The sequence below is a fragment of the Helianthus annuus genome, chromosome 8, assembly GCF_002127325.2.
Source record: "Helianthus annuus cultivar XRQ/B chromosome 8, HanXRQr2.0-SUNRISE, whole genome shotgun sequence".
NCBI classification, from domain to species: Eukaryota; Viridiplantae; Streptophyta; class Magnoliopsida; order Asterales; family Asteraceae; genus Helianthus; species Helianthus annuus.
This window is the reverse complement of record NC_035440.2, coordinates 158,881,947-158,954,035: the sequence shown is the minus strand read 5'-3', so window position 1 is coordinate 158,954,035 and position 72,089 is coordinate 158,881,947. Positions and strand designations below refer to the sequence as shown.

Here is a 72,089-nt window from a genome sequence, read left to right as displayed (position 1 = left end):
GTTCTTCAACCTCAGGCTCATCAATCAACAAAGTCTTTGCCACTTTCTTTTGTTTCTTCTTTGGCTGTGACGATGACTCCTTACCCTCCTGTGTTTGAGGGGTGGCCTTTTTGCTTCTCTTTCTCGGTTCTTTCACAAACTAGTCACTTCATGTATTTTTAAATTCTGTAAGAGCCTTTAGCTCATCAGCATAAGCGGCTTCCTTCATTTCCTCTTCATTCCTCCAGTTTTGGTAATTTACTGGATCAGGATAAACATAATTCACATCCTTGATAAATTCGAAAAATTCAGCTACTTTCTTCGGTTCGGGATGGTTCGGATGATATCTTGCAAGCTGCTTGAGAGAATCATTGTTCATGTGTGAAAGAACTAACAAATCACTGTTTAAATCACATTCAATATCCGGATATGCATGATCAATCAACATCTGCACAAATCTTGGATAAACCCAAGTCTTGCTCTTTGTTGTAATGTTCTCGGCCTGTAATGAAAAACAATGTGCGAGAAGTTGTATTTCTTGTTCAGAACCAATGCAGTGACCATATTCATCTGGTAATCACGCTTGGTATCATGCCCTCCTTTGCAATGGCTAAGAGACATCAGTACAGAATGAACAATAAACTTGTATGGCTTTTGTAACTTTGACTTCAAGTAATTTCCAACGTTTAGTGCACCATCATATCCCATCCTCAGCATGCATCCTTTGACCATTCGTTCAGGAAATTTGTTGGCGAGTTTTCATCATCCGGAAAATTCAAAACTTCACGAATGAGCGCCTCTGTAACAATAATGTTCTTATTCTTATTATGTTGCTTCACAACTGAATAAATCACTTTATTCTTTTCATCGTAAGTTGCATGCTTCCAGAAATGTTCCACATGTGATTTGTACACAAGATGTTGATCTGTCAAAGCTTTCTGAATTGGTATTCTTCTCATGAATTCCAGAATACTGCTGAATTTTGCCAGCTCTGAATTTTTATCCACTTCAAGTCACAACCGCTGTTGTGCAGTGGATCAAAGATTACATTTAAACCCTGCAAGTTAACAAAGCACAAAATGAATCAATTACTTAGAAAAATTTCAACATTAAGTACCTACAAGAGAAATCAAATGAAATAACTATGTATTTCAAGCGAAATCACCCAAGGCAGTTAGAAGCGAAATCAGATGACAATTTAGAAGCGAAATCAGATAGTGATGTTTGGAGCGAAATCACCATAGACACATAGAAGCGGAATCACAAAGCTAATTTTGAAGCGGAATTAGATCATACTCGTTGAAGCGGAATCACAACACTGAGTTTGAAGCGGAATTACAACACAAACAATTTGGGGCAGAATTAAAGACAATCATTCAAATCCTGTTAAATGATGAAATTGATCATGTGAGTTTGTTAATCTGTTAATTCCGACTCTAGAGACGTATTTTAATATCATTTTGGATCTCAGATATGCCCTAGATCTAACTTTCTAAACACAGTTCATCGACAACATGCAATCCGCTCAGATATGTTACAGTTAACACTCAAATACTTGATCTTCACACCAAATCGACAACATACATATGATCTATGCTCAGTTTTATCAACACTAAAACCCTAAAACTATGTTTTGTTCATCAACATCGCCGACAGTTCAAATAAAACATGATATCGGTCAATTTAGACATCAATTCTACCTTGCCCATGTTAATAGTTGAGATTTCCAACTAAAAACACAAGATCTAACAGAAATCGGGCAGCAATTCGACTTGAAAACGATGGTAATGGGGTCTCGCTTGAAATCGCCGGAGAGAGAAACTTAGAAGCGAAATAAGAAAAGTGATGTTAGAGCGGAATCAGGTGGCCTTTTATAGACAGTCTAATTCCGCTCGAAATGGTCAAACTGCTTCACAAGCGGAATCACTTAGGAGGTTTACAAGCGGAATCAGCTACAAAGCAGCTTCGAGCGAAATCACATTTGAATGTATTTTCAAGCGGAATTAAAAAACATTTTCAAAAATTTTGATTTTTTAACATTTTTTGATTGTTCACCGACACACCCAGTTAACCAAGTCTAAGTTAATGACCTTGGTCAACTGTTCAGCCTACTAAGTCCAAATTAATGACCTTGGTTGACCAGATTATGAAGTATGCTGACTTTTTGATTCTGAAAACAGTTCAAATTAATGAACTTTCGAACTTTTCGAATTTTCAAACATTTTTTTCAATCTTTCAAACATGTACCAATCACAGTTCAGTATCTCCTACTTACCCAGCCCTCATCAAAGAGACATGATCTGCACAAGACTTTGATCATCATATCCCCAACGTTGGTTGTCGAAAATAAGATGAAAAATAAAATCTTTTTGGATTTTTACAAGATAAGCAGAAATTTGTACACACAATCTTTTTGCGAGCGTGTTAGGGGATCATATCAGCATTTGACAAGACACAAGCACCGTTAAGCTTCTATTTCATACCAAGCCTTAAACAATTCGCGTAGATTGTCGATATACTGATCCTCTTAAATTTTCACAGAACTTTCAATCTGTCCGGGATACGGAATTAATGTTTTAAGACTTAAACCTTTACATGTGTCCCACCTCAGTATATACTCCCGTATCCAAATCCCAATATTCAGTCTTACAGGTGAGTATACCTAGATGATATGTGTAATGGGGTGAAATGCGAGGCCGTGAGAGCTCAGGTCAGAACTTTCGTTCAGCAGAGAGATGACGGCTCGACTTTGGTGGGTTCCCTTTAGAGAATCTTTTTTACAACAGCACATGATTTGGCATTTTGCAATGTTTAATCATTTTTTATGCTGAGGGGAGGTTTTACAAGTAAAGCATTGCGTAAAGTATTATCCGGGGACTAGGTCAGAACTTCCATTCAGCAGAAGTCCCGGGATAATACACCAGATATCACTAAGCATACAGACCTAGTATCTCAGAAAGAGGGACCTTTCAAACGAGATTTCGGGGGTTACCCATATATCCTGGAGGTGTTCCCTACGTAAAAGCAAGTAAATTTTAGGTTTATATCCGAAACAAATCTACTAATTTTGTAAAAACCTATCGACACAACATCAGCGTGACTGCTTAATACATTTTAAACGTTACATTTCTTTAGCGTACTGTGTCTGTCTAGTTGATGTACTATCATTTCCCCTATTATACACAAACTCTTTTTCAAGTTTTCTAATGTTTTTGGATTTTTCAATTTTATCATGTTTTTGTATTTTCTGCAAATTTCTCCCCCTAAAAGAAAAACATATTTTTGTGTTTTTGTTTTTATCGAAAAGTAGAAAACAAACTATACAGAAAGTTGACAACACGACATGGTTCACATCTGATCGCCGCCCTCCTCGGCTTCACATTCTACTACCCTCCCAGAACGCAGTTTTTTCATCCCATTCAATTTTAGAAGATTATAAAATCTCTTTTTGTCAAAGGGTTTTGTATAAAAATCAGCTTTCTGATCATCGGTGTGTATGTGTTCACTCTGGATTAACTTCTTCTCGTGACAATCACGGATGAAGTGGTGACGGATTTCGATATGTTTCGTTTTAGAATGGTGAACCGGGTATTTAGTGATGTTTATAGCTGCCTCGTTGTCCACATAAATCGGCGTATCCAAGAATTGCAAACCGAAGTCGCGCATTTGCTGTTGAATCCATAGGATCTGTGAGCAACAGCTGGAGGCTGAAACGTATTCAGCCTCACACGTAGAAAGCGCCACTGCGGTTTGTTTCTTGCACTGCCAGGTAACAAGTCGAGTTCCGAAGAATTGAAACCCAGCAGTGGTGGACTTTGCATTCTGCTTGCAGCTTCCAAAGTCAGAATCAGCGAAACCTGATAGGGAGAAGTCACCTGAGTGAGGATACCACAAGCCGATGCTTGGGCAGCCTTTCAAATACCGTAAGATACGTTTGACAATCGTCAGGTGTGACTGCTTCGGGCTCGACTAATATCTGGCACAAAGACATATCGGGTACATGATGTCCGGTCAAGAAGCAGTGAGATACATCAAAGATCCGATGATTGACCGGTACAGTGTCTCGTCCACTTTCACTCCACTTTCGTCAGGACAAATCCCATGGTTCTGTGCAAGGGGGGTTGCTGCAGGACTGCATTCGGTCATATCAAACTTTTCAAGCACGTCCTTCACGTACTTTGTTTGATGAATGAAGATTCCATCGGGCATCTGCTCTACCTGCAGCCTGAGGAAGAACTTCATCTTCCCCATTGAACTCATCTCAAACTTTTTCTTCATAACCTTCTCAAACTCTTTACACAGCTCGTCGTTGGTGGAACCAAAAATGATATCGTCAACGTAGATCTGCACGATCAACAGATGGCCTGCAACTTCCTTTGTGAACAATGTGCTATCAACTGTCCCTCTGGTGAACCCGTTGGCCAACAGATATTGGGAAAGCGTCTCGTACCAGGCTCTTGGGGCCTGGTGAAGTCCGTAGAGCGCCTTGTCCAGCAGATAGACCTTGTTTTTGTGTTGTGGATCAGTGAACCCCGGTGGTTGTCCCACATACACCTCTTCTTTAATCTTTCCGTATAGGAAGGCAGATTTGACATCCAGCTGGTACACTTTGAAGTCTTTCCATGAAACAAACGCCAGGAAGATCCAAATCGCCTCGAGTCTAGCAACAGGCGCATAAAATTCATCATAGTCAATACCTTCTGGCTGACTAAAGCCTTGTACCACTAGTCTTGCTTTGTTCCTCACCACGACTCCTCTATCATCCCTTTTGCACTTGAATACCCACTTTGTTTTGATCAACTTTTGATTCTCCGGCAGATCAACTAGTCTCTAAACACCCAGTTTCTCAAACTGTAGCAGCTCTTCCTGCATAGCATTTACCCAGCTGTCTTCAGTCAACGCCTCTTTATAAGTTCTAGGCTCGATCTGCGAAATAAAACACCTTAATGAGAATTCTTCCTGTAAATGTGCAACAGACGAATAAAAACATGTAAGAGCTTGGTTGATTTGGTCTCTGGTTTTAACACCACTTTGCAGGTCAACAATTATTTGCTCTGACGGATGGTAAGACAAAGTCCGAGGCATAATGGTGTCAGGCACGTTCACTTCCGATTGCAAGTTCGATATATCAAGATCAATGGTTTGATCCTCAGCTTCCGTCGAGGTAACATTTGGTTCCTCGTCAAAGGTCGGAGCGGTTTCCTCCTCTGAGTCGTCAGAGTTGTCAAATGTTGGAGCTAGATCCTTTGGTGGTTCGTGACCTGTTCCACTTGGTCCGGCTTTATCATTGTGAGTACCCTCGGTGGGTGGAGAAACTACTAGCGGTCTAGGCACTTGCTCCTGTAACATAGATTGTTGGTACTGGTACAGAAGTGCTAGTTCCTCGTCACTCGGCTGAACCGGTAGTTGAAACGACTCCCAGAGCTTGTCATAATCGAACAGGAATCTTTTTCCGGGAAATTGTGGTGATGGAGTGTGCTTCTGACAATCCACATGCTGAACTTGTATCATTTTCCCCAGGCACGGTACGAATACCCTCTTTAACAGGCTTGCGTAACCTACAAAGAAACCATCGTTTGATTTAGCACCAAATTTTCCATTTTCATCAATAAACATACAAGGAGACCCAAATGGCTCCAGAAACTCTAGATTCGGCTTGTATCGGTGTAGCAACTCAAAACATGTCTTCTTGTACTTCTTGACGATGAGTACGCGGTTCAATGTGTAACAAGCTGCAGCCACTGCTTCGCTCCAGAAGAAGATTGGTAGTTTGGAATCGGCTAACATTGTTCGAGCTGTCTCTATTAGGGTCCGATTCTTTCTTTCAGCAACGCCGTTCTGTTGTGGTGTGTATGGCACACTGAATTCATGAAGAATTCCCTTTTCATTGCAAAACTCGAACATTTTGTTGTTTTTGAATTCTGTTCCGTTATCACTACGAATTCTTCAGATTGGCAGTTTATACAAGGTCTCCATCTTCTTGAACAACACCATCAGCGACTAAAACGTCTAATCCTTCCTTTCCAAGAACACGACCCACGAGAATCTTGTAAAGTCATCAGTCACTACCAAGAAGTACAAATCTCCACTGATGCTCTTTACATTGACCGCCCGAAGAGATCCATGTGGAGTCTCTCAAGCAGTAATCTGATCGAATTAAGTATCTTCGGTGGGTGTGACTTCTGAGTCTGCTTCCCCTTTTTACAAGCTACACAATCATCATTCAAATGAAAATTCTTTAAGTTTACACCTTCTACCAAATCATTGTGCACTAGAAAATTCATTAACGAGCATGAATGTGGCCCATCTTACGATGCCACATAATTGATTCTTTTTCCGTTGCTTTCGATTTTGACACAAAACATTGTTTTTGATGATTTGTTGGTGTTGCGACACTCATATCAAGAATATACAAGTCGGTCTCCCGTGGAGCGGGCAACAACACCATCTCATCAGGGATTTTAAACCCCGGTTTTAAAACCAAACACTCGTTTTTTGTGAAATGTACACTGAAAGATTTATCACATATTCGAGAAATGCTAAGTAAATTGTTTTCCAACTCTACGATATATTTCACTTTCTCGAATCAGATAACACCATTCGTCAATGTTCCCTGTCCAACAATTCTTCCGCCTTGATTTCCGGCCAAGCCCACATAACTTCCATTTATTGATTTGACGTTGTAAAGTAGAGCTAGCATCCCTGTCATATGTCTCGATGCACCACTGTCCATGATCCACTTTGAATGGATAGACCTGGGCAGCCCCTGCAAACATCAAATCAACTCATTCAAACAATGATGCCCATGACTTTTTGACCTCAGAAACAGTGCTAAACACTACATCACACTTCTCATCAATTTTAGGAAAGTTAAATGTGACATTAGGAACATCATCTTTTACAGTTGGTTTTACTTTATTGTTAATTGGGGGAAACTTAGCAAGAAATTTATCAAGTTCAGATTCAAACTCGACAACATCATCTTTCAAAACCTTTGTTTCATTTTTTAAAGCATTTTCCATCTTTTTCACCTCGACAGATGGTTTCGACTTTGCAACCCATGATTGGTTTTCAAAAATTTTTGTTTTAGGATAATTTTTTGAAGTCTTGTGAGACTTGGAAGATTCGCCAACCTCGAAGGTTGATTTTGGCTTTTCTTCCGACTTCAAAGATTCACCTCTCTTTAAAACGCGAATCGGGGAAACCATTGGTTTTTTACCTTTTGTATCAACCTGTGACTTTGGTCAAGGTTTTTGAATAACAGGTTTTACGAAAATGGGTTTTTCAAACACTTTCTTGCATTGTTTTGCCATGTGCCCGATTTCATTACAACGATAACAGACTCTTTTGTCATATTCGACAAAAGTTGATTTGAATGTCTCCTCTTTCAACTTTTTCGCTGTATTGAAATCGTCAACGGCTTTTTGACTAAAATGTAGTCCTTTTCATCATCTACACTCGGTCCAGCAACAAAGATATCATTCATTTTCTCTTTTGGCTTAACCATCTGCTTAGCCATCTTTTTCTCAAAACCAATCCCTTTGTTTTTTAAATTGTTTTTCTCGTTATTACCCTTACCTTCCCACTCTTTCTTTCCCGAGCTGGTAGGACGTGATGTAACAAAAGATTTTTTCGGTTTTGAAAAGAATTCTTTGTTGTTAACCTCATCAATCTTCATTTCAACCAACTTGAAAACTTTTTCAACATTCTCAATTTTCACGTTCTGAAGAGGATACTCGAAATCAGAGTAAAGTTTGTCAGTTCCAATCATAGTGTAGACCACCATAATCGGATCATCATTCGCACTTCTGTCTAATTTCGGTATGAAACGGTCTAAGAAATTACCCTCATCTTCAGACTCAGTAACAGATTTCTCAGATTGAGACTTCTCAGAGTTATCACTCTCTTCATCTAACACCTGATCGACAACGGTTTTGATGATCTGTGATTCGTTGTCTGTGTCGGATGCAGAGAATGTAACATCAATGCTCTCAGGCAAATCATCCTCAATTGATCTCAACTTGAGGTTCAAAGCATCTTCCACCCCATCTGGATATTTTTGTGTATAATGATTCCACATTGGGGGTGGAACGTTGTTAAAGACCGGCGCAACATGTGGCTGCTGTGGAACAATCTGTTCAAGGACATAGGATGAAGCCACATAACTCATCAATTTCTTATCAATTCACTCATTTTCAATTTTAGCTAATTAAAGTTCTTTCTTTAATGAAGTGGTCGTGTCAAGATGAAAATTAACCTCAACTTGCTTATCAAAAAGTGTTGCTTTAACCAATTTCGTTTCTTTGTCATTTTCAACACTCTCTTTTTGGATCATTTTAATTGACCTGGTAAGAGTATCATAAGCCTCTTTGACTTGTCCAAGATCAAATTTTAGCATATATGGATGATGTTTCAATTCCTGAAACTTAGTGTCTTTCTCAACACACTCCATGCACGGTTGTAAAGACTTTTGGCATGGTGTTTCAGGGATTGAAACGACTTTCTCAACAACCTGTTCATCACAATCAATTGTCACATCCTGTTTACCGACATTTTTCAACTCAGACTCAGACACTTTGACCTCCTCAACTCCAGACTCCTGATCTGACTCCTGTTTGACTGACATGGTACTGAGAGACTCTGACTTCTCAAGTTCTGTGTCTACCTCTTTTAGCTTTCCCATCAGAGCTCTGTCAGTGATATCTTTCAACGTGTCTCCGGTCAACTCTTTTGTCACATCTATCATTTCCTCGACAACTTCTTTCTTTTCTTCGTATCTTGGACACGATCCAGTCGTCGGTTCTTCGAAAAATCCTGCAAAAGATTCAAAAACTTTAGGAGGCATTATTGATTTCATAAAACTTGCCAATACCTCCTGTTCTGACTGGTAATAGTAAACTTCTGCAGCGATTTCTTCAATGTCAACCACATTCTCAACAGGAACATCTTCAACAACCACTGGAACATCTTCAACAATCATTTCAGGCGCAGTCACCATCTCTGGTTCTTCAACTATTTCTGCCATCATGGCCTGCCCATCACTTCCAGGGATGTATTTATCCTAGCTAAAACCTTCGGCTACTTTTTCATCATCCTGATTCACGATAAGAGCCTTCTCCGGTTTATTCTCGATTTGCGGTCTCTGAACAGCAGGTTGTTGGTTAGGCCGATGATAGATCGCCTGCCTGTAATAATCATCCGTGAACGGGTTCTGATGGTTGTTCACTTCTCAGTTCGGGCATTCTCTCTTGAAATGGCCACGTTCTTTACACTTAAAGCAGGTAACTTTTGATTTGTCGAAACCAAGCTTCTGATCAGGACCAGAGAGACTGTTTCTGCCTGTGATCTCCATAAAGCGTTGCGCCTTCCTAACCAGACTTGCCATGCACCATTTTATATCAATCAACTCAAGCTCTTCTGGGTCGATCTGATCGTAATCCTCTTTTGTCATCTCTAGATTTCCGATCCTACCCGCTACTAAACCTTCATACGCCTCTAAAACGGAAGCAAGTAATGCAATGTGTTGCTTCGCGGCTGTTTCAGTAAGTTCATTCCCATTCTTAATATTCACCGCGATGTTGCATTGCACCCCAGAAACATAAGCCTGATTGTTGGAACTTGTAGGGCTTTGAGGTGATGTGTGCTCTTGAGCTTTAAAGTTTGGCTCATAGTTTACGAACAGTGAAGGCTTATTTGATTGTGGAGTGTTTGTAGGAGCACTTGAAGTTGTATGAGCACTAAAACCCGTTTGTATCTTCGGGCTCTGTTTTGTTGCAACAGGAGTGCTTCCTTTGTAGTAAAGAGATACATCTTGTTGTACATTTGCTGAATTCATCTTCTTGATCTTCAACAACTCCAATTCATGAGCATCTATCTTCTCGATGAATGAACTGAGATTCAAATTCACGAAATCCGAGTTATTCTTCAACATCATTAAGTATGTGCCCCATTCATCATAAGGTAATGCGTCGGACAATTTGTCGATCCATTCCTCGTTTGTCTTTGTAATCTCCAATCGTTTCATCTCTACCACCAGATGGCAATAACGTTCAATCAACTGCTTCGTTGTTTCACCCTTCATCCCGGTAAAGATGTCAAACTCTTTCTTAATCAAGGCTTTCTTGCTTTTGATCATAGATACGCTGCCTTGGAACTTCAACTTTAATGCTTGCCACATCGATTGCGAGTTGTCATCATGATGTAACAGCACAAGAATATCTTCTTTTATGGCCTGTTGGAGGATACTGACCATCTTCTTCTCAGCCTTAAAATCATTCTGTTCAGTCTCAGTCAAACTTCCAATGCCTTTCTCTAAGCCCAATCCATCAACAGGTGGAACGTATTTTTTCTCTATCTTCATCCAACATTCAAAATGGTTGGCTTTGACCCAATTCTTGAATCGACCCGACCATCCGGCATACTCATCTAAGTTCATAAGCTTAGGCAGTTTCTGCATTGTTCCTAGCTCGTTTTCTATGTTGACATTTTAAACAATGCTTGTCGGACTTTGTGTTGCCGTCATGCCACTACCCGCGAAAAGGTTGTAAAAATCTTGATTTTCCATTTGACAATTACTGAAAAGTTTTTAACTTTTTGAAAAACAGGTTACTTTTACCGAAAAACTTTCTACACAGGTTGAATTCCCAACGAGATATCACGAACGAAATGGACTTAACACTCAAACCATGGTTTTTACACTTAAAATGATTTTTAAGTGGAATCTGTCTTTTAAAATTTCAGTCGAAATCACAGTTTTACACTCGAGCGAAATCTGAAGGTAATCTCGAGCGAAATCAGAAATTGATACTTTGGAGCGAAATCAACAAGGTAATTCAAGCGGAATTACCACTGGAGCGGAATCAGTGATAACCTCGAGCGGAAACAGATCTACAAGCGAAATCACTGATTTCGCTTTAACAGTTCGAGCGAAAATAGAACTTAGCACACAGAAAAACTTGATTTCGCTCGAAATACAAGCGGAATCACTAGAACCTTCGTTCGCGCGGAATCAGGTTTTAGGTCATTTTTTACCACTTTTAAGCTGTATTTTAGGCTGAAACTCTCAAGGGTTTGTTAATTGTCAATTTTACACAATATGTCAAAAATTCAGTGCATTTTGTCCGTGGCAATGTCCAGAAACTCAAAAAGTATAGTAAAAAAGCTTTGATTCAGGTATTTTAGCTCATAACTGGCCCTGATATCAATTGTAGGATCGATATTGACGATCAAATAAGTCAATCAGAGCAGAAATACCACTGTTTATGCGGCGGAATCACAGAAACAGTTTGAATCAAAGAGAACGGAGTAGAAATAGACAGTAGATCACTTTAAACACGAATTTCTCATTAATTGATCACAGAAAAATTCGGCAGCAGTTCGGCTACAACTTGGACATTTGGTGCATAATGAGAAACCAACACAACTATATATAGGGGTGCTAATTCCGCTCCAAATGACACATTGTCATTTCGGGCGGAATCAACAACTTGTGATTTCGCTCCAAATGACAACTTGTCATTTCGAGCGGAATCAACACATTAAAGCATAAACTTACATTTTGACCCCTACACTATACATAACTGACATATTTGACCCCTAGACCCTATACAAGCTTGACAAAGACTAAGACATAGGCTTTAGACATTCGTGCATCATCAAGGATCTATACACTTAACAAGGCAAGAACCTTACTAAACCATTCCCTTAACCCCCGACCAGGTGGCCAACATATCTCTATATAGACCGTAGAGAAATGAATGGTGTAAATCTTTTACTTTATATAGACAGTAAAGTAATGCCAAGACACCATAGACAAATGATAACGAAAATTCACCTTCAATATAAGAAACTAGTTATTAAAGTCATAATACAAAACCAAATAAAAAGTGCCGAAAGATTAAAAATCAAAAGTAATACATTAAAGACTTGTCTTCACAAAGTGATGTATGAGGCTTAGCCAAACATGGTCTTTGATTGGCAAGAACTCTTATGATCAATTGTAACAATTGTGCTTGTAATCATTGTGAACAGTTCTATTATCAATAAAACAATGTTATTTGATCCCAATGTTTGTTTCGTTGTGTGTTACATTTTTCATGTTTTGACTTTTGTTCGATTTTATACTCTACATCGCTTTCTGGAGAGTTATACGCTAACTGGTGCTTAAACATGCTCAGTTTAATGCGACAAATACTCCGGAACATCAACATATACTCAACGTACCTTAAATAACCTTTACATAACTTAGAAATAAGTTTTGAAGGCTTTGGTATAGTAAAAACAAGTTAATTCGCTTACAGGGACTAAACTTGACAAACTGCGAAAGTATGCCAATTGGAACTGTAACGAACATTCCGGAACATGTCCATAAGTTAAACATACCATAAATATCCTTTACATAGCTTAGAAATAGGCTTTGAGAGGTTTGGTATGCTAAAACAAACTTTTGGATCATTCAGGGACTAAAAGTGTCAAAAAGTGCATAAGTTTGCACTTTCGCGCATAACTTACGTTCTGAATACATCCGAACATCCAAAAATTTATGTAAGCATCCTTATATTATGCCTTAGTGTTTGGCATGAGAAAAATCCATTCGTCGCGTCATTTGGATCGTCTTTCGCGCTTATGCGCATTCCGTCGTAATTAAGCGAACATCGCGATCGTACGGCCAAACGAACCGACATCCGACATATTTTTGGGCATGTTTCATGTCCACAATGTTTAGGCATCATTTTAGGGCCTTAAAGTTGGCTTTACAGGTCTTAGAAGGGCTGAAAATATCTTAAACACGCAACAGGGACCAAATATGTAAATTCTGCAAGTGGTGCAGATCAGACGGGACCAGGCGGCCCGCGTAAGATCTGCACACACTTTCACGCGTGCCGCGTGAGGGTGTCTGACAGAATATATTTTGCATTTAATGCAATTTGGCCTTTCGTTCGATCAAGAGGCAATGCCCTTTCACCTAATCAAGAGCCAAGGGGCAATTTCTGACTTACCACAAGAATTTGACAAGTGTACGCTCGAGATCGCGGCACGATATTCGATAAACGATCCTAACGGTTCCACTTTTCCTATAAATACCCCCCCCCTTTTGTGTAAAAACCCACAAGAATCAGATCTAAAGCTCTAAGTTGGAACCATTGTTTCATACCTGAGCTATTTGATCTAGATTAGCACTCGGGGACCCTCCGTAAGTCTTCTTTCGCTCTTTTATTCGCTTTTCGAGTCCGAAAGTCAACGTTTTGTTGACTTTCTGCATTGACCAGCTTATGGTCGATGCGAAGTTCATGGAGCTTCATAACGTGAGCGTGATCACGATGGTTATAGTCCGTAGTGACTATACCTACTGATCACCACGTTATCTAGGCTCAGTGACGAGTCGTAGTTTCGGCCAAAATGTGCATTCTTGCATATTTTGTAACCAAACTACTCGTGGGCATCAAAGCCGTTTGTTTTGATGTCAAACCTGTTTTCAAACTTAGTTAAGCATGTTCTAACATACTTAGCTCGTCACTTTTAGTTTAGTGCTTATATAGGGTCGTAAGGTAAGCGATCTAAACCATCGCTTATACTTTCGAACCCGACCCATTTGGTCGATCATTAGGATCCGACCAAACACTTTAGGTGGCCATAGTTGTAACCTTCCGGGGTTATACCTAGTGGTCACGATGTTAGGCGTTCCAGACGCGTTCTACGCGAACGACGCGTAAGGTAGCATAAGCTACCTAAACGGGTCGTGATGGACCGTAAGCACTTAGGTTAAGTTTCATTTTGGTATGTAGGCTTTGTTAAACCATATTACACGAGTCTCCATACTCGTTTGGTTTACAAACCCGCGTACTATCCGATCCTTCCGATTTGGTCCGGTATATTAACATAGCTACCTATTAGGTGCCGTTTGATATCCCGTGATCTTTAGCATTATCTGGTTATTATACAAGAACTCCAAAGCAATCTCAGGTGAGTACATTGAACCCCTCTTTTACTGTTTTCCAAACTGTTTTGGGGTGAAACACATGTGCCTATCTGTTACATTCATGCTTTCCATGTTTTCACATCATATGCCTGCTATGTTGTTAGTACATTATAGTACACGATTTTATTACATTTTATGCTATGTATGCCCATTGTGTGCGTACTTAGTGCATTGATTTACATGAACATTACTGCTGCATATGTTTACTCAGCATATGGGCACATTGATTTACATGAACATTTCTGCTGCATATGTTTACTCAGCATATGGACACATTGATTTACATGAACATTTTCTGCTGCATATGTTTACTCAGCATATGGGCACATTGATTTACATGAACATTTCTGCTTCGTATGTTTACTTAGCATACTTAGTACAATTGTTTACATCACATGCCTTCATTTTGTTATGACATTTGGTTTGTTTAACATGGGACAATACATTCATTAACATTAGCTACGCCGTTCGTTAGTAGGTAGTGGTACCATAGGAATTGACAACTCCCGTTTCTGAAATCCTGGGTTGATAGGATTGGAAGGAATGACCGAATTCGATATACATAACTTAGGTAAACCTTTAATTTGTTTAAGGGTTTATCGCCACAGTCTCAAGGCTTGGATGTATGCATAGTTTACAATACCGCATAAATGTTAATATCAATAGAGCATGCATTTTTCCACAGAACATAACGTTGATTTAAACCACGTGTTACTTCAACGACTTGTTTTGTGCATTTTACAAATGGTTTAAGTTGATACATTTCGCTTACCATACATGATACATTTTGGGATGCACATTACATGATTTACATTGAACATAAACACGTTGACATTGACATACACATTTGGTGGTTTACATTTGAACATAAACATTTGACATGGTTTACACAATAACACTTGACATTTGGTTTACACATGAACAATTTACATGGTGGATTGGTTTGGGTAAATGATTTAAGTAACGTGGCGTGTGTAATATGATACAAACATGGTGGATACGCCGCTGGTACTTCCTATATATAAATGTTTGTATAATATTACATATCATGGCGTTATCTAAGTCATTTCAGTTTAGACACATTACATTTTACATTAGTAACATATTCTTCACAAGACATTATTTTCACAAACAACTTATCTTATTCAACTCATTTTACTTGGTTATTCATTTAACCTTGCACTTATTTATACATATCCTTTGATGTTATCGTTTTTCAAATGGTTTACAAAGCAAGACAAATTACAAGGTTCATGACTGACTGTTATTAAACATTCTTTAAACTCAAGTCATGAATCCCATTTTCACAAAACCTATGTATCTCACAGGCATTTTTATGCTGACGTACCTACTTTCACATGTGTTTTCAGGAGCTGTTCCATAGGACGATGAACACGACACTAGGGCGGACCTGTGCCTTAGAGCCTAAAAATGAAGTTAGAACTAGCATAATTATGTTTTGATTTCCGTACTCTCTTTCTAAAGACAATGTAACACCCTTGTTTATAAATAAAATACAACTTGTATGCCATGGTTATGAAACAATTTAATTCTGTCCACAACACTCCCCGGCGTTTCCGCCGCGGTTGCATGTTATACGCGGCCGGGGTGTGACATCAATCTTGGATCCCGAGACTACTACACACTCTAAAGATGGATGATGGATGATGGTGGTGTAATGGTGGTGGAATGGTGGCAAAGTGGGAGAGTAGTGGTTTGCCAAGGGATGCCTTTGAAGTGAGCCAAACACCCCTATTTATAGCCTGCACAGAGTCCTAGCCACAGCCCCCTGTCCAGTGGGCACGTCCTCGTGACCAGCCTTTTCTCTTCCTTCATTAAATGCAGTCGTCGGTAGAGGGCCCCACACGACCCCGTGTTCAGTGGGCACGACCCCGTGGGTAGAATTGTATCTGTACTATCAAGGTTTTGCAAGATTCTGCGTATCTTAGCGTTCACCACACCCCGTGTCAAGCTGGGCATGCCCCCGTGGTGGGCTTGGAAGCTTCTACAGCTTTGTCTTTTCTGCAGGCAGACCACGCCCCTGTGTCCAGTGGGCACGGCCCCGTGGTCAGTCTTTTCTTTACTTGTTTTTGCTTTGGGGATGCTGCCGAGGGGTCAGCCATGTCACGTTTATCGCTTTTCTTTGTATTTATGTTGGTTTTGGCTGTATATTTGTTTCTTTTGCTCGTTTAAGCTTATTTGGTTCTGTAAATTCCAAAGGAAGACAAAAACACACTTTTCCCAACATTAGTACTAAAAAGGGTAAGTTTTATGCCTCATTTAATGTAATTCATATGTTACATTTTGCACACATACAAGTCAGGAATCATTAGTGTAATGAAGACGCACAAGATGTTGCGTAAAGGTTATCCTGCATTTTTAATCAATGTAGTTGACACAAAGATTGAAGGAAGAAAGATCGAAGACATTCCGATAGTTTGAGAATATCCAGAAGTTTTCTGGTGTTTTCCCTGAAGACTTACCTGGAATACCCCCTGCAAAACAGATTGAGTTCAGAATCGATCTTGGTCTTGGTGCATCACCTATTGCGAAATCTCCCTATAGATTAGCGCCATCTGAAATGCAGGAATTGTCGAATCAACTCCAAGAGTTATTAGAAAAAGGCTTCATTCGACCGAGCTTTTTGCCTTGGGGAGCACCTATTTTGCTTGTGAAGAAGAAAGATGGTTCTTTCAGAATGTGCATAGATTACCGAGAACTGAACAAGCTAACTATTAAAAATCGATATCCATTGCCGAGGATTGATGACTTCTTCGATTAATTGCAAGGATCCAGTTATTACTCGAAGATCGACTTACGCACCCGATTCCATCAGTTGAAGATTGCCGATGAAGATGTTCCTAAGATCGCATTTAGAACACGATATGGCCATTATGAATTCTTGGTTATGCCATTTGGCCTAACAAATGCACCTGTAGTGTTCATGGATCTTATGAACAGGGAGTGTAAACCTTACTTGGGTAAATTTGTGATAGTATTCATCAATAACATACTTATTTATTCACGAATCAAGAAAGATCATGAGCAACACCTGATATTGATTCTGGAGCTGTTGAAGAAGGAGAAATTGTATGCCAAATTTTTGAAGTGTGAGTTTTGGATTTGAGAAGTTCATAAATGAAGAATTCTAAGCTTTTAGTGTTATATCTAGTTAGAAAGGCAAGGTGGCAATTTTGTAAATAATGAGATTTCTGATTATATCCCTTAGCCTATAAATAGATCATTTAGTTGTAAAGTTTAAGACTTTTGGCTCATTTGGAGATATAGAGATTTAATTCTAGAGAGAGAAAGTCTCTCCACGTGATTCACGGCTTTGTACACGACATCATATCAATAGAATCACGTCATTAGTACGTTCTTGTGTGTTCGGTCATGCACGTTCACGGATTCCGCACGTCGAACGTTTGTTACGCAATCGTACGGTGTCAAAACCGATCCTACAAGTGGTATCAGAGCTAGGAGCTCGATTGCTTTGATCAAACACATTGATTCGTACCAGATTTCAGAGATTTCAGATCTTATTTTCATCTAATTCTTCATTTTTTTTCACTTTTATCACGTTTTTCACTGAAAAACGTCAAATTGAACGGGATTTTACGGTCCGAATCAGCTGAATTTTTTATATGTTGTGCGAAAACACCTGATCTATAACCCTACCAAGTTTCAGATCCAAACTCCTAGCCGTTTAGGAGAAATTGAAGGTTTTCAGTCCGATTTCGCGTCAAAAATCAGGTTTCGCTCATACAGATTTGGTAGTTTCGCTCATAGGGACGTCTAGTAGTTTCGCTCATTTGGTCACTTCTTGGTTCCGCTCATCTGAACATCTTGTGGTTCCGCTCATTGTGCAATAGTTGAGGTCTGGCTCATTGGTGTAACATTGTGGTTCCGCTCATTGTGCAGTAGTTGAGGTTCCGCTCATAGGTGTAACATTGTGGTTTCGCTCGTGTGTACCAAGAGATTCCACTCCAAGAATTAATCTAGTTTCGCTCCAACGGTCCAATTATAATTTGAAATCTGAATTGTTTGTCGGCCAAAGTTTAGAAAAAAGGAATTCATTAACTTTGATTTTCCATGCAATCAGATGTTGTTGCTTGAGAAAATGTTGTCGGCTTAGTGAGTATATCGGTCCAATGAAACATTGTGTTCATATGTGAAATGTCAGATCGTTAATTGATGATGTCGACCACGAGATTGAATAGGCAGTCCATGTGCAAGTGAAACAACGTGAATACATGTGAACTCTGAATCCATTTATTGCATTAAAACTGCGGCCCAATGAGAATTGAAGTTTAATTGATTTGTTGTCGGCTTAGTGTATAACATTGTTTCAACCGATATTGAGCAGCCCAAGATATCACATACATTGAATTATCGGCCCAATAAACATTAAGGAAACATTTAAATGCTGTCGGTAATTGGGCGGCCCAATCAGGAAACATTTACGTCGTCAGCACATTACACCGGCCCAATCACAGTTAAAGGCTGTAAAGTTGTCGGCCAAGTAGGTGTTTAGGTCCAATGAACAATTAAAGTTGTCTGCAATTGTTTTTTAAAAATCAGATTGCATGAGTTGTGTGTTAGTCTAGGTCCAGTCAGTATTTATTTAGTGGACTTGGAGGTCCGATAGGCTCTTGGTTGAAATAGTGCGAGTAATTATGATTTTAAAATTTAGTTGGTAAGTGTGTTTATTTGATTGTTAACTGACACGTGGCGGTGAAGATAATCGATCAGGTGACGGCTTCATCCACTGTTCTGCAATTTAGCTAAGTCACTATTGTTGTCCCAATTAAAAGATTGTGCAATTGTATTTGGGTTAAAACTGCAACAGTTGTTATGTGAATTGTTTGGCCCAAGGTGTGTTGAACTGATTAATATGTGCCAAATTTGAAAACAGTTTGTATGTGGTAGTTTTGGGTCAGGCCATTTAAAACTTTTGATTAAAGGCCCATTGATTAATCGGCTATTTCATTCAGTAAATTCACACTTGAACAACATTGGATTGAATCCGTAAATCTTTGACACAAGTCTTAGATTGATTTCATCGCCACACACTGTTACGGATTCAGTCTATTTGAACTGATAGATTGTTTGTTTGTTTGTTTGTTTGCAGGTGATTCAAGGTGATTTCGTTTGAGCAGGATAATTTCGTTTGAAAGTAATCCTGTTTGAAATCTATTACCGAAACATGGATAGTGATGATGAATTTGAAAGTTCTTTTGAAGATGATATTTTTCAAAAAAGTTACTTTTTAAATTTATGAAAAACAGTTTCAATAAAGAAGGATCCAGAAATTGTTATAGATAAAACTGAAAAGAGTTTGGAAGTTAAGTCTGAAAAAGATGAAAAAGTTTCAGAAGATGTTTCAGAAAGAGCTCTAGTTTTTGATCATTCATACTCATTTGATGAAGAGTGTGATGATGATAGCAAAGAACTTGAGAAACTTGAGTTTTATAAACAGTTATATTCGTCTGAAATGGTTAATGAATCTTTTGTAGAACAAATTGACAAGCTCCAGAATAAACTTGCTGCGAATAAGAAGAATCAAAAGGTAGCAAATGTAGAAGAAAGTACATCAACAAATGAAATTTCAAGATCTGAACCAGTGTACTCTGAAGTCAAAAAAGAAAAAGTTGTGATGATTAAAGACGTCGTGAAAGAAGCTGTTACGGAAAAACAACAGGTTCTTGAAGAAGTAATTTCCGAGAATGAAGAATCCAAGAAGAATGGATCTTCAAGTTCTAAAATTGTGTGCTCGAAATGCAAAAATTAGAAGCAGACAATGTGAAACTCTTGAAGGATGTGGATAGTTTGACATTGGAAAACAAAACTTTGAAGATTGAGAAGAAAGCCGATGATGAACAGATTATGGAGTTACGCTTGAACTGTGAAAAGCTGATATCTGAGAATGATAAACTGTTAAATGATTTGAACAATTTGACATCAGAAAACAAAATTTTGAAAGAAAAAGAAAAAGACTTTTAAAGCAAAAGGAAATCTTCAGAAAATGAAGATTTCTGGATAAAACTGGAAAACAAGAATCTGAAAGAAAATGAAACAAAATTTCAAGAACAGTTAAAAGTTTTGGAAAATGAAAAATCTGTTCTTGAAAATATTAAAATTGAAAATGAAAAATCAATCAAGTCTCATCTTGAAAGAATATCTCAGCTTGATAATGAAGCTGAGAATTCAAGAAACAAGATTGATGAACTTGAAAAGAAATTGAAAGCTTTTGTAACTACATCAGATAGTTTGAATTTTCCCTGTCCAAAACCGATCAATTCAGTTCCAATAAGTGACAATGTCACCAATTTTGACAAGGTCAAAATTGAAGATTGTGATGACAAATCTGATGTTGAAAAAGAAAAAGAAGAAAAAAGAAAAACATTTTTGAAATTAAATGAAATGTTTAAAAATACAGTTTTACATTCTACTGAGAAAGGTGAATGCTCAACGCAAAAACCTGTAAAGAAGAATGTGGAACAAAAACAAAAAGTTAATAAACCGAAAAATTTTCAAAAAGAAAATAAAAGCTCATCAGATCAATCATCCAATCACAATAAATAATCACAAAAATTGAAAAATCAAAACTAAAAAATAGTTGATAATATGTGGTGCAGGTTTGACCATAGCTTTCAAAAGCCAAATCCAGCTTACAAGAGAATATGGGATGAAGATTCTTCAAGGACAAATCATTACAATGATAGAAAACAGAGAAATGGTGATTACCACAAGGCAACTCAATGCTATGATCTAAGTGTGTGGTATGAAAATGGTGTACGATATGAAAGAGAGAAGAGGTATGATAACAGAGTGTGTTACTCTTGTGGCTATCAAGGACACATTGTTGTTAACTGCCAAAGCCAGAGATTTGAAACAAGAAGGTGTTATGAATGTCAAATCAGAGGCCACATTGCAAGAGATTGCCCAATGAGATCAAAGGAAAGATCGAGGGCTAAATCTCAGAAAATGGCAAAGAAACCAGTCAGTGTCGAGCCCAAAGGACAGAAAGTTCAAGAACCAAAAGTTCAAGAACAGAAAGTTCAAGAAAAGAAAGTAAAGCTTTCATAAGGGCAGAAAGACAAACTGAGGAAGAAAAGAAAGAAGGCGAGAGAGTATTTGGAAAGGATTTTGTCCTCGGATACAACAAGAAAATCAGAGAAGAGTTCTGATAAATCGTTTTGCTCTCCAAAGAATGACAAATCAAGAAAAACGAATTCATCAGATGCAAATCTGAGGACAGAATGCAGTGTTAAGAAAGAAAGAGTTCCTGGCAAGGAATTTGTTTCTTCGGAAACAAAGGATCCACGTGTTGGTGATGAATCTGACTCATCAAAGTCAGACAAGCCACATTCAGGCATTGATTCTGGTTCGTCAAAACCAGAAGAGCCTTTTATTGAGGTAAAAACTGTCAAACCCAAGGCTGGTCAGGCTTGGGTGAATCTTTTCAAATGAAAAACCTAACTTGCCAGAGTTCCCAGGTTGGTAAGTGTGGAACAGGTATCGGCATCTTTCTTGAGAAATTCATAGGTTGGTAACTGTGATATTTCGAATTACAAAAGACTAATCAAGGACATTAAGTTGTACTTGATTTCTCTTTCCGACAAGTGATTAAAGGAAAACAATGTGATGAAAGAACCCCAAATTTGTGAAATGACACACAAAACTAATTTTCTGAAAAAACTATTTTGATTAAAACAAACTTAAGTGTTTTGAAATCTAAATGGGAAAATAGTTTGTTGTCAGGGGGAGTTCTGATTGTTTACGCCACAAGGATGGCGAATTGAAGCGATTTGATATCAGTTTGTCACTTTATTTGTACAGTTTGTTTTCAACTTTTCCTTGAAAATCAAAATTGAAACATATTTTGATTTTAGGGGGAGAAAAATTTAAAAAATTAGAAAATTTGAAAATACCAAAAACATTGAAAAAGCAAAAATGAGTTTTGTTGAGAAAAGAGGAAATGATAGTACATCAGTGGACTATCACAGCACGCTAAAGAAATGAAATGTCAAATGTGATAAACGGTCTCACTGATGATGTGTCGATAGGTTTTCGCACATTTAGTAGATTTATTCGGGATATAAACCTAAAATTTCAAACTTGCGAAATTTGTGGGGAACACTACTTGGATATATAGGTAACCCCTGAAATCTCGTTTGAAAGGTCTCGTATTCTGATATACTAGGTTTTTATACTCAGTGATATCTGGGGTATTATTCCGAGACTTCTGCTGAATGGAAGTTCTGACCTAGTCCTTGGATAATACTTTCTGCAAATGCTTGAAACATAGCATAAACCCTCAGCATGCAGATGAAACAACAAAATTGATAGTCGCTGCTGTTATATCTAAAAGATCCTCTAAAGGGGACATACTAAAAAGTCGAAGCTGATATCTCTCTGCGCATACGGAAGTATTGACCTGAGATCCCTCGGCCCTCGCATACCTAATTTATGTACAGATATCATTGTAGTATACTCACCTGTAAGACTGAATATTGAGATTCTTGATACGGGAGTATATTCAAGAGGTGGGACACATGAATGAGTTAAGTTCCTAAAACATCTAAATCGTATCCTGAATAGATTGAAAATTGTGTGAAAATTTAAGAGGACAACTATATCGTCAATCTACGTGAATCGTTTAGAACTTAATATGATTAAAGCTTAACGGTGCTACTGATTTGTCTCATAAACTGATATGATCCTCTTACACAAACTCACAAAAATATTATCTGTATATATTTGTTTACTGCATTTCATTCAAAAACAAAAATCCAAAGAGATTTTCGGAGTGTTTTAGCCTAAAATTTTGAAAAAATTAAAAAGATTTTCGACAAACTGATGTTGAAGAGCGGATATTCAAAATTCTAAGTGCTAAACATGATAAACAGGATTGGGAGAATATGTTGAAAACTTTGAATGTCATATACAAATGTTTTGTAAGGTTGTATGCTTAGTTAATCAAGGTCATTCATTTGAACTTGATGTAACTATACAGATTGATGAATTAATGATTTCTACCAGTAAGTTTCTTAAATCTAAGTGTTATAAATTTGTGAAACTTATGTTGAGGTAGAGGATGTGCAGGTTAACCAGGTTTCAAATCCTGAGCAGATGCAGAATAAAGCCAGAAATTAATCCTGAACTTGTGAAACGATGAAAGCCAGACTACGATCCCGACAGCCGAGTCTAAGGGGGTGTGACACCTGTGTCACCACGATCATCAAACAAATACCAAGCCGATGAAATATTGTATTTCATACTTGGGATCTTGTATAAATATGTGTATCTATTGCACATATCAATTCTGGTTCAATTTCAAACTTTACATCGCTTTCTGGAGAATTATACGCAAACTGGTGCGTAAACGTACTCAGTTTAATGCGAAAAATACTCCGGGACATCAACATACACTTAACATACCTTAAATAACCTTTACATAACTTAGAAATAAGTTTTGAAGGCTTTGGTATACCAAAAACAAGTTAATTCGCTTACATGGACTAAACTTGACAAACTACGAAAGTATGCCAATTTGAACTGTAACGAACATTCCGGAACATGTCCATAAGTTAAACATACCCTAAATATCCTTTACATAGCTTAGAAATAGGCTTTGAGGTGTTTGGTATGCTAAAACAAACTTTTGGATCATTCAGGGACTAAAAGTGTCAAAAAGTGCACAAGTTTGCACTTTCGCGCATAACTTACGTTCTGAATACATCCGGACATCCAAAAATTTATGTAAGCATCGTTATATTATGCCTTAATGTTTGGCATGAGAAAAGTCCATTCGTCGCGTCATTTGGATCGTCTTTCGCGCTTATGCGCATTCCGTCGTAATTAAGCGAACATCGCGATCGTACGGCCAAACGAACCAACATCCGGAACATTTTGAGCATGTTTCATGTCCACAATGTTTAGGCATCATTTTAGGGCCTTAAAGTTGGCTTTACGGGCCTTAAAAGGGTCGGAAATGGCTTAAACACGCAACAGGGACCAAAACTGTAATTTCTGAAACTTGGTGCAGATCAGAAGGGGCCAGGCGACCCGCGTGAGTTTTGCCTGCATGTTGAGGCGGGCCGCGTGAGGGTGTCTGACAGAAAATATTCTGCATTTAATGCAGTTTGGCCTTTCGTTCGATCAAGGGGCGATGCCCTTTCACCCTATTAAGAGCCAAGAGCCAATATCTGACTTACCACAAGAATTTGACAAGTGTACGCTCGAGATCGCGACACGATATTCGATAAACGATCCTAACGGTTCCACTTTTCCTATAAATACCCCCCCCTTTTTGTGTAAAAACCCACAAGAATCAGATCTATAGCTCTAAGTTGGAACCATTGTTTCATACCTGAGCTATTTGATCTAGATTAGCACTCGGGGACCCTCCGTAAGTCTTCTTTCGCTCTTTTATTCGCTTTTCGAGTCCGAAAGTCAACGTTTTGTTGACTTTCTGCATTGACCAGCTTATGGTCGATGCGAAGTTCATGGAACTTCATAACGTGAGCGTGATCACGATGGTTATGGTCCATAGTGACCATACCTACTGATTACCCCGTTATCTAGGCTCAGTGACGAGTCGTAGTTTCGGCCAAAATGCGCATTCTTGCGTATTTTGTAACCAAACTACTCGTGGGCATCAAAGCCGTTTGTTTTGATGCCAAACCTGTTTTCTAAACTTAGTTAAGCATGTTCTAACATGCCTAGCTCGTCACGTTTAGTATAGTGCTTATATAGGGTCGTAAGGTAAGCGATCTAAACCATCGCTTATACTTTCGAACCCGACCCATTTGGTCGATCTTTAGGATCCGACCAAACATATTAGGTGACCATAGCAATAACCTTCCGAGGTTATACCTTGTGGTCACAATGTTAGGCGTTCCATACGCGTTCTACGCGAACGACGCGTTAGGGTAGCATAAGCTACCTCAACGGGTCGTGATGGACCGTAAGCACTTAGGTTAAGTTTCATTTTAGTATGTAGGCTTTGTTAAACCATATTACACGAGTCTCCATACTCGTTTGGTTTTCGAACCCGCGTACTGTCCGATCCTTCCGATTTGGTCCGGTATATTAACACAAGCTACCTATTAGGTGCCGTTGATATTCCGTGATCTTTAGCACTATCTGGTTATTATACAAGGAACTCAAAGCAATCTCAGGTGAGTACATTGAACCCCTCTTTTACTGTTTTCCAAACTGTTTTGGGGTGAAACACATGTGCCTACTTGCTACTTTTATGCTTTCCGGTTTTCACATCATATACTACTATGTTCGATAGTACATATATAGTACATGATTTCATTGTGTTTATGCTATGTATGCCCATTGTGTGCGTACTTAGTACATTGCTTTACATTTCATGCTACGTACGCCCATTGTGTGCATACGTAGTACATTGTTTCACATTGCATTACTGTTACATATGCTCATCCAGCATATGAACACATTACACTACATTTTGAACCGTTGTACTCTACAATACATTTCATGCTACGTACGCCGATTGTGTGCATACGTAGTACATTGTTTCACATTGCATTACTGTTGCATATGCTCATCCAGCATATGAACACATTACACTACATTTTGAACCGTTGCACTCTACAATACATTTCATGCTACGTACGCCCATTGTGTGCATACGTAGTACATTGTTTCACATTGCATTTCTGTTGCATATGCTCATCCAGCATATGAACACATTATACTACATTTGAACCGTTGTAACCATTTGACTATACATGAACATTTCTACCGTTGTTAAACATTTCATCTTGATGGTTTGGTTTGAGTAAGTGATTTAAGTAACGAGGCATGTGTAATATGATACAAGCATGGTGGATACGCCGCTGGTACTTCCTATATATAAGTGTTTGTATGATATTACATATCGTAGCGTTATTTGAATCATTTCAATTTGAAACATAGAACATTTTATACAAATAACACGCTTTTCACAAGACATTGATTTACAAACAACAAATCTTATACAAACTCTTTTTTTACATGGTTATTCAGTTAACCATGCATTGTTCTCTTATTTATACATATCATTTGATCTTACCGTTTTTCAAATGATTTACAAGACAAAGCAAAATACGAGGTTCATGACTAAACATTTTCTCAAACTCAAGTCATGAATTCCCTTTTCACAAAACCAATGTATCTCACAAGCATTTTTATGCTGACGTACCTATTTTCACATGTGTTTTCAGGAGATGATGCATAGGACTTATCAAGACATACTTAGGCGGACCTGTGCCTTAGTGACTTAAAACGAGACAAGAACTAGTTAATTTATGTTATGTACACTTTGATTCTTGTTTAGACAATGTAAACTTTCATGTTTGATTTATAAAACGAAACTTCATTTGCCATGGATTTGAAACAATTGATTCTGTTACAACACTCCCCGACGTTTCCGCCACGTTTTGTATGTTCTACGTGGTCGGGGTGTGACAGGGGGAGTCTGAAGACGAGCTCAACGCAAGAGGAAGCGTGGATTAAAAAAGCCAGATAAATATTTTGATGGAGCTTGTATACAGAAATCCAGGTGTCGATCCCAAAAGCATGGAAGCTTGATGAAAGGGGGAGCCTGAAGGAAAAAGAGTCTAAAGAGAGGGGGAGCAACGGAAGCTCAAAGATAGATCCACGAGGATTCTGTTCGAGAGAGAGAAAGGCAAGACGCTACGAGATTGACTACGGCAATATCCAAGGGGGAGTCTGTTAGTGCATTATCTGTCTATCGCCTCTGTCAATCTAGTCCGTAGTAGAAACCGAAGAATTCTAAGCTTTTAGTGTTATATCTAGTTAGAAAGGCAAGGTGGCAATTTTGTAAATAATGAGATTTCTCATTATATCCCTTAGCCTATAAATAGATCATTTAGTTGTAAAGTTTAAGACTTTTGGCTCATTTGGAGATTTAGAGATTTAATTCTAGAGAGAGAAAGTCTAGAGAGAGAAAGTCTCTCCACGTGATTCACGTCTTTGTACACGACATCATATCAATAGAATCACGTCATTAGTACGTTCTTGTGTGTTCGGTCACGCACGTTCACGAATTTCGCACGTCGAACGTTCGTTACGCAATCGTACGGTGTCAAAAACGATCCTATAGGTATACATGTGGATCCCTCGAAGACTGAGGCAATTAAGAATTACCGGAGGTTCATTGAAAATTTCTGCAGGTTAGAGCAGCCGTTGATGCTATCGACCAAGAAGGATAAGAAGTTCGACTGGACAGAAAAACATGAGGAAGCATTTAGAATGTTGAAGGAAAGGTTGTGTAGTGCACCAATTTTGTCCCTGCCTGAGGGAATTGATGGATTTGTTGTATACTATGATGTGTCACGTTTGGGCCTTGGATGTGTGCTTATGTAGGAGGACAAAGTGATAGCCTATGCATCCAGACAACTAAAGATACACGAGAAGAACTACACAACGCATGATTTGGAATTGGGAGTAGTCCTGTTTGCTCTGAAGATTTGAAGACATTATTTTTATGGCAAAGTGTACCATCTACACCGACCACAAGAGTCTTCAGCATATCTTCGATCAGAAAGAGCTTAACATGAGACAATGGCATTGGGTAGAATTGTTCAATGACTATGAGTGTGATATCCATTATCACCCCGGCAAAGCCAACGTTGTCGCAGATGCCCTTAGTAGGAAGGAACGAGAAAAGCCTTTAGATGTTCGTGCATTGCGATTAACCATTCAGATGAGTTTGACTTCTCAGATTTGCAAGGCACAACGAGAAGTTTTAAGAGAAGAGAATTTGAGAGGAGAACGTTTGAGGGGATTGGAGTGTGAATTGATACCGAATGCAGATGGAGTGATGTACTTTATAAATCAGATTTGGGTTCCATTGAGAGGAAACCTACGTGAGCTGGTAATGAATGAAGCTCGGAAATCCAGGTATTCCATTCATCCAGGTTCTACCAAAATGTACCAAGACATCAAGGAGTTATATTGGTGGCCAAACATGAAGAAAGACATTGTTGTATACATTGGTAAATGTTTGACGTGCTCGAAAGTCAAGGCTGAACATCAGAAGCCATCAGGGCTCCTGAAGCAACCGGAAATTCCTAAATGGAAATGGGAACATCTCACGATGGATTTCGTTACTAAATTTCCCCGCACGTCACGCGGACATTACATCATCTGGGTAGTTGTCAATTGATTGACGAAATCTGCTCTTTTCCTACCCATTAAGGAAACTAACAAGACTGAGAAGATGTCACATTTATATCTTAACGAGATTGTAGCCCGACAGGGAGTTCCTGTATCAATCATTTGTGATAGGGATGGGTGATTCAACTCTAGATTTTGGCGATCTCTCCAAGAGTCGCTGGGTTCCCGACTAGATATGAGCACTGCATATAATCCTCAAATGGATGGTAAGAGTGAGAGAACCATTTAGACCTTAGAGGATATGCTACGTGCCTGTGCGATAGATTTCGGTGGAAGTTGGGATACTCATCTGTGACAACCCGTAACTTCAGGTTAATGCTTTAACTTAACACAATTAAGTTGGTCTCACAATTTTTAGCATTGCATGGAACTATACATTACTTTGTGCATTATTTGACTTACATGAGAACTTTGTGCCTTGACTGTAAATTATATGTGGTGTGTGTGCTTTATGTAAAAGATGATACTTAAGGGTGAGTAGAGTAGTTAGTGAAACTTTAATAACTCTTAACCCTAACCTCTCTCACAAATCATCATACGTATTTCAATCTTCCTCTACAATCATATCCTACAATCATCTTCTTCATCATTCTTTGTGGCAAGCTCTCAATCATCACTTTTGATCTCTCTCTTCATCTAAAATCAATCTAAGGTAAACGTTTAATGATTGTTTGTTGTTAATCATTGGTTATTTGATTCATGCAAAACCCTAGTTCACCAAACAATCACTCTGTGATTATTAAAGATTCTGATTGTTTTTGCAATGGTTTGTGGATGGTTGTGTAATCAAATGTCTGACAATAGGATGCCTGATATGTTAGAATTGGTTGATTGTTGATTAGGTTACAGCTTTACCAATGTTTGAAAATTAGGCTTTTTGATCGTAACCTGCAACGTAACTGTTCCATTGAAAACTGTGAATTGGTTTTGAATATTTGCATGATTGTTAGTCCGGAGATTTGTGTCAGGGTTTTGTGAAGTCACATGGTCCGAATTTTTGTATGGAACACATAGTCTGAGCTTTGTATTAAACACATGGTCTGAGTTTTGGATGGAACACATAGTCTGAGCTTTGTAAATAATGTATGGGGTCCGAGTTTTTGCCATGATCTGAGTTTTAGATTGATGCTTGATCCGAGTTTGTGTTGTATGCTTGGTCCGAATTTTATAAGGGTATGCTTGGTCCGAATTTTATGAGGGGATGTATATGGTCCGAGTTTATGTTGAAATGCTTGGTCCGAATTTTGGTTGGGATGTTTGTCCGAATTTTTGTAATGCACACACAAGGTCCGAGTTTTGTTAATATATATAGTCTGAGTTTTTGTTGATATGTATGATCCGAGTTCTTGTTGTTGTTCAGTCCGAGTTTCACCAAAGGACTAGAGTCCGAGTTTGATGTATGTGCGTGTAGTCTGAATTTCATGTACATACAAGTGCCCGAGTTTATTGTAAACACCAGTATTAGACTTAATGTTAACACTAGAGATCTGAGTTCAAAACCCTGTATGAAGAACACATTGCATGTTACTGTATGTTACTGTACGTATGTGCAATCTATGTCATGTCAATCTGTAAACAATTATCACACGGAACACAGTCGTTTGGACACCAAGGAATCGTAAACCTTATTTGAACGTAAACACTTGCATTGAGTTTATGTGCAATGTACCTTAGGTCGTGGGTAACGGACCTAACCATTAATTAACACTAGAAGCAATAACAAACCGAGCAAACCATGGTGAGTTCACACTCTTACCAAGGCATGGGATTCCTGGTGGGTAGGGAATGGGACTGAAGGAAAAGGATTGATGAATTATTTGGATTTACACTGTTACCAGACTATCTACCATCGTCCTTGGTTGCGAAGGACCCTTACGTAAAACCTACGTAATACTTGTGCTGTCCTCAGGGGTTTGAGGGACACTTACGTAAAACCTACGTAAACTCATACATACTACTGTCCTAGGGTTATGAAGGACACTTACGTAAAACCTACGTAAACCCCCACGTACCACTATCCTCGGGATAAGAAGGACACTTACGTAAAACCTACGTAAACCTCGTACATATTACTGTTCTCGGGTTAAGAAGAACATGTATGGTTACCTCTAGTCTAGTACATACACACATGGGAAGCCCCCACTAAATGAACATACAATTGACTTAGTTAATAACGCATGGTGATGCAGCGAACTTACTATTACGAACTTATTTACTGTGAACTCGCTCAACTAGTTGTTGACTTTCTGTTACATGCCTTGCAGGACCATAGGTACTCATGGAGCTTGCACGGGAGGCGCGGTCGTTGTGGACATGGATTTTTGGTGTTTTGATGAAAACATTATGACTCTTTAAACTTAACACTTGTGTTGGATTTTTCATACTATGCTTCCACTACTTATACTATGTTTTGAAATGAACACCAATTGTATTGTGATGAATTACATTTACACTTACTTATTATTTACATGTTCAATATGATTGGTGGCTTGATCCTGGTCATGTCATGCTTCCAAGCGGTGGTACTCCGCGTGTGGATTTTGGGGGTGTGACAGATTGGTATCAGAGCCATTGGTTATAGAGAACTTGGTTTTAATATGGGGAAAACGTTTTTGTTAAATCCAGACTATAACCAGTACAGTGCTCAACGATCCACAACGACGCCTCGCTCCACGTGCAAGACTCAACATCCTAGGTAATATGGTTTATGTTTATTGCCTACATGCTAGAATTACATAGAACTTTGCTCGTGGTATGCCTAGATTACATTGCCTAGTATTCGTTATTGCTTAAGAACACTTGTGTGCTTACTCTCTTCTGTCATCGCACTATTCGCGGACCTCTCTCACTTATGTTACATTTTCTATGAAGATCATGGTCGGACGTATTACCTTGACTCAAGCCTAGTTGACGGCTCTCATCAACGAACAAGTTGCTGCGGCACTTGCAGCTGCACAAGCAGGTAGTATACCCTGCAGTTGTGACTCACACTAGGATCTTTAGATCCTACATTCCTAAACCAACTCTTATGTTTAACCTTGTCCTATTCTTACACACTAGGTCAACACGCTCAGCAACCTGTTTGCACTTTCAAGAACTTCATGGATTGTCGTCCTAGCACGTTTAGTGGCAGTGAAGGAGCGGTTGGACTCCTCCATTGGTTCGAAAAGCTCGAGTCGGTATTTGAGATGTGTGAATGTCCTGAGGCTCGCAGGGTGAAATACGCCACTGGTACTTTAGAAGGAATTGCGCTGACTTGGTGGAACGCGCAAGTTCAAATTTTAGGGTTGGCAGCTGCTAACGCCACCCCTTGGAACGATTTCAAGGAACTCATCAAACGAGAATACTACACACGTGATGACATCCACAAGTTGGAAGTGGAGCTCTACCATCTGAAAATGACAGGGTCGGAAATTGAAGCTTATACGAAACGGTCAAACGAGTTGGCCATCTTGTATCCAACTATGGTGGACCCTCCAATCAAGCGCATTGAGTTGTACCTCAAGGGGTTAGCACCAGAAATTCAGAGCCATGTGACATCGGCTAACCTCAATAATATCCAGGATATCCAGCGTCTTGCTCATCGCCTTACGGATCAGGCAGTAGAACAAAACAGGCTACCTAAGCGCATCAGCGCTACTGCTACCGTTACCACTTCTGCTACTCCTGCTACTCCTAGTGACAACAAGAGAAAATGGGAGGGGGATTCCAGCAAGGGTTCAGCTACAGTTCAGTCTCAGGTTCAGCATCAAAGACTGACCACTACCAGAGTCCCAGTCAGCAGTCTTCTGGTAGTCGCGGGCAAAGAGTTTATCGCGAAAATCACCCCAGGTGCAACAACTGTAACAGACACCACAGTGGCTAGTGCAACAAGGGTCGTTGTCAGAGGTGTCTCAAGATGGGTCATGAGGCCAAAGATTGTAGGAGCCCACGGCCTGTAACTCAGAATCAGCAGCAGCAACAAATACCGCAGAATCAGCAACAGGGCAACAAGGGGTGTTTTCATTGTGGCGCTGAAGGTCACTGCAAAAGACACTGCCCTCAGTTAAACCGAAACCAGAACAACAACAACAATAACCAAGGCAACGGAAACAACAACGGTGGGAACAACAACAGCAACGAAGCTAGGGGACGTGCATTTGTGCTGGGGCAGGGTGATGCCAGGAATGATCCCAACGTAGTTATGGGTAAGTTTCTTCTCGACGACTTTTATGTTACTGTATTGTTTGATTCGGGTGCGGATACAAGTTATATGTCTCTAAAAGTCAGTCAAATGTTAAAACGTGCACCAACTTCCTTAAACACCAAACATGTCGTAGAGTTAGCTAACGGTAAAAGTTTAGAGGCCACGCACATAGTTCAGGGTTGTAATCTTATCCTCGCTGGTCAGACTTTCTCTATCGATCTAATCCCTATAGTTCTAGGTAGTTTCGACATCGTTATTGGTATGGATTGGTTATCCCAACAGCAAGCAGAGATCTTATGCAAGGAAAAGATAGTTCGTATTCCCCGTTCTGGTAAAGAACCTCTCGAAGTTCAAGGCGACAAGAGTGGTGCCGTGGTTGGCATCATCTCCTTTCTGAAGGCTCAGAAATGTTTACGAAAGGGTCACACTGCCATTTTGGCACTAGTTACGGATGCATCAATGAAAGAGAAAAGAATAGAGGATATCCCAGTTATACGCGATTTTCCTCAAGTGTTTCCTGAAGATTTACCTGGGCTACCGCCTCATCGCCAGGTCGAATTCCAGATTGAACTAGCTCCTGGAGCAGCACCAATAGCTCGTGCACCGTATCGCTTAGCTCCATCAGAATTGGAAGAACTATCGACGCAGCTACAAGAACTCTTGGATAAGGGATTTATTCGTCCTAGCTCTTCGCCTTGGGGAGCTCCAGTGTTATTCGTGAAAAAGAAGGATGGTACCTTCAGGATGTGCATTGATTATCACGAACTCAACAAGGTGACAGTGAAGAACCGCTATCCTCTGCCACGAATTGATGACTTATTCGACCAGTTGCAAGGGTCGAGCTACTACTCCAAGATAGACCTGAGGTCAGGTTACCATCAGCTGAGAGTCCGGGATGAGGACGTCTCTAAGACAGCATTCAGAACTCACTACGGCCACTACGAGTTTCTAGTTATGCCATTCGGGCTAACGAACGCGCCTGCGGTCTTTATGGATCTTATGAACAGGGTGTGCAAGCCTTATTTAGACAAGTTTGTGATTGTTTTCATTGACGACATCCTGATCTACTCCAAGAGTCAGGAGGAACACGAGCAGCATATACGACTTATCTTGGAACTTCTTCGAAAGGAACAACTGTACGCCAAGATTTCAAAATGCGACTTCTGGCTTCATGAAGTCCACTTTTTAGGCCATGTGGTAAACAAGGATGGGATCCATGTTGATCCATCCAAGGTAGATTTGATCAGGAACTGGTCTGCACCGTGTACACCAACGGAAATACGCCAATTCTTGGGTTTGGCGGGTTATTACAGATGACTCATCAAAGACTTCTCAAAGATCGCACAGCCGTTTACATTACTGACACAGAAAGGTGTTCCTTATCGTTGGGGTAGTACACAGGAAACAACTTTCCAACACTTAAAGGATAGGTTATGCAGCGCACCTATTCTTTCATTGCCAGAGGGCACAGACGATTTTGTGGTCTACTGCGACGCGTCGATTCATGGTCTTTGTTGTGTATTGATGCAAAGAGATAAAGTCATTGCTTACGCCTCGCGCCAACTTAAAGTTCACGAGCGGAACTACACTACACACGATTTAGAGCTGGGAGCTGTTATTTTCGTGCTCAAGATATGGCGACACTACCTGTACGGTACCAAGTGCACTATCTGCACCGATCACAGGAGTCTCGAGCATATCTTCAAGCAGAAGGAATTGAACATGCGTCAATGTTGATGGGTTGAGTTACTCAATGATTACGAATGTGCCATCAAGTACCATCCAGGCAAAGCCAATGTCGTGGCTGACGCTCTCAGTCGAAAGGATACTGTACCTAGACGCGTGCGAGCATTACAGCTTACTATTCAGTCTAGTCTTCCTACACAGATACGAGATGCTCAGGTGGAAGCATTGAAACCAGAAAACGTAAGGGCTGAAGCCTTACGCGGTTTAAAGCAACGATTAGAACAGAAGGAAGACGGTGCCTACTATGTAACGGGGCGTATTTGGGTCCCACTATATGGCGGTTTACGAGAACTTGTGATGGACGAAGCACACAAGTCTCGCTACTCGGTACATCCAGGTTCGGATAGAATGTATCAAGACATCAGAACTACGTATTGGTGGCCTAGTATGAAGGCCCACATTGCAACTTACGTCGGCAAATGTTTGACTTGTGCAAGAGTCAAGGCGGAATATCAGAAACCATCAGGCCTACTTCAGCAACCCAAGATACCGCAATGGAAATGGGAGGAAATTTCCATGGATTTTGTTACTGGCCTACCTAGATCTCAGCGTGGGAACGATACCATTTGGGTGATCGTGGATCGACTCACAAAGTCTGCACACTTCCTGGCTATTAAGGAAACAGATAAGTTCTCCACTCTCGCAGACGTATATCTTAAGGAAGTTGTTTCAAGGCACGGAGTGCCAACTTCTATTATCTCTGATCGTGATGCACGATTCACTTCAGAACTATGGCAAGCAATGCACAAAGCTTTTGGCTCACGGCTAGACATGAGCACAGCTTATCACCCTCAGACGGATGGGCAGTCTGAGCGCACGATTCTAACTCTAGAAGACATGCTTCGGGCATGCGTTATCGATTTCGGCAACAGCTGGGAAAAACACCTCCCTTTAGTGGAGTTTTCGTACAACAACAGTTACCACACCATCATACAAGCCGCTCCATTCTAGGCATTATACGGACCTAAGTGCCGATCACCTCTTTGTTGGGCAGAGGTGGGTGATAGTCAGATCACAGGTCCAGAAATGGTAGTTGATGCTACTGAACGGATTGCACAGATACGACAACGCATGGCGGCAGCTCGTGACCGTTAGAAAAGCTACGCTGATAAGCGCAGGAAACCACTCGAGTTCCAAGTTGGGGATCGAGTGCTACTCAAGTCTCACCCTGGAAGGGCGTGGTTCGTTTTGGTAAACGAGGTAAACTTAATCCGCGGTATGTCGGACCATTCAAAATTATTGAAAGAATAGGCAAAGTGGCCTACAAACTGAACCTACCAGCAGAACTCGGTGAAGTTCACAATGTTTTCCACGTGTCGAATCTGAAGAAGTGTCTGTCAGATGAGAAACTCACTATCGACGAACCGTTACATTTCATCGAAGAACCAGTTGAAATCAGGGACCGGGATGTTAAGGTCCTCAAGCACACTAGAAAACCTCTTGTACGAGTTCGTTGGAACTCCCGTCGTGGCCCAGAGTTCACCTGGGAACGAGAAGACCAAATGAAACTCAAGTATCCCCAGTTATTCGGAAACCATGTAACCACTACTGAGGCTGAAGCTACTACAGAATTTGGGGACGAAATTCCAAATCAACGGGGGGATGATGTGACACCCCAGGGAAACCAGTAAACGATACAACTCAACTAGTTTCCTCAGTAATCGCATACTAAATTTCGGGACGAAATTTCTTTCAAGTTGGGAATAATGTGACAACCCGTAACTTCAGGTTAATGCTTTAACTTAACACAATTAAGTTGGTCTCACAATTTTTAGCATTGCATGGAACTATACATTACTTTGTGCATTATTTGACTTACATGAGAACTTTGTGCCTTGACTGTAAATTATATGTGGTGTGTGTGTTTTATGTAAAAGATGATACTTGAGGGTGAGTAGAGTAGTTAGTGAAACTTTAATAACTCTTAACCCTAACCTCTCTCACAAATCATCATACGTATTTCAATCTTCCTCTACAATCATATCCTGCAATCATCTTCTTCATCATTCTTGGTGGCAAGCTCTCAATCATCACTTTTGATCTCTCTCTTCATCTAGAATCAATCTAAGGTAAACGTTTAATGATTGTTTGTTGTTAATCATTGGTTATTTGATTCATGCAAAATCCTAGTTCACCAAACAATGACTCTGTGATTATTAAAGATTCTGATTGTTTTTGCAATGGTTTGTGGATGGTTGTGTAATCAAATGCCTGACAATAGGATGCCTGATATGTTAGAATTGGTTGATTGCTGATTAGGTTACAGCTTTGCCAATGTATGAAAATTAGGGTTTTTGATCGTAACCTGCCACGTAACTGTTCCATTGAAAACTGTGAATTGGTTTTGAATATTCGCATGATTGTTAGTCCGGAGATTTGTGTCAGGGTTTTGTGAAGTCACATGGTCTGAATTTTTGTATGGAACACATAGTCTGAGCTTTGTATTAAACACATGGTCTGAGTTTTGTATGGAACACATAGTCTGAGCTTTGTAAATAATGTATGGGGTCCGAGTTTTTGCCATGATCCGAGTTTTAGATTGATGCTTGATCCGAGTTTGTGTTGTATGCTTGGTCCGAATTTTATAAGGGTGTGCTTGGTCCGAATTTTATGAGGGGATGTATATGGTCCGAGTTTATGTTGAAATGCTTGGTCCGAATTTTGGTTGGGATGTTTGTCCGAATTTTTGTAATGCACACACAAGGTCCGAGTTTTGTTAATATATATAGTCCGAGTTTTTGTTGATATGTATGATCCGAGTTCTTGTTGTTGTTCGGTCCGAGTTTCACCAAAGGACTAGAGTCCGAGTTTGATGTGTGTGCGTGTAGTCCGAATTTCATGTACATACAAGTGCCCGAGTTTATTGTAAACACCAGTATTAGACTTAATGTTAACACTAGAGATCTGAGTTCAAAACCCTGTATGAAGAACACATTGCATGTTACTGTATGTTACTGTACGTATGTGCAATCTATGTCATGTCAATCTGTAAACAATTATCACACGGAACACAGTCATTTGGACACCAAGGAATCGTAAACCTTATTTGAACGTAAACACTTACATTGAGTTTATGTGCAATGTACCTTAGGTCGTGGGTAACGGACCTAACCATTGATTAACACTAGAAGCAATAACAAACCGAGCAAACCAAGGTGAGTTCACACTCTTACCAAGGCATGGGATTCCCGGTGGGTAGGGAATGGGACTGAAGGAAAAGGATTGATGAATTATTTGGATTGACACTGTTACTAGACTATCTACCATCGTCCTCGGTTGCGAAGGACCCTTACGTAAAACCTACGTAATACTTGTGCTTACTACTCTCCTCAGGGTTCGAGGGACACTTACGTAAAACCTACGTAAACTCATACATACTACTGTCCTAGGGTTATGAAGGACACTTATGTAAAACCTACGTAAACCCCCGCGTACCACTGTCCTCATGATAAGAAGGAAACTTATGTAAAACCTACGTAAACCTCGTACGTATTACTGTTCTCGGGTTAAGAAGAACACTTATGGTTACCTTAATAACGCATGGTGATGCAGCGAACTTACTATTACGAACTTATTTACTGTGAACTCGCTCAACTAGTTGTTGACTTTCTGTTACATGCCTTGCAGGACCATAGGTACTCATGGAGCTTGCACGAGAGGCACGGTCGTTGTGGACATGGATTGTGGGTGTTTTGATGAAAACATTATGACTCTTTAAACTTAACACTTGTGTTGGATTTTTCATACTATGCTTCCGCTACTTATACTATGTTTTAAAATGAACACCAATTGTATTGTGATGAATTACATTTACACTTACTTATTATTTACATGTTCAATATGATTGGTGGCTTGATCCTGGTCATGTCACGCCTCCAAGCGGTGGTACTCCACTTGTGGATTTTGGGGGTGTGACATCATCTGCCGCTAGCTGAGTTCTCTTACAACAATAGTTACCACGCTAGTATCAAAGTCGCCCCGTTCGAAGCTCTTTACGGTAGGAAGTATCGTTCGCCCCTCCGTTGGGCAGAAGTTGGTGAAAGGCAATTAACCGGCCCCGAACTTATTCAGGAAACCACCGACAAGGTTGCCTTGATCATGGGAAGGTTGAAAGTTGTCGCTAATCAACAAAAGAGCTATGCGGATAATCGGAGGAAGTCGTTACAGTTTCAAGTCGGAGATCGTGTATTGCTAAAGGTGTCACCCTGGAAGGGTGTAATTAGGTTTGGGAAGGGGAGAAAGCTGAGTCCGCGCTACATAGGTCCTTTTGAAATCCTATCTCGAGTTGGACCGATCGCTTATAGACTCGAGCTGCCTCAGGAGTTGGACGGAGTACATGATGTGTTTCAGGTTTCCAATCTGAAGAAGTGTTTATCTGATGAAACACTGATCATACCCCCTAATGAGGTTCAAATAGACAATAAACTTAGATTTATTGAAGAACGGGTTGAAGTATTGGATGAGAAGATCCAGAAACTTAGGAGGAGTTGAATAAAGTTGGTGAAGGTTCGGTGGGACTCCAGACGTGGAATCGAGTTCACTTGGGAGCGACAGGACCAGATGCAGCGAAAATATCTTCATATATTTCCATCTAGTGTGAAACCAAAACCTGTAGAGTAAAATTTTGGGGATGAAATTTCCTAAACATGGGGAGACTGTGACACCCAGCAATTTAGGCCAGTACCGTACTGATGTGACACGTGTAATGAATGAATTATAGTAATATTTTATTAAACGTGGAGTTGTTTTAGTAATAATTGAAGTTTGGTCACTCCAAACTAAGCTAAAAATTTAGTTGGCAATAAAAAGATAAACGCTTATCACGTAACGAACAAAATGCGAAACGAACGTCAGTGACCGCGTGGATAACGTTAAAATCCTAAAAAAATTTTGATATGATTAAAATCCTATTTTAAATCATATTCATGAAGAAAAATTAACTAAAACGCTTAAAATCTTTATTTCGCGAATTTGAGCACACAGTTCGCAATACCGCACGTATACTGCAAAACGCAACTAATCTGGGATAATAAAATATTATTCAGTAATATCTTAATGAGATTGTTTTATAAGTTGATAAAATAATTTTTAAGAGCTTTAAAACGCGATAAAACGCTAGATAACATACCCGGTAGTCAATAAAATACATGTTTTTAATGTATTATATATATATATATATATATATATGCGTGTGTGTGTGTGTGTGTGTATATATATATATATATATAGGGGATGGATCATGAGAAAACTAGTTTAAATGAGAAAACCAAAAAACTAACTAAAAAGCCAAAAAAAAACATGCCAATTTTTTTTTATTTTTTATAAAAAAATCCCAGCTTTTTATGCATGGAAAAAAAATTTCAAAAAAAAAAAAATTAAAAAAAAAACGTTTTTGGTTGTATTGCACATGTGCACTATTACGGATATAGTGCACATCTGTAGTACATGTGTAGTACACATATAATCACATATACTGCACATGTGCGGTACAACAAAATTTTTTTTTTTAAATTTTTTTCTAGGCATAAAAACTAGCGATTTTTTATTAAAACTTGTAAAAAAAAAATTGGTATGTTTTTTAGCTTTTTTTTTGGCTTTTTTAGTTAGTTTATATGGAGAGGTTCATGCGAGAACCACCTTTATTGCGAGAACCAATGTAAATACAACCTAAAATAGCTAAAAAAACCTAAAAATAAACCTAACCCCTACCCCTCCCCCCCCCCCTCAAAAAAAAACCCTAACCCCCCCCCCCCAAGCTAAATGCTAAAAAAAAATTTAGTAGCCAAACAAAAAAATTTTTTGGCTACTAAAAGTAGCGATTTTTTTATAAAAAATATTAAACAAAAAATTTGTGTTTTTTTTAGGTATTTTTGGTTGTGTTCACATTGGTTCTCGCGGTTCTCGCAATAAAGGGTGGTTTCTAACGGATCCTTCCCCTATATATATATATATATATATAGAATTGCGCTAAAATGAGAACCACCTCGACTTGTAAGAACCGTGAGAACTTTTTGATCTGGGGCGAGGTGGACCAAATTTATTTTTTCATAAAAGTAGATGCGTGTATTATAAACACATTTAAAAAAAAAATTAAAAATGCCGTGTGTGTAGTTTTGAGCACCGCAAGTTTGTGTTTACGGGTACCGTAAATTATCCGGTAAGATTTACGGTACCCGTAAACACAAACTTATGGTGCTCAAAACTACACACACCACATTTTTTTTTTGAATTTTTTTACAAATGTGTTTATAATACACACATCTACGTTTATGAAAAAAATTTTTGGTCCACCTCGCCCCGTACGGTGTAGTTCTCACGGTTCTTACAACTCGAGGTGGTTCTCATTTTAGCGGTCCCCTATATATATATATATCGAAGAATACTAAAAAAGTGGGGAACAGTGGGGAATCGACTCAAACAAACTCCGATTGGACTCATTCCAGCGGCATTGGAACTGGCTCGTCATACCCTAACTAAGATCTCTTAACCCTAAATCGTAAATCCTAAACTCTAAACCCTAAATGAAGGGGTATGGTCCCAAAAAGCCGCGCAAACCTCGGTTGAGGTTGCGCGTGAGACCATACTCCTTATTTTAATAAACTTCTTACTGAGAGCCTCGCGCGACCTACACCACTTTCCGATTTGTGCGGCGCGAGGCGTAGCCCACAAGAAGCTCAGATATCAGCACTTAGCATAAAATAATGGAACACATGGACATACTAACCCCGCGCGGGTTAGTTAGATGCCCAACAAGAACCACACAGGAGGGGAGCGCAAGGCTACCTCCGGTGGTACACAAGGTACAAGTGGCAGTGAAAGGAGCCAATGAGCGTCCAGCAGGCTCTGGTCAATCGTGCGCCACGATCGCCTGACGAGAAGTACATAAGGACGCCTACGTGGCACCAATCAGAGGACGGAGACAACTGTCCCACGATCTCCACTTGTCTGCTGATGGCAGAAGAACAGCAAGGCCGGCAACAATGACACGTGGCTCCAATCAAGGTGCGCCAGCACCGAAGAACGTCTAGAAGCCACTAAACGGTCGACACCAGCAAGGAAAAGAGCATATCCGTTATGTTGTCCATTTCCGGCCCAAGGCCCATCAGCCCATATCCTCTTACACCTCTCCGGCTATAAATAGAGACCTCATTCCACAGGTTAAACATTCTATTCCCTCTACTCTCACTCTTAGCACTTAATTATCCTCTCAAAGCAGTCGCTTATTCTCACGCCGGAGCCTGGTTAAGAGGGAAACCCCCACATTCCCCTCTTAACAAGTAACGGTGTTCTGTTTTGCAGGATTATACATCAAGTCGGAGCTCAAATATTCATTAGAAGATTAACCACTATGACAGGAACATAAACCAAACCGATTAGTAACCTTAATCAGTTCAGTGTTTCTTCATTCGCGCCCACCGGTTTTTTCTATAACCAACTTCATCTTCTTTTATTTGAGCCTTTGACATCTTTCCTTCCTTCGACCATGGCTGGTCAGGGAATCATTCCAGAGTTTGGCTTCGGAGCCAACTCTAACGCGGCGTTGGGTGAAGGAGTCCAGAGCTTCCAAGCCCAACAAATCGAAGAAATTGGTGAAGTCGACGGAACCAATACTGGGGGCCCGCGCGGGAGCATCATTCACATCACTCAAGTGGTCACCCCAGGGAACAACGGAGAAGGACCTTCGAACCCAGCGCCAGCTCAGAATGTTTCGGCATTATTAGGCTTACCAGAAGGCGAAACCCCAGCCTCATGGTATGCCAAGAAAATCGCCACCATCAATGCAGCGTACCAGTCGCTGATTGGGCAACAAGCAGTTTTGACGGCAGAACCGTCCTTAGTGACTCCCCCAAGTCAAGGGGCGCGCCAGATGCCCCCACCGCCCAATCTCCAAGGCAGAATAAACAGGCCTCCCCCTACCAGACGTTTGAGCGTACACGACACGCGCGACACAAGAGGGGAAACGGATAGTTATTACGACTATCCATCAACCCTTCAACGAGGCCCTGTTCACAGCCGGCTCACGCCGCGCAACATGAACAACGAATGGGAAGAAACAGACCCGAACGATCCGACTTGGGTAGATGACGAGGGTTCGTCAGTCTTTAACCGCTTGCCGAAAAACCACGAGTACTTCAAGCCGAGACAGCACATAGGGTACACAGAAGAAGCTGAAAGAGATTTCCGCCTGGCATACCGACCAGCGGAAGCTGCGGAACACTCCAAGTTCATCCCGAAAATTGCACTTGCGCCGCTTTCACGAGAGAAGCTACCCCCGACTGTCGGGAAATTCAACGGATTGACTGATCTAGATGATCACGTCAGAACATTCACAAGTGTAGGCTGCATGGGAGGTTGGAACATGCCCAAGTGGTGTCACTTGTTTATTCAAACTCTTACCGGGGCGGCTCGCGCCTGGTTCGATACCTTCCGCCTGGGAAGATTAAATCGTGGGTAGATTTCAAGACGCAGTTTTTGAGCTACTTCAGCCAACAATGTCGCTACCAGCGCGACACAGCCGAAGTAGAAGATATTTGGCGAAGAGATGGTAAAGGTCTGGAGGACTTCATCACCCGTTTTAATAAGGAATGTTTGGAGATAGGCGGCGTCAGTGAACAACTCATGCGTTGTCACTTCAAGAAGGCCATCCGCTGTGATAGTCTCATCAGAACTATCACAGGTAAAGATGGAATGCCAAAGGAGTTGGATAAGCTCATGGACGCAGCGAAGATCGTGGCACAAACAGAAGAATCCCTGAGTGGGTACAAATCCGGTTATGATGCTAAAGAGAACCACTCATCTCATCACTACTCAAGGGATTACTCGCGCGATTATAGCAGACACGAGAAAAGGAAGAGATACTCCGACTGGAGTTCAAGATCAAGCGAGGACAAGAGCAGGCGTTGGGAGGAAACTCGCGCAGCAAGCGACAAAGCACGATACACGAAGTCAGACAAAGAGGACCACCAAGAAAGAAAGTGGACTCGGCTAACCAAGACACCCCTAGAAGTCCTCAACACAGAGAAATTGGATCTCAAAGATCCACTACCAATGCGTAGCAAGAAAGGCCAAGATCCCAACCTGTTTTGCGAATTTCACAAAGACGCAGGCCACTTGACTAACGACTGCATCCAACTGCGCATAGAAATCGAGAAAGCTCTGAAGAGTGGCAAGCTGGACCACCTCCTGAAGAGTGTGCGCAAGGACATCAAGAAGATACAGAGAAATGGGTGATCGCTGGTCTCGCCACATCACCTATCAAGAATAAACACCGGAAAACCACCGTGCTTGACGGCAGTCAGCGTTCAGGTGGCTTAATACCGTGAAGAATCAAAATTCCACCACACTAGACAGCAGTCAGTGTCACCAGGTGGTGTGCGCAAGAAAAACATGTATTCAACTATTGCGGTAAACAGGGGCTACACGCCTAACAAATTGCTAATACAAGCACTCTTTACATGTTGAATTCTTATTCTCTACAGTATTTCCTAGTTACAAATGCATGTTAAACTTTTGATTAGCATGAAAACACTTCAGTAAATAATGAGCTACAACGTAAGCCTTCAAGGTTCTTCGCAAACATAGTGCAAGACCGGGCAACTACACTCAGCAAAAAGAGTCACACTTACGTTCATTCGCGCTAACTTAACCAAAGTTTCTAGCCACAGTGCAACTATTGTAACTAGAAAAGCGAAAGGCAAAATGAAAAAGATCATATTTCAAAAGCGCAAAAGCGCAACCATTACAAAACGTACTCAGTCATACGTGCGCGACTGCGCAAGAAGTTACATTTAAAAGAAAGCACAAATTACAAGGCACAAAGCCTATCGACAAAGCCTATTCGAGTTCATCATGTTGATCACCATCATCATCGCCATCATCATCGTTCCCACCATCGTCATCACCATTCCCACCATCATCGCCAGCTGGTTCCTCATCATCTGATAACTCCACAGTCACTGGTGGATCGAGAATGGTCTTGAGATGCTGGCACCAGTCGTCTTTCTTTAGAGCTTCCACAACCAAATCCATTACAGGTAAAGTAAGGTTGTCATAGGCATCCTCAGCACGTGTCAGCGCGACATTAGCCTGGTCGGTCACCGAGCAATGGCTCACATCAAACTCTTGTCCGATCATCTCATCAACATGTTGGGCACATTCCAGATAGCCTCCCCGATGACCCACCGCGCACGCAGCATCTGTAAGAGCAGCGACAGCGCGATCCAGCTCGCCAGCATTGAGGATAGAGTTGGCAACCTATAACGAGAACTGCGTATTAAAGGCAACCCTTAGCAAATTAAGCTTATAAGTGCAAACCTACCAGCACTACTCCACAATTGCGCATCCACTCGGCCTCAGAGACAAGTGTATCAACGATACCTTGCGCCTCAGAGTAGTTAGTCGGCGCTACATTATTGCGCGCCTCTTCTACAGTGGCAGCCTTAACTTTCTCCGCTTCAAGGTCGATCTCCAAGGACTCGCATCTATCAATCTGGTCATTCAGGCGACGTTTAAGCTCAGCAATCTCGACATCCTTAGCATGCAGATCCTTATCTTTGCTAGACATTTGCGCCTTCACATCAGCCAACTCAACCTGAAAAGAGAAAAGACTTAGGCTTTTTCGTAAACAGCATAGAAAGAAAGAAAGTGGTAAGCTAACCTCAATCTGCTGCTTGGCAGCCTTCTCAGCCTGCGCATCTTCAACCTTCACTGTCAGCTCAGCAATTTTAGCTTGAAGATCAACAATCTTGTTCCGAGCCGCGAAGGCGCGCTCATTATCCCTCTCACATATACGCTTGAACTCGGCCTTCTCCTTGGCCAGTTGCTGTTCAGCTGCTTGAAGTTTATTTTTAAGGCCCTCGCGCCCCCATTCCTCGGCCTTCTTATCCGCATCAAACTTGGCCTTCTCCTCATCAAAGGCAGCTTTGGACTTTTCAAAGTCGGCGATACGTTTCAACATCCGTTCGCGATAGCCCTCCCAATTTGCCCGCTCCCTAACCATCGTTCGCCACTCACGAACTATCTGATGATTAGCGGCGCGAGCATAGGCTTCTCCAAGCACGAAAGTTCGATACAACATTTCATGGGTCTTCGCCCTCTGCCGGTTAACCTCACCAGGAGTAAACGAGTTTAAGAACCAATCACGGCAGGGCCCGAATTCCTGAAATGTGTCTTTTTGCTTCAAACTCCAGGGAGCTTGGTGTGGAGCATCACCGCGTTCTTCCTCGGTGTAACTCTTATAATATATATCACCGACGGTATCCTTCGCCCCAATGACATTTGGGTTATAGCCCCCAGCTCCACCAGAGCTCGCGCCACTGGAAGTATACCGACTCGACCCCTTGGAAGTAAGTATCTTTGAACGGTCATGGGTCTCAACATGCGCGGGGTGGGTAGTTTTGATGACTTCAGGCTCTTGCCTCCTCTCAGAACCCCTAACGACCTCAGACTCTTGAACATTGACAGGCTTTTCCATAGCCTTCTTCTGTTCTTGCTCCCTCTCCAACTCAAAGGCTCTCTTCTTCGCCTCTTCGGCCCTCTTCTCCTCTTCAACCTTCTTCTTTTTCTCCTCCTCAGTTTTTTTCTTCTTATCCTCCTCAGCTTTCTTCTTTTTCTCTTCCTCCTTCTTACGACGTTCCTCAGCCTTCCGCTGCGCCTCAACAGCCTTCGCCGCGTCTTGTTCAGCAACACTCTTCTCTCTAGCAGACTCACTATCAGCAGTCTGAGAAGACTTGATAGTAATCTTCGGCCTCTTCGGCTCTGGCTCAGTAAACTTGACACCCTTCTCAGGGGTCTTCTTCTTGATCTCTGCAAAAAATAAAACAAGTAATTAAGCAAGGAACATAACTAAAGGGAGAGAAATCAAGAGCTTACCAGGAGAGAACTTGTACAGAGAGCGCATGTTGCTCGTTTTCCCAACCAAGGGCATCACACCAACAATCGGCGCAGAGGCCACACCAGCTGTGGTCTCGCTCCTAGCTCTCTTTCTGCCGACCAACTGGGCAGCAACATCTTCTTCTTCTTCAGCTTCCTCTTCTTCATGCACCGAAGGGGTCGCGCCAGCATCAGGGTTACGAGAACCCGCGCTTCCAGAGCTCCTTGAGCTACCCGCTCCAGTCTTTGTCTCAGCTGTGCGCGATAAGCCTTCAAGTGAGTCACTTATTATCACATAATCGTTTAAGTCACTCTGTCGAAGGAGAAGAGTACCTTTAACAGCGGTAGCGGTTGCGCGACTACTACCAGCCCCCTTGCTGGTCACCTCCGGATCCACGCTAACTGTTTTCTTCTTCTTCAGGGGTTTTTTCTTCTTCTCTTCCGGGTCAATCCCCAGGTCGCGCAACACACCTGCAAAGATGTTAGACCACGAACTTAGCTCGCCGTTGGAAGACCCTACAGACTCCTCGCTGGAAAGATAGACAACCTCTTTCCCAGCAAAAGTCACAGAGCGCAAAGGACGAGGTTTAGGAAATTGCGCACCTTCAGTCGCGGTAGGCGGCGTGGTAAAAGCATCAGCAACAGGATACATAAAATTGCCTCTTATTTGTTCGTACCAGCTCTCCTCATCCTCGTGCAATGGGCGCACGCCCATAGACCCACCAAACGTAGCGAAGGCCGCTTGATATAGTTGCGCCTCTACACGTCAAAATACATAAGTAACAATAAAACAAAATACTTGAAAAAAAAGGGAAAAGTAAGAAGATAACTGACCTTGGTCACCAATCTTCAAAACTGGCACCTCCTTGCTGTTTGGTGACCACCGGTCACTCATCCGCGCCGCCACCAGCACGTTTTCCCCAAATACCCGATTCGGGGTAGGGGTTAACTGTTGATACCAACGTGCATTCTTGGGGATCGGAAGATCTTCCTTCAACACTGCATCAGTCCAGTCCCTGAAGGGCATGGCAATCGGAAGTACCTCTTCCCGAATGAAGAAGAATTTGGGTTTCCAGTCGTGGAAGCTCTTTGGAGGGTTTAACAAGATCTTCTTTGCAGCACCACGGCAGGCAAAGGAGAAGAAACCCATCGTTCGTTGCAGTTGGTAGAAAGCCCGGAATTTCTCCACAGTCGGCTCGATGCCATGAGATCGGCATAAAAACTCAAAGTGACGAACCCTAACCATCCCAGGAGGGCTCATCTGGGAAAGATGAAAATTGTAGTGATGCAATATGTTTCCCATAAAGTTAGTCGCCGGTAACCTAAAGTTACCTTGGAGGAAGAAGTCTTCGTACAAGGTAATGTAACCCGGCGGAGCATCGGCTGCAGTCTGGCCCTGAGCCGGATACCGAGCATCCCATTCCGGTGGAAACCGGAAACTCCGAACAATTTGTTCAAATAGTCCAAGATCCCACTTGAGAACGGGAACAGGACCCTCCTCGGTAGAAACAGCCTCCTGGTGCTCCTCAGTCATTGTAATGAGAGTCACAAGTTTCTGAAGAAAACTTGGAAGATTTGAAGAAAAAACTTTGAAGATTTGAAGAATCACTTGAAGATTTGAAGAAAATCTTGAAGATTCAAAGAGAAACGAGAGAATTGGAAAGCAAAGAAGAGAAGTGAGAACCTCTCACCTCTCTTCGGATATATATACCCATCGCATTTAATGCGATGGGTAAGCGTGCCGCTTTCGCCGCTAGGCTAACCAACGAGAGGCTGCCACGTCAAGCGGAAAAGCAGGGGTGACGGTTACCACGCGCGCGTGGGCCTCACTCTCCTGACACGAAGTGCAACCATCGCAGTCGGCATGATGACATCCGTGCCAGGGGTCAACTCAGACGTCGCACTCAACGACTTATCCTGCCAACTTGCCAGAGTTCAAATTTCGAAGTTTCCCGCCATAAAATTACAAGTAACTTGAGGCAAAAGTTACCAGGGCCGCGCAAGCTAACATCGCCTTAGCAACACTTCGCGCCCGATCAGATAACCAATGAACCATTTGGAACCTGCCTTGATAAGCTGCGCAGTTGGAAACAACAATTTTTACACGCGCCACACCAACCAAGATCAAGAGAGCATTCCCCTTCTACTTTTATTTTTCTAAGTCCAGAGCTCCAACCACTTGCGTTGCGCATGGTGCAGCACTGGACTGGGGGGACTTGAAGGGTATGGTCCCAAAAAGCCGCGCAAACCTCGGTTGAGGTTGCGCGTCAGACCATACTCCTTATTTTAATAAACTTCTTACTGAGAGCCTATGCGACCTACACCACTTTCCGATTTGTGCGGCGCGAGGCGTAGCCCACAAGAAGCTCAGATATCAGCACTTAGCATAAAATAATGGAACACATGGACATACTAACCCCGCGCGGGTTAGTTAGATGCCCAACAAGAACCACAGAGGAGGGGAGCGCAAGGCTACCTCCGGTGGTACACAAGGTACAAGTGGCAGTGAAAGGAGCCAATGAGCGTCCAGCAGGCTCTGGTCAATCGTGCGCCACGATCGCCTGACGAGAAGTACATAAGGACGCCTACGTGGCACCAATCAGAGGACGGAGACAACTGTCCCACGATCTCCACTTGTCTGCTGATGGCAGAAGAACAGCAAGGCCGGCAACAATAACACGTGGCTCCAATCAAGGTGCGCCAGCACCGAAGAACGTCTAGAAGCCACTAAACGGTCGACACCAGCAAGGAAAAGAGCATATCCGTTATGTTGTCCATTTCCGGCCCAAGGCCCATCAACCCATATCCTCTTACACCTCTCCGGCTATAAATAGAGACCTCATTCCACAGGTTAAACATTCTATTCCCTCTACTCTCACTCTTAGCACTTAATTATCCTCTCAAAGCAGTCACTTATTCTCACGCCGGAGCCTGGTTAAGAGGGAAACCCCCACATTCCCCTCTTAACGAGTAACGGTGTTCTGTTTTGCAGGATTATGCATCAAGTCGGAGCTCAAATATTCATTAGAAGATTAACCACTATGACAGGAACATAAACCAAACCGATTAGTAACCTTAATCAGTTCAGTGTTTCTTCACTAAAGCTAAACAATAAGGCTAAAACTTAAGCTAACCCGTAAAATCTAAACTACATACCTTAAAAGCTAAACCCTAAATACTAATGATTAATCATAAAACCAAACCCTAAGCAAAACCCTAATATAAGACCCTAAAAGCCAAACACTAATATATTTAGGGTTTAGGGGTTAAGATTTAGGGTTAAGAGATCCTAGTTAACGTTCTCCAATATATATATATATATATTGTGTATCTATATGTGTAACATGAGAGTGCATATAAAGGTGGCGGCACATATGGTGCCCACCTCTTTCTTGAAATGTGAAATTAGGACAAGTGAAATAATCTTATCAAACGAAGATCACTAAATACCACCAACTCTTCAAAACCATCAAAACTCAATTCCCATTTTCTCCATTTGATACATCTCGGCCGAACACCCACATACACACACTTCAAAAATTTCAAACTCATTTCTTTGAAGATCATGGCCATTTCAAGTTAGTTTCAAGCTTGTTTAAAGATTTAAAGGTGAATACAAGGTGATTTCATGAAGGAACAAGCTTATAATCATCAAAGAATCTCATCATAAACTCATATTTGTTCTTGAATGGTATAAAACTATATTCACTTTTAAACTTATTTCTTGATGATGATGATGATTAGCATGATTCTCAAATACTTGGATTCTCACAATTCTTGTAAACAAAACAACAAATGATTTTTATAAAAATAAAATTGAGAACATATGTGTGCATATGTAGGAGCCGTAGGTGTGTGTGTGTATGGATTGGAGTTTGTGTTTTGAGTTTTGATTAAAAATGTTCTTGAAAGATGATTGTTTGAATGATCAAAGTGATATACACATGAAAACATGTATGATTAAAGTGATCATGGTGTCTTGAATTACTTGAAATAACACTAAATGTATGTGTGTTTGTTTGTATATATGGCTGAAATATGAAGACATGTGTGGTAATGTTTGTGTTTTGATTGTTAGTTAATTTTTTTTATTTATAAGAATCTTGGAAAGCATGCATGTTCAATCAAAAGGATTATCATAAAGGATACACACAAATCAGAATATAAACTTACAAAAATAATGTTATATGATGTGTTTTGATGTTATAATATTATGTCATAAACTTGGTAGCTTTGCATGTTGTACATGTAGCTTAAAAAGTAGTAAAATGTGTGAAATTGCAAGATTTATGTGTCATACATAAGACCTGCACTATCATGAGTAAAATTACTATTTTAATCAGTAGATAATATGTGTTATGTTAAAATATCAAGTCGTGATGATTTGGGATGATAACGGTAAAGTTCGGTACAAGACTATGCATTAAAAACGGTAAAAATCGGCTTTTAAAGTGATTTTTGCACACTTGTTTTAAATCAAATTATAAACTAATATTTTTATAATAAATATAAGTATTTTAACTTATATTAAGTATACTTGGTGTTTGGTTAGTCATACGTGACATCTGACGCCCGGAAACATTACCAAAAAAACGTTAGAATACGCATATTTCAACGTACGCGAAAATGGATGTTCAAGGGTGAACTTTTTGTGTTAAAAAGTGATATGTGAATATGAATATGAATAATATGATTTGTTAAGTGAATACATGATGATATTAATTGAAACTATGTTTAGGCGTTTGTGCGATAAAAAATGTAAACTAGATAAAAAATTACATTATATGTATAAATTGTGATGAACATGAAAATAATGCTTAGGCTAACTTGATGAGCTATTTGGCCTTTAAGTGTTTAAGAATAATAAATATGAGAAATGATGTAATAGGTGAAGTACAATGTATGTCAAATATGTCCATACTTGTGCATATATATTACCAAGCGCAAATCATAGCTATATTGTAAATAAGTAGACATACATATATATATATATATATATATAGAGAGAGAGAGAGAGAGAGAGTAGGAGTTGGGTGGAAAGTCTATTTTTCCTAGAAAGTCTTAAAATCAGTCAAATCGCAAAAGTCAAATCGCAAAAGTCTTAATATGTATATATATGAACATATATATATATATATATATATATATATATATAGAGAGAGAGAGAGAGAGAGAGAGAGTAGGAGTTGGGTGGAAAGTCTATTTTTCCTAGAAAGTCTACGAAGGAATAAGAATTGGACATGTGTCATTGAGGGATTTTAAGTAGAAGGGCTATCATGTAATTTCACATTTTAATTTTATTTTTGGAATGTATCTTCATTAACTAAAATTCCATGATTTTCGGAATTTTTATTATTTTCGAATTCAAATCTGGAAGTTAATGTGTTCATTAACTAAAATTCCATGTCACATTACATCGCATATTCCATTGTTCAGAATATTACTGGAATTTATCAGCATGTTCTTGGTGCTGTGTTTTAACAGTTTACAGGGCTAAAGCCAATTTTTTTATAGATCCCACAATATAAAGATGGTAAAACACAGGGTATGAATCTGATTGCTGTTAAAACACAACTGTATGAATCTGAATGCTAAAACACAACTGTATGAATCTGATTGCTGTTAAAACACAACTGTATGAATCTGAAAGCTAAAACACAAGTGTATGAATCTGCTTGCTGTTAAACACAACTGTATGAATCTGTTTGCTGTTAAAACACAACTGTATGAATCTGAATGCTAAAACACAACTGTATGAATCTGCTTGCTGTTAAAACACATCTGTATGAATCTGGATGCTAAAACACAACTGTATGAATTTGAATGCTAAAACACAACTGTATGAATCTGCTTGCTGTTAAAACACATCTGTATGAATCTGCTTGCTGTTAAAACACAACTGTATGAATCTGTTTCCTGTTAAAACACATCTGTATGAATCTGAATGCTAAAACACAACTGTATGAATCTGCTTGCTGTTAAAACACATCTGTATGAATCTGAATGCTAAAACACAACTGTATGAATCTGCTTGCTGTTAAAACACATCTGTATGAATCTACTTGCTGTTAAAACACAACTGTATGAATCTGCTTGCTGTTAAAACACATCTGTATGAATCTGGATGCTAAACCACAACTGTATGAATCTACTTGCTGCTAAAACACAACTGTATTAATTTGCTTGCTGTTAAAACACATCGTCAAGAAAACGGAGATGATAAGAACAATATTTGAATGGTGATGATGAACTCGGAGATGGTGGAGATGGAGAAGTGTTTTAATTTGATCCGGTGCTCTCCATCGTTTCTAAAGTTATCTTCTTCCATGATTGTAGTTATTTTTGGTAGGGATTGGGGTTTCCAAGATGGGTTTGGAGAGAGAGGGAAAATCGCTTGAATTTAGGATCTGGGCGGTTATCTAATAGATTTAAAACACGGCCATTGACAAAATTGCCCATACTCATTTAGAACAATCAATTAATTAAACTCAAATATTACAAGATTGCCATTGATTTAATCTCAACCCTTAAACACACCAATCGGATGGACCCGATCGCTTCCTAGACTTTCTAGGAAAAACACATTTTCCGTGCGAACCCTACTCTATATATATATATATATATGAACATAGGGTAATGCTAGACAAAAAACCCTCAAATTCTTAGAAAACTCTGGAAACCCAAATCTCCCCCCATTTTTACCCAACCTCCCGACATTTTTTTTTTGAAAAAAATTACACATGTAATATACATGTTTTAGAGTGTTTTGGGCCAAAAAAAACAAAAAAGCGCCGAAGGGATTTAAAAAAAAAAAATAAACAAAATTCAGTGCCTAACATGTGTTAGACAAAAATGCTAACATGTGTTAGACAAAAATGCTCAAAGTTGCTGAATTTTTTTTTTTTTAAATTATCCCTTCGGCGCTTTTTTGATTTTTTTGGCCCAAAACTCTTAAAAACATGTATATTACATGTGTTATTTTTTTCAAAAAAAAAAAAAAAATGTCGGGAGGTTGGGTTTTCTAGGGTTTTTTATATAGATAGGGTTTTCTATCTAGCTCTACCCTATGAACATATATACATATATATATATATATATATGTATATATATATATGGAGAGGATCTTGAGAAAACTACATATAAATGAGAAAATTAGAAAACTAACTAAAAAAGCTAAAAAAACCAAATTTTTTTTTACAATTTTTTATAAAAAATTCGCTATTTTTTATATATAAAAAAATTTCAAAAAAAAAATAAAAAGACTTGTATTGCACATGTGCATTATATGTGTAGTACAATGTGCATTAGATGCTTAAAATTAGCTTTTTGAGTCTAGCTTAGCTTTTAGGGTTAGTTTTTTTTTTTTTTTTTTTTTTTGAGGTTTAGGATTATGATTAGGTTTTTGGGTGTGGGGGTAGGGGGGTTTAGGTTTTTGGGGGTGGGGGTCAGGGGGTTTAGGTTTTTTCGGGTTTATGTTTAAGGTTTAGTTTTAGGTTATCCAGGAGGGGGGTGGGGGGGGGGGTTTAAGTTTTTTTTTTTTGGGGGGGGGGGGGTTTAGGTTTTTGAGGGGTGGGGGTGGCTAAGCTTTTTGTGGGAGGGTGAATTTAGGTTTTTGGGGGGTGGGGGTGGGGTAGTTTAGGTTTTTGGGGGGTGTCGGTGGGGGGTGGGTTAGGTTTTTGAGTGGTTTAGGCTTTCCGTATTAGTGCACATGTGCAGTACAACAAAATTTTTTTTTTTTGAAAATTTTTTTCCATACATAAAAAATAGCATTTTTTTATAAAAAATTGGTATGTTTTTTAGGCTTTTTTATTTAGTTTTTTGGTTTTCTCATTTAAAATAGTTTTCTCATCATCCATCCCATATATATATATATATATATATGTATATATATATATGTATATATATACATATATATATATGTATATATACATATATGTATATATATATGTATATATATATATATAGGGTCAGGATTTAGAGAAAACGATAGAAAGTGTGAGAACGGTGAGAACGCTTGTTGATCGTCCGATCAAAACAATCTATGGACTAGATTGGAGCGGTGACATTTTAGTAAATAACACCAATTTTATTACGTGGACGCGCTTCATTAAGGGTAAAAAAAAGTAAAAAACCATTTCTCACATAAAACGCCATTGAAAAATAAAAGGCCAAATAAATACAAAACGCCAATTTTATCACTGCGTACTTTTTTTGTATTTTTATTTAAGCTCTCTGGCTACAAAAACACCAAAAAATATGAAACGCCATTATATATAAAGCCAAAGCTTACATCCGGATAAATGTTAATTACATTTTTTGTTATAAAAATAACATCCCTCCTAAACTACGTGCTAAAAAAAATCTATAAATAGAAACGTTTCACCACCTTCCGTTTATCAAACAAAAAAACACACAGTGGTTGCTAAAAGAATTTACAACTCAATGTAAAACGCCAAAAAATACAACGACAGCAAAGATCTTTTTTTTGATCCTCGGTAATACTCTGCATGAAGCTTCATTTAATGACTTGTTACGTGAGTGTAGTAAGATTTTGCTGCATGAGATGGACAAAATTGAAAAAAGAGGGACTGATGACACCCATACGTCATACTGTCATTTTTGTTCTTGAAGAAGGTTTGGATGATAAGAAGAGAGCTATACCAGTGTAAATGCTACTTTGGCCTCGATGATTATAATGAAGACGACAGGCAGATAGCATCCACCCACATGGGATCGATCTATGTCTCCAACATCCACTAAGACACTTCAACACATGAACAAAGAAAATAAACAACGCCAAACCCAAAACGCAATTTAGAGACTAATGACAGTGAAGATTTAAAATCATAAATTGCTTCTACTTTGTTTTTTTTTTCTTTATCTATTGTTTGTTTTGTAATGTCAGTTAATAAACAACAAAAGAATATTAATGCTATAATGAAAAATATAATAAAACGCCAAAATTAGCAAATACGTGTAAAACGCCATAATGCCATAAAAACGCCCCCAAAAACTACCAAAATATAATAAAATTAATTTGAACAACTAATATTATAAATAAAAGCGTGAAACAATGTGAAAAAAATATAAAACAAAAGAAGTCCAATAGTTATCTAACCGCCATTGGAAAACAAAACGCCATAATTACAGTCGTCAAAAGATTTGGCGTGTTTCACCATTAAAAATAGTTGAGTCTGAAAATAAAACACGTTAAACTGCAAAAAACAGTAAAATGAAACGACGGAAAACATAATTACTAACATTTATTATATTTATTTATCTTTTTCAAAACGCCATAATTACCTGTCATACGCGGGAAAAAAGTCATATAAAAGAAGACCATGAGAACCCAGGCTCAAACATGCCAAAAATTTTGACTAAAACGCCACATATTGTCCAAAACGCCAAAAAATTTAAAAATGGCTAAGGTTATTGCATGGAGGTTTGAAAGGAAAGAGAAACGATTCATCATAAAGTTCTCTAACAGGAGAAGGGTAAAGGTAAGGACAATCAAAGCCATGCTGGGAATGAATGAAAATGTTCAGAAGGATATCCTGGCCCTTGGGGTTCCAATAGACAACAATTGTGAAAGAACGAGAACTGTAATAAAAAGACTGAAGAGAAAATTTCCAGCAGAAGATGATGATGATATTGAAGATACTCACATACCAAAACTTAGCAGTTGGATATTGCATGAGGAAGAAGGAACACTTGAAGTGACTTATAAAAACGGGGTGCAATATTCAAGGCCAATGGAAGAAATGTTGAACACAGGTTTGTTATCTATCATTGAACAACTCTGTGATTTAACACCTTCAAATGATCCAAAATCCAAGGATGCAGTGATATTCAAGAATAGGATGCAGCAAAGAATATCACTGATGTAATCGCGAAAACGCCAAATAATTAATAATTCTACATAATGCATAAATTATCTTGCACGCAAAAAAATAAAGAAGCATGTCAAACGTGAAAATCGTGAAAGGAGAAGAATACTAAAAAGACAAAAAAACCCCTCGGACCCTGATCATGCCCCACGCCACGTGTTCGGCCAGGATGCGTTCTCACCGTTCTCATACTTTTTGCCGTTTTCTCCTGATCCCGTTTCTCTCTCTCTCTCTCTCACACTCTCTCTCTCCCTCTCTCTCTCTCTATATATATATATATAGGGTAGGGTTCTAAAGTGACAACCTCCCAAGAGTGAACCGTGTGAACTTATATGGACCCTTGATTTTCATCATCCTGAGATTTTAAATGAATAGCATGATGGTAATTATTTGGTTAATTTTTTCTGTTTAATTAAATTAATAAGGGTATTTATGTAAATACACATTGAATTAATTCATAATATGGAAACTGAATAGTTTTCATATATTCTTGATTCCGTCAATCACTGTAGTATATTTTAGTCAGTTTTACAATCCCCTAATATTCAACTTTTATTCAACAAACCATCTTTCTCTCTCAATACAATTGACGTCATCGAGAAAAGACAGAGGGCGTCTGTCGAAGTATGTATGCATTTGGCAATTAAGTACACATGTGTAAAGGTTGTAAAATAACTAATTCACATATTAGAAAACTTAGTGCATACTGTACATACTGATGCGTGCTAGTGTGTATATGTTTTAGGTATATATTTTAAGCCCTTTTTACACTTTTTAGCCAAGTTTTAAATTTATAAAACACGATATTCACTAACACTAAACACACATATGGGCAAGTGCACCCATCGTGGACGTAGTATAGTGTTGGTAAGATACCGAGGTCGTCCAAGGACACAAGAGCTTTTAGTACCGGTTATCCTCAACGTCTAATCAAATCAAAATGTTAGAAAAGATTTTAAAACTAAGAAAATAAAACTAACTAAATGCTGAAAAATAAAAATAAAATTAAAAACAGATAGACAAGATGAATCACTTGGATCCGACTCGTGTATAGTGTAACCTTTGATTATTTTCGCACTTTTGCACTTGTTTAAGAAATTATCTTAGTTATTGTAGTAGGCCCCTCTTTTGAAGGTGACGTTACCCTCAACCCAGTAGTTTGAGTCAGCAAGGATACAATCCTAAAGGGTCGGACTATTGAAAGATAATTAATTAAGTTGTTAATGCAAATTATGGTAGGCCCCTCTTTTGAAGGTGACGTTACCCTCGACTAAGTAGTCTGAGTCAGCAGGGATACAGTCCTAAGTAGCCGGGTTATAGTATTAATAGTAGTTTAACTTATGAGGGGGTCAAAGAGTTTGGATCCCCGCCATCCAATACCTTTGGGTATTGAAGGAGATCCTACAAAATTTAACCCAGGTCCCTTGCAGGACCTCTAAACGCTGAACAAGGGCAAAACTCTTACCAAACCGTTCCCTTAACCCCCAACCAGGTAGCCAACATACCTCCATATAGACTGTGGAGATATGAATGGTGAAAATCTATTATTTTATATAGACAGTAAAATAATGTCAAGACACCACGGACAAACGATAAAGAAGAATCACCTTCAACATAAGAAACTAGTTATTAAAGTCATTAATACAAAACCAAATAAAAAGTGCAAAAGATTAAAAATAAAAAGTATTACACTAGACATTTGTCTTCACCAAGTGATGTAAGAGACTTAGGCAAACATGGCCTTTGATTATCAAGAACTCTTACAATCAATCTTGGATCCCGAGACGACTCACACACTCTATGATGGACAATGGATGATGGTGGTGGATGATGGTGTTGTGATGGTGGTGGGTGGTGGGTGAAGTGTGAGAGAGGTGGTGTGCCAAGGGATGAGTTGAAATGGCTCCAAGCACTCCTATTTATAGGCTGAATAGAAGCCTGGGCACGGCCCCGTGTCCGTCTGACACTCTCTCTCTTCATTAATTGTAAATCGCAATTACAATAAATGCGCCTGCAGTACTCTGACCACGCCCCCGTGTCCGCTGGGCACGGCCCCATGGTGGGCAATAGAAGCTTCTATAGGTTTGTCTTTTCCGCTGCTTCCTGGGCACGGCCCCGTGCTCGCTGAGCACGGGGCGTGTTTAGTCTTCTGTCTTCTTTATTTTGCTTGGGAGGATGCTGTCGAGGGGTCGGGCAATCCACTTTTGTCCCTTTTCTTGTATTTATGTTAGATTTTGCTGCCTTTTTGCTTCTTTTGTTAATTTGAACTCATTTAATCCTGAAAATACAAAAGGAAGACAAAAGCACACTTTTTCCAACATTAGTACTAAAAAAGGGTTAGTTTTATGCCACAATTGATATAATTTATATGTTGCATTTTGCGCGTATCAAATACCCCCATATTTGAATCTTTGCTTGTCCTCAAGCAAAACTCTTTATAATGTGGTTTTATTCACTCCCAAATGGAATGGGTAGAAGAGAAGGTTTTTGGGCTTGTCATAGAGTGTCGGGATTTTCCAAGATCGTTTAGGTTTTATTTTTATTTATTTACAATCCTATTCGTCATGATTTATTAAAAACATTTCATTAGATAAATTATTTATTAAGGCATAACATACTTTTTTAAAATTCCATTTATATACTAGTTCACATACCTTACGGGGGAAATCACTCACACTCGGCCGAAGATGTATTTTTAGTGAATCACTCGAGAGCGGCATGGAACTTATTTCTACCATAAGCTTGCCAAGCAATCAATCCTCCTCCTTTTTAACTTTATACCTTTGTAAATATCAAGAGGACTTTTTGGGTGAAGGGTTAGGCTTGGGCTAAGGGTGGGTGGTTGGGTTAGTGGTTAGTTGAAAAGGGCGAAAGGCGTAAAAAACGTTGGTTTTCGTAAAACATTTTGTTATTGTGACTTTTTATTTTTAATGAAGTATTTATTCAAACAAGCTTTTGTTTAAGGAGCTTTGTTTGTTATTTCCAACTTCATCATCATTCATTTTTTTTTCAAGAGTCACACGAAAACCAAGCTTTGTTACTAAAATAATGGGTTAAAAATGAAAAAGGGGTTTTAGTTGGTAAAAGGGTTTTGGGTTAAGAACTGAAAAGGTTTAGGCTCAAAGGGGTTAACTAGGGGGAATTTTTGGGTAGGTGAAAAGAAAAATGAAAATAATGGTGTTGAAAGAAAAAGGGTTAGTCCCAATGCCTCCATTATTTACTTACTTGGGTTTAAGTTGGTAAGGACCGGGAATGAATTATCGTGGCAAATTCTAGTGTCGTAAGAACCAAGCGGCTATTCACACAAGAAACCAAAAAGGAGCATTTAGTGTAAGGATGTGTATTTGTATGCTCTATAAAGGCTCAAAACTCACTTTTGTGGGAATGGGTTTTTACATGATCAAGTATATATAATAAAATTTTAACGAAGCTTGTCATGCCATTTCATAATTTTCTTATGTTGGTTCTTTTTATCACGACGCTGTCGGTTGTAAATTTGTAAAAATATAACCTTGTTAGAATTAGAATATCCAACTTAAACATTGACAAGTAAAAAAAAATGAAAATTTTTGAAAAAATTTTGGGGTGATTAGCGGTTCCAATAGAGTTTTGTGTAAGGCTTGTTATTAGGACTTGCAAAATTCAAGGTTTTAGCATCCCCCCACACTTAAATTACACATTGTCCTCAATGTGTTCAAAAATAAGTTTTTAGGTTGATTAAATGTGTAAAATGGTGTTAAAAGCAAATTTTTATGTTACTGGCAGTTTGGACACGGCCCCGTGGTGACTGGGCACGGCCCCGTGTTCAGGTGCCAGTAACAAAAATTAAAGAAAAGAAACAGAAGCCTGGACACGGGGGCGTGTTTAGTGAACACGGCCCGTGTCCAGTTACCTGAACTGGGCAATTTTCTGCAGGATGTTCAGCACGGGGCCGTGTTGGCTGGACACGGCCCGTGCTGAGCTTACTGTAATGAAAAAATTGTTGTCGGATGGCCCTGTTTTTGTGCATGGGCCATGTTTCTCGTTTCCCTTGTTATCCTTGACCATCCCGAGTGTGTTTTATTTATTACAACACCATCCAAACCTTAAAACCATCATTTCATTCATAGAGAGAACTACAAAATGTTCCTAGAAAAATAAAAAGAAATAAAAGCGAAAAAAATCTTATCTAAATAGGTCAGGAGGTACACAAAGTTATCATAAAGAGTTCTACTTCTTTACTGAGAAAATTTCGGGAATAGTTTCCCGATGTAGTAGGACTCTTGGCTGATGTTTTTCTTCCTAGATGTTGTTAAAGCCATTCTTCTATCTCCCTTGGGAGGAAGAAGGCGGCTTCATTTTCCTCAACATCTTGTGGAGGAGGGGGAACACCTACCGGGACTCCTTGTACTATCCCTTGCGGAGGCTCCGGGTGTATGGCGTACCATTCGGCGGGTATGATGACTTCGGGAACCACGTTCCATGCCCTTTGGGTTATTATAGGTACCAAAGGAGGAGAGGCGAGAAGGTTTAACCTCTGGTGCAAGAGGTTTACTTCTCGGAGACACCCTTCCATTCCCACCGTTAGATGGTTGATACGGTCGACCAGTGCTTCTTCCACCCCCGTCATTTCATCAATAGCCTCTCTTAGGGCGTAAACATAGTTTACAAGAGAGTCTTCCGCCGTTGATGATCTCCTCCCCTGTCGGTTATTTCTTAATGAAGACGTTCCGCTTGTTCTGCTCGCCATTTCTAGAAATAGACCGAAAAGGGCTCAATTTTTACGAAACAGTACCTCGGGCACGGCCCCGTGCTCGCTGAGCACGGCCACGTGTCCAGTTGTCTGCAGGTTTTTAGATTAAGGAATCTTGGAGTTTTAAATTATTTTCATGGTTTTTAGTCGAGTTTTAAGCACAGATAATTTAAAACAAAGTTACACAACTTACTTTGAGTAAGATCCCTTGGATAATAACTTTACAAACTTCACACTAAAGGTTGGAATCATGGAGTTTCCAAGCTTTAATGGAGGAAATGGTTGAAAATTTGAAAGAGAAGGCAATGAGTAAAAGTGGAAAAGACAAGATGGTTCTTGGGAACCTTCTTTTAGAACTTACCTAGGATAGTATGAGTGAAGATCCCAGGAATCTCTGTCTTTTGAAGTGGTCAAAAATGAGCACGAATCAGGCTGCATTTAAAGAAAACGACAGCGCGTTGGACACGGCCTCGTGTTGGTTGGACACGGCCCCGTGTGTAGTTAAAATCCTGACACATTTTGTCCGTATTCTGACAAAATCAGAAGAGAATCTTTTAGGTGGACACGGGGGCGTGCTGACCTGGACACGACCCCGTGTCTGGAAGCTGTCTTATGGAGTTTCTTCATTTTCTAAGGAACTTATTTACATCGGGCGGTTCCTTACTGGTTGGAACAAAACCAAAGTGCCTAAGATACCTTAATTGCTCTAGACTAAGACGAGAACGCAAGAGGTTGTCGGTGAGGGTAATTCCTATGTTTATTTAAGGTGGACAAGTCCAACCCTTTTCCGGGCTCTCGTTAAAGAAGGTATATGCCGAATCGCTCAGGTCTATGTATGCACCGAACGAAGTCGATGGAGAGTCCTTCACGGAACAATCGGCACAGGGACGACTATCGTCCACGTCTTTGCTAGATATGAAGGTAAGATTGGAAACAACGAGGTTGTTTTCATGCGATCCCAACACTTCTTCTTGGTTATCGTCTTGGGATGAATCAATGAAATCCTTCCTAAGCTCTTTTAACCAATTAAGAATTAGATTTTCTAATTGAATTAACTCGTCTAGGAGCATTTCTCCTAGAATATCCGGTTGGGCGCATTCGAGGGAGAGATAGTGATTATTTTTACTTTCGCCCCTCTTAAGGTTATAGGGAGACGATGGGTCTAAATAGTGGGGCTTATAATTTAGAAAATAACATTCTAATTCTTGATGGTTGCCGCCACATAATCGACACCACGTACCATAAGAGTGCCGAAAGTAAAAAGAATTACCATCACTCATGTTTGTGTCAGAAATTACCAACCGCCAGGATCTAACGATTCTGTTTTCAGTAACTGAATCTTGGGCACGGGGGCGTGTTGAGTGAGCACGACCCCTGTGTTCAGCTTACTGTCTGACTTAAAACAAGATTGCCAGTTCCAATGATTGGGCACGGGGCGTGTTCAGCGGGCACGACACGTGCTGAGCTCTGCAGAAGCTGAAAAACTAGAAAAATCCTAAAAAAATAAAAAGAAAATAAAAAATGATTAGGCCGTTGATTCCTAACTTTGTTAAAATCCTTGTGTCCCCGGCAACGGCGCCAAAAACTTGATGCGTGCTAGTGTGTATATGTTTTAGGTATATATTTTAAGCCCTTTTTACACTTTTTAGCTAAGTTTTAAATTTATAAAACACGATATTCACTAACACTAAACACACATATGGGCAAGTGCACCCATCGTGGACGTAGTATAGTGTTGGTAAGATACCGAGGTCGTCCAAGGACACAAGAGCTTTTAGTACCGGTTTATCCTCAACGTCTAATCAAATCAAAATGTTAGAAAAGATTTTAAAACTAAGAAAATAAAACTAACTAAATGCTGAAAAATAAAAATAAAATTGAAAACAGATAGACAAGATGAATCACTTGGATCCGACTCGTGTATAGTGTAACCTTTGATTATTTTCGCACTTTTGCACTTGTTTAAGAGATTATCTTAGTTATTGTAGTAGGCCCCTCTTTTGAAGGTGACGTTACCCTCAACCCAGTAGTTTGAGTCAGCAAGGATACAATAAAGGGTCAGATTATTGAAAGATAATTAATTAAGTTATTAATGCAAATTATGGTAGGCCCCTCTTTTGAAGGTGACGTTACCCTCGACTAAGTAGTCTGAGTCAGCAGGGATACAGTCCTAAGTAGCCGGGTTATAGTATTAATAGTAGTTTAACTTATGAGGGGGTCAAAGAGTTTGGATCCCCGCCATCCAATACCTTTGGGTATTGAAGGGGATCCTACTAAATTTGACCCAGATCCCTTGCAGGACCTCTAAACGCTGAACAAGGGCAAGACTCTTACCAAACCGTTCCCTTAACCCCCGACCAGGTAGCCAACATACCTCCATATAGACCGTGGAGATATGAATGGTGAAAATCTTTTATTTTATATAGACAGTAAAATAATGTCAAGACACCACGGACAAACGATAAGGAAGAATCACCTTCAACATAAGAAACTAGTTATTAAAGTCATTAATATAAAACCAAATAAAAAGTGCAAAAGATTAAAAATAAAAAGTATTACACTAGACACTTGTCTTCACTAAGTGATGTAAGAGAGTTAGGCAAACATGGCCTTTGATTGTCAAGAACTCTTACGATCAATCTTGGATCCAGAGACGACTCACACACTCTATGATGGACAATGGATGATGGTGGTGGATGATGGTGTTGTGATGGTGGTGGGTGGTGGGTGAAGTGTGAAAGAGGTGGTGTGCCAAGGGATGAGTTGAAATGGCTCCAAGCACTCCTATTTATAGGCTGAACAGAAGCCTGGGCACGGCCGCGTGTCCGTCTGACACACCCTCTCTTCATTAATTGTAATTCGCAATTACAATAAATGCGCCTGCAGTACTCTGACCACGCCCCCGTGTCCGCTGGGCAAGGCCCCATGGTGGGCAATAGAAGCTTCTATAGGTTTGTCTTTTCTGCTGCTTCCTGGGCACGGCCCCGTGCTCGTTGAGCACGGGGCGTGTTTAGTCTTCTGTCTTCTTTGTTTTGCTTGGGAGGATGCTGTCGAGGGGTCGGGCAATCCACTTTTGTCCCTTTTCTTGTATTTATGTTAGATTTTGCTGCCTTGTTGCTTCTATTGTTAATTTGAGCTCATTTAATCCTGAAAATACAAAAGGAAGACAAAAGCACACTTTTTCCAACATTAGTACTAAAAAGGGTTAGTTTTATGCCACAATTGATATAATTTATATGTTGCATTTTGCGCGTATCAATACTTAGTACATCTGTGTACAGTTCTATAGATAGCTAAGTGCACAGGTATGCATTAACAGCAACTGACAGTTTTTGTAAACATGTGTATGGTTCTGTATATACTAAGTACACATGTGTACTGGTCTGTATATACTTAGTACACATGTGTGATTTTCTGTGTATATTAAGTACACATGTGTATTGGTCTGTATATACTAAGTACACATGTGTGCAGTAGTTATCATGATCAGATTTTGAATCAAACCAAACAATTTTCCCCATAGATAAACTAGCATCAGAAGAACTTACATGGTCTTACGACTTTGCGTAGACCTGTGTTTTTGGTAAACAGTCACCCGGGCCTACTTGAACAACTTTCAAGCGTGTTATCCACAAACGCAAGGCCTCTTCTAGCCAAAATGTTTAACAAGAGCGTTATTATAAGACCGATGGCGATCGCGACAGCAGCTACAATCGAGATAATTACCGAAACACTAAGGAAATGATGGAATTATGGGTATTGCTTTTTGGGTCTGCCATGGTTGAAAGAATGGAAATCAAAATCTGGGTATTATTGAACGAATGAATGAGTGAAATTCATATACCGGGTATATTGATCTTTGATATTTACGATCTTTAAAATTCTGAGATTTATGATCTTTGAGATTTATGTAAATTGTTATAATGATCTTTGAAAAATATAAAAGATATTTAGATTCTAATCACTAGATACACACCTGGGTTTAAAAAACAACTACCTTTTCCGATTAATGTTCGCTGGAATCCAATCCCATACAATTGCCGTCGGGAATGGGAGACGAAGTAAGAACTCGAAATTTTGGAATTTTGAAGATGATAATCTTCGACAAAGTCAGAACGTGAATTTTGAAAGATGATAGGATTGTAATTTGAGTTCTAGTAAATCGCTTGAAATGTGGTGATTTGTTAAAACCTTAATATCATAATCTTCAAAAATAATAAAATATCTTCATGATTTTGAATTTGAGAAGAGATTCGGTAACTGATGTAAAGAATCTTCACGATTTTGAATTATTAAAATAATGAATTTGAGAAGAGATTGGGTAACTGATGTAAATATCTTCAGGATTTTGAATTATTAAAATAATGATTTAAATTTATTTTTTTTATATAATTACAATCCTACCTTTAAAAACTATAAAGGAAATCAAGGGTCCAGATCAGTTCACACAGTTCACTGTAAAGATGTTGTTCACAAATGAACCTAATCCTATATATATAAAGGGTAAGGTTCATTTGAGAACCATCCTTATTGCGAGAACCGCGAGAACCAATGTGAACACAAAATAAAATCTAAAAAAAATCAAAAAAGCACTCAATTTTTTTTTAATATTTTTTCAAAAAAATCGCTATATTTCGTTACCAAAAAAAAAAAAAAAAAAAAAAAACCTTTTTTTCTCGAGTAACAGTTATACATGCACATGTGCATATGTATCATTACTTTGACAAATTCCGTAATACGTTATCAGTAATAGACAATTGCACTTTAATTTACAATACCATCCGTAATACACTACTTTTTACATTACCAATTTTCAAAATGCACATGTGCATCATTAGGTATAACCATGATATAACGTGTTTTGGTACAAAAAGTTTGTGAGTTTGAATGGAGAAGTAGGCCATATACATGTTTTATGGTTAGTTATATCTAGTGGTTGATGGTTTGGTTATAGTTGTCAATTTATGATGTAATATGTGGATTGGATGGAATAAATGGTGTTTATATACATGTAATAAAGTGAAAATATTGGTAATGGTATTGTATTATGGATGGTAGGAGATAATGGTATTGTATTATGGAACATAAGAGGTAATGGTAGCGTATATGGATGGTATGTTAGATGAAAGGAAAAGTGTATTCAAAATAGTGTGCCAAAACACCTCCCTGAGCCAATCCGAAACACTCAAGTTGAAGCCCTGTAGGAAGAAAATATTTTGGCTGAATCCATGCGGGGCATGGAGAAGCAGCTCGAACTCAAAGATGACGGCATCCTCTACTTCATGGAACGTATCTAGGTTCCATTATATGGGAACCTACGAGAGCTTGTGATGGACGAAGCATGCAAGTCTCGCTACTTGGTACATCCTTGTTCCGACAAGATGTATCACAACCTCAAAACCTTGTGCTGGTGGCCTAATATGAAAGTGATCATCGCAAAGTACGTTAGCAAATGCTTGACCTGTGCTAGAGTCAAGATCGAATATAAAAAAAAAACCACCAGGGCTACTGCAACAACCAGAGTTACCAATGTGGAAATGGGAACAAATTTCCATGGATTTTGTCAACGGTTTGCCTAAATCTCAGAGCGGAAACGACACCATATGGGTGATCGTAGATCGCTTGACCAAATCTACGCACTTCCTCGTGATTAAAGAAACCGACAAGTTTTCGAAACTTACAAGCATCTACTTGAAGGAAGTAGTCGCAAGGCACGGAGCGCCAACTCCCATTATCTCCGATCGTGATCCACGTTTCGCGTCTGTTTTGGGGCAATCTATGCACAAATCCTGCGGCTCAAGTGTAAACATGAGTACAGCTTATCACCCGAAAACAAATGGTCTAACAAATCCTTTGGTTGATTGAACGTATGTATAAAAATTTTTTGGTTGATTGAACGTATGTACAAAAATGATTTAAATTACTGGACCACAAGTAATGACTAGTAGCCCAGTTGGTTCCTTGGGTGCCCGTTAATATTGAGCCGTAGAGACCCAGGTTGGAACCCCGACGTCTCTTTTTTCTTTTGACATTCTTATTTCTAAAAATTTAAAGATGTTTTTATATGTTTCATTATATAAATAATACAAAAACTATTATATATATATATATATATATATATAACAAAACTAATGTTCTATTATTATATAAATTTGTTTTAGTTTGAATAATAAAAAATTAAAATGTCTTTTAAACTATTATGTTATTTATAAACTTTAAGTTTATAAATAATAAACTTTAAATCCATCTTATTTAAAAAATAATAACATTAGAAAACTTTAAATTTTATAAAAATTATTTTTGTTAATTAGTTTTATAAGTGTTACAATTATTAGTACTAGTGTAACGCCCCAAAACCTAAATGTTTAACTCACGAATATGTTTCCTTGTTTTATGGCATGAAGTGGTTTAACCGGTTTTAAATAACTTAGTTAGGGTATGAGTTAAATAGTAGGGAATGAAGTTTGTGACAAATAAGAAAAAGACATAATGACAGTGCACGTCCTTTAGGTTTAACTAAAAGTAAAGTGCATGTCCTTAACGTTTAAAAGTTGCACTGCAAATCCTTTAACTTTATTTTTGTTGCATTGCAAGTCCTTTATGGTAAACGGTGTTAATTTTAACCGTCAAATCCCCCATGTGACTCCCACGTGAGGGGTAGATCTGTCCTTTCCCTACCCCAGTTATCAAAGGAGAAACAAACCCTAATCTCCTTCACTTTTCACAAACACAGACACCCGCACACACACGCTCATCCTCTGTCGTCTCTCCAGTGTCCGGCAACCAGAGCCGCACTCCGGCGAGCTCCGGTGCCATTTTGGTCTGATAAACACCCCTCTTCTCTTTGTATACCCTCTTACCCCCTGTTTTTCTGATGACGGCGGCGATGGTTATTTTCCGGCAACAGACTTCTCCGGTGTCGTTCGGATTAGCTTTTTCCGGTGAGCTCTTTAATATTGCATTTCTTGCTTTTATTCTTTTCTTTTCTTTCTTTTCCGATGACTGATGATGATAATTGATGATGATGATGATGATGATGATGATGACGACGGAGGCTTCGACGGCCGGAGCCACGCCTGCGACAGCAGCTGAGGTGGTGGTTATTTTGGTCTCGGGTGCGGGTTAAAAATTAGTCGACAGCAGATTGAGTTCGTTACGGGTTCGGTCATGATTCGAGTTCGGGTTTGGTGCAACTTGGTCAGATTTAAGTGCGAGTCAGATTTATCTGAGCTAGGGTTCCAATTTTTGTTGAAGGGGAAATACGTATTGGGGTTATGGTTATTACAGAGGAAAGGGATGAAGAGAAATGTTGAATGTTTTTGGTAACTGGGGTTTTAAAGGAGGAAAATGAAGGGAAAGGACAGATCTACCCCTCACGTGGGAGGCACATGGGGGATATAACAGTTAAAATTAACACCGTTTACCATAAAGGACTTGCAATGCAACGAACATAAAGTTAAAGGATTTGCAATGCAACTTTTAAACGTTAAGGACGTGCACTATACTTTTAGTTAAACCTAAAGGATGTGCACTGTCATTTTGTCTAAGAAAAATGGCAAACTTAAGGGACTAAACTTGGTGGAATGGAATTAAGTTAATAAAAAAGTACTAGAATGTGCATATGTGTGTATATATATGGAGAAAGAAAGAGAAGAGAAATCCTCTTTCAAGAACAAGTCTACAATTCCAACCCAAATCAATATCAAGTTTGATGTGAAATCAATGCATGAATGAAGAATCCTTACCATCTAAGGCTAACAATCATGTGGTAAGTTGTAGAATTTAATTTGGTGAGTTTATATGAAGTAGGTTTATGACCAGTCCATGAAATTTTATGAAATTAAGCATGTATATGTGTTAGAATCACCATATGGAATATGAATTATGCAAGACTTTGAGTAAATTGATGTTTTGGGATGAAACCCACTTGTTGGAATAAGGATGATGAGATGGGTGAATCACCCATGTCCAATTCTTGTGTAATTTGATGTATGATGTTATATGTGATTGGTCCGTGTTAGTAAGATTGTATATGGTATGGAAGTAATGTGAAATTTAGTTTTACTTGATAAATGAAAGCAAGAGGTAGGAAATGAGCATGAAATACTTGTACATTGTGCTTTATTTGTGGTACACACACCATGTGTGATGAAATGCCTAAGTGACAATTTTAGATAAAATTGTATGCTTATGATAGGTGAATATGTATGGAAGCTAACAATGAAGTAATGAATGATATATTAACATGAGAAATGTGTTTTCAATGGATTACATGTGGGTATTTAATTTGGTAAAACGATATTAGTAAGAAGTATGCTTTAGGGGCTTGTACTCTATGCTTGAATTATGGTGCACATCCTGTGTTGGACTAGTTGCTTAATGGTACTTTAAAAATGGATGAGTATTACATGTATAACGTATAGACTTACTAGTAAGGGACGATGTTTTGATTATATTAATGTGACTACCTCTATAGGTGATTATTAAATGTAGAATTATGAAAGCACTAGTATGTATAAAATTTGTTATGTGTATATATTGTATATGTAACCAAGTGATCACATGTTGTATGTGTTCTACAACATGAATATGAAATGCATATAGTGTGGTGGTTAAGTTATAGCTTGACAAAAGGAAAATATGTTTGTAAACTATAGCTTAGTATACTTAATGGTTGACTTCTGAAAAGTCAACGAATGTGGGAATGATATTGGTAGACTTTCTAACTTGATTCTAAGATTTGGAAAGTCATGTGGTGCACAATAAATCATTAATGTTATACTTGATAATAAGTTGAAAGGTGTGGACTCGAAATAATGGGATTGCTAGCTTATGTATTATGTCGTTAGAATTTGACTATTAAAGGTTGATGTAAGATATGAATGTAAAATGAATGTAATTGAGAATATGCATGTACGCTAATAATGTGGTAACCATAATGACATGAAAGTATAGGGATCATGTCAAGATGGATTGTCACACCCTCAATTTCCACATGCAGAGTATTACTGCTAAGCGTGTGACTAACCAGGATCATGCCACCAATCATATTGAACAATAAATTAAAATAAATAAAACCCAGCACCATTAATATGATCAGCGACTAAGTAATCAAAAGTCCAAAGAAAGTCAAAGTTATCAGCAGAAGCATAAGGTTTAAATTCCAAACAATTGTTTAAAACCCATAATTGTTTAATAAACTTAACTAAACAGTTCCACGCAACCACGACACTCCTCCAATGCAAGCTCCCGCGCTATACCTAACGACCTACAAAGCATGCAATAGCATGTCAACATAAAGTTGGCGAGTTCAGGGTTTTTAGTGTTATTTCCAAAAACATAGGTTGTTAAATAACTCAGTTATAAAACATGTCATGGGGAGCTACCCCGTCTTTAAGCTGCTAAACTGTGTGGTACAAAAACTTGACTGTTGTAGTTGTTTGTGCCCCGTGTCAATGTATATCATCATTGACCGGTTACCAAAGGCATAAAAGTTGACGCCCGTCCTCCCAGGTACGGTGTGAGATTTGTCAAACCTAATAGCGCTATCAACTAATATCTCGTTCGCCAGGCCCTGGCAATTTATCAGTATAATGTGTGGGTACTTTAAGATAGAGTTCATTTAGTCCGCTAAAGACATGAAGTATTACTAGTATTTAACAGTATCCCAAATCAGGGATACTAGGAAATCCTAAACCAGGGAAAGTGAAGTTAACAGTATTCCAACCCACGAAATCTAGTCATTCCCAAACCAGGGAAAGTGAAGTTTCCAACCACCGAGAATACATGCTTTTAGTAAATGTCACACCCCAAAAACGTCGCAGCGGAATTTAAAACGTAGTGGTGACGGAAGTTGGTGCCTATTTCTATCTTGATGTTTGATGCATTATATTGTTGGACATAATAACTTATTTAAAACATAGATTTCAAGCATAAGTTCCAAAACACGACATTACCATGACATATTTAAGTTGTCTATGATCCTCACAGATCTTATTACATTCGTTCCAGAAAGTTTAAAAGTTAGTCCAACATTTTTAAGTGACAAAACATGCATCAACAAACACAAGATACGCCATGATTCCCGATGCCAAACTCAAGTACCTGTAGAACACGTTTAAAATCAAGTGTCAACACAAAGGAAGGTGAATTCACATATTCAAATTTAACAATTTGATCCTAAGGAAAAGCTTTCTAATTATGTGTTTATTATAAAACATCCATATAATTTTATAAAGTCCATTTGTTTCCTTAATAAAATCCATGGGTCATCCGTCGTAAATTGAAAACTCGACATCAAGGCATTTTCCCAAGTTTTGTATATTAAATTTATAGCGTCAACGTTCAGACTCGTATGTTAGCTAGACAATACGAACTATATATTTACCATGTAGGGATAATCAATGCTAGAAAATAAACAGAATTTAAATTCGTCGTTTGACTTAACACGGGGCGACCGGTCATGACGGGGTTGTCAACCCGATAGATCTACCAACAATTCATCGCGTACAATACTTAAATGATTAAACGACATCACTGGCACATGGTCCATATTGAGACCAGATATGATGCCTGCCTCACGTACAATATATATATATATATATATATATATATATATATATATATATATATCTATACTACTTTAATAAGCATATAGGAAGGGCAAGGAAGCAAATGTGTTGAAAACACCTTTCAAGCATGAAGTACAACTCTCTAAAGCACAATACATTTATTCCTTTCCAACAATACCCTATCCCGCCTCATCCAATCTTTGGACGGCCAACAAAACCCCAAAATTTCATTTCAAATTTCAAATCCAGAGCACTTTTTCATTTTCGTTTTCTCTCTCCCTCAAAGATCTGGATTTGGATCTGGTTGGATGTGCTATCTCTTCACAATTCACCACAAGTTATGCCAGAGGTCAAATCTCTAATCTGAAATCTTTCCCTCTCATTTACAATCTAGGTATTCATTTTCAAATTCTCTACCTAGGTCAAATCTCAGATTCTTAGTTTTTGAGTTTCTTGAAGAACCCTAATTGATTTGGTTTTGTTTTCATGGAGATTTGATTTGCTGAAAGATCAAGACCATGACCAGTTACGCCCCTGGTATAGTTTTTTATTTATTTTCAAGTTCATGTATGATGCTTTCGAGTTCATGTTGTTGTCGTTGTTGCTTCCAAGGTTTTAATCTTACTATCCAGTTTCGTTTTTTGGTATTTTAGATGATGAAGAAGACCAAGATGACGTTGATGGTGAGTTATGTATCAGAGATTCAGAGCAAGCCCTAACCCTAGATTTCAATAATGTCATCCAAGCAAGGTTCTGCACAATTGTTTTTCTCCATAGTTTTTGTTTACATGAATTTTGAAATTTTACTAAAGTTAGTATGTTATGTCTCTGTTATAATTTGATTTATCAAAAAAAAAAAAAAAATCTTGCTGCAAAGGTGGAAAAGTGAAGCCACTAAAGCAACCAAAGGCTGAAAAAA

At 39.2% G+C, this 72,089-nt stretch overlaps 1 protein-coding gene and 1 long non-coding RNA gene across 5 annotated transcripts in view; both read left to right on the top strand.

The window, feature by feature from the left end:
* Positions 1 to 27,554: 27,554 nt before the first annotated feature.
* LOC110900545 lies at positions 27,555 to 38,600 on the top strand. The gene is made up of 2 exons (XM_022147434.1): positions 27,555 to 27,901; positions 38,063 to 38,600. Exons 1-2 carry the CDS (start codon positions 27,555 to 27,557, stop codon positions 38,598 to 38,600), a joined length of 885 nt encoding a protein of 294 aa, XP_022003126.1.
* A 32,823-nt stretch (positions 38,601 to 71,423) lies between these two features.
* LOC110927172 overlaps positions 71,424 to 72,089 on the top strand; it is a 3,731-nt gene continuing 3,065 nt past the window's right edge. For all 4 annotated transcript variants that reach the window (XR_002585547.2, XR_002585548.2, XR_004864438.1 and 1 more), the window contains exons 1-3: positions 71,424 to 71,564; positions 71,663 to 71,707; positions 71,824 to 72,089. The exon at positions 71,824 to 72,089 is cut by the window's right edge and continues 13 nt beyond it. This is a non-coding gene — a long non-coding RNA (uncharacterized LOC110927172). The remainder of the gene's footprint in view (positions 71,565 to 71,662; positions 71,708 to 71,823) is intronic.

Coding starts and splice junctions, on each gene's coding strand:
- LOC110900545 (XM_022147434.1), top strand. CDS start 27,555: ATGAGACAATGGCATTGGGTAGAATTGTTCAATGACTATGAGTGTGAT. Junction 27,902..38,062: donor AATGAAGCTCGGAAATCCAG/GTATTCCATTCA, acceptor TTACAACAATAG/TTACCACGCTAGTATCAAAG.